At 32.4% G+C, this 68,969-nt stretch overlaps 2 protein-coding genes across 2 annotated transcripts; both read left to right on the top strand.

Moving 5' to 3' along the window:
- Positions 1 to 29,871: 29,871 nt before the first annotated feature.
- LOC114329748 (uncharacterized) lies at positions 29,872 to 55,198 on the top strand. Its single transcript, XM_028278944.2, has 3 exons — positions 29,872 to 30,036; positions 38,950 to 39,111; positions 55,037 to 55,198. The coding sequence occupies exons 1-3, from the start codon at positions 29,941 to 29,943 to the stop codon at positions 55,196 to 55,198; spliced, it is 420 nt and encodes a 139-aa protein (XP_028134745.1). The 5' UTR covers positions 29,872 to 29,940.
- Positions 55,199 to 60,045: 4,847 nt separating this feature from the next.
- Positions 60,046 to 64,997, top strand: LOC114329747 (uncharacterized). Its single transcript, XM_028278943.2, has 4 exons — positions 60,046 to 60,135; positions 60,343 to 60,513; positions 62,971 to 63,138; positions 64,763 to 64,997. The coding sequence occupies exons 1-4, from the start codon at positions 60,079 to 60,081 to the stop codon at positions 64,931 to 64,933; spliced, it is 567 nt and encodes a 188-aa protein (XP_028134744.1). The 5' UTR covers positions 60,046 to 60,078; the 3' UTR covers positions 64,934 to 64,997.
- The last annotated feature ends 3,972 nt before the right edge of the window (positions 64,998 to 68,969 follow it).

Below are 68,969 nucleotides of genomic sequence, written 5' to 3'. Positions count from 1 at the left end.
CTCTCAATTTTTGGGCAGAAATTGTTTAAACAATTTTTTAAACAATTTCAAAATATCACCTTTTGTGCTTCAAAAAATATTTGTTTAGGTTTTTGTAGGACTCTAAATAAAAACTTTGTCATTTTTCTCAAATGTTAATAGTTTTCGAGTTAAAGGCGATTTAATATCTGAAAAATGCGAAAACACGTACTTTGGAGGCTTAAAACTCATTTTAAAATTATTATCTTTGAGGTTGTCAAGAGCTTAAATTGAAGTTAATATATTACATTGAAATCTTTCCCTTCACCAACCATCCCTCTAGCAAGGTGCATGAAAAGTATGATATTGAATACTACTACTTTTTTCCCTTATACCGGAAAGTAAGTATATAATATCTTATACTTGATATACTATAGTTTGCCGCTGCACATGGATGCGTGCATGTTTGTGAGTATGAGGATTGTACACCATGCGCGCGTACATGTGGGTATTCATGTGCATGCTTTGACAGATGTACTTTGATATTGGCTGTATCATTAAAAATTTATTCAAACCAGACCACTTAACTAACTCTGGTTTTTGTTTTGTAGCATTTGATTTTACTTTAACCGGACCTGATGATGCCGTATAAATTGTAAACAGCGAAACCGGTCGTCAGTAGTAAAATAAATTGTTTGTGAGAACGTCTCTCTTTTCTTTACTACACTTTAAATATTCATTTTGAAGATTCTGAAGAGTAATCGGGTCTAACTTCGATTTAGACCGTTTTTTTTAATTGTTAATTATGCGCGTCCATCCGATTTTTAAGCCGTATACTAATTCAAAAATATTATTTTGCTTTGTTCTGAAAAACATTTTTTTCTACGAGCGTGCAAAAATGTCTACTTTCGCGCACGCATTTTAGTTTAGAAAGTTTCACTTTTCCGCACGCGTGTTACTTTTCCGCACGCGGTTTTTACTTTTCCGCACGCGTGTTAATTTAGATATGTTAATATGGCCTTAAAGTAATTATAATACATGCAATTAACCAATATTATTTAGATATTATTTACTAATTTATTTCAAATATATCTTATTGTGTTCCTGTTTTAATGAAATTAACGCGACAATTCGATGAAACAAAATTATTTTGACATAATATTCGAAAGTCAAATCGGTAGACAATAACAGTCGTTTTGAATCAACGTCATGGAAACCAAGATCGTCGTTATTCTAACTAATTATATTGAAAGTTTGGTTTTGAGAACCTTGTCAAAGAATTAATTTGTGTATGTATTTTCATATTAATTAAATTAATTGATTAAGATTTGGTAATTTTTTAAAGACTCTTAGAAAAAATATTGTTCCTAACTCTTGCAGAAAGTCTATTTTCCGCACTCGAAAAGAATGACTTTCTGCACTTGTTAGGAAAATAACTATTTTGTTTATTTTGTGTGTCATTCTAAACAAAAAAGGTTTCTTGTAATTTTCTGAGATGTTAATAGTTTTCGAGTTGTAAGCGATTTAAAGTTGTAAGATTAAAGTTGTAAGCAAAAATACGCATTTTCGAGGCTTGCGAAAACTCATATGTAAGTTATAGCTTTTGAGGTTATCGTGTGCTTAAATTGAATTTTAAACATTCATTTTCGAGATTCTGAAGAGAAATCGGGTCTAACTTTAATTTAGACCGTTGTTTTTTAGTTGGTAATTCAGGACAAACTAGTTTGTCCTAAGCGCGTTAGGATAAACTAGTATGGCCTAGGGCAAACTAGTTTGTCCTATCGCGCGTAGGCCAAACTAGTTTATCCTGATATAAAGACGCAGTCTTCAGGTCAAACTAGTTTATCCTGAAGTGTATGTTTTTACACTAAGCGCCAAAATTAACGCACCACCTTAAAAATGGGACATTTTTAATGTCTGATATTTCCTAAACCTGTTGTCCGATTTTCGTGATTTTTTTAATATGTTATAGCTTTATTCTTCAAGAATATCGATGTAATAATATTGTTCTTAAACAGATAAGTGTCATTGTATACAGGGTGTAAAAATAATAGTGTGTTTTTTCCTCAAAGTTTGGAACACCCTGTGGAATATTATAGCGTATACAAAATATTGAAATTACAACTCAACTGTAACCTTAGGCTATTTTAACATTTTGCTTTTTGATTAATTCGCTTATGTTGGATAATAAAAAAGTTAGGTACTTTAATAACTAGCAACGTTCTTCATCAATATAGGGTGTTTCTAAACAAGTGCGACAAACTTTAAGGGTTAATTATGCATGAAAAAATAATGATCGTTGCTTTATAAATATATGTCCGCAAATGCTTCGTTTCCGAGATACGGGATGTTGAATTTTTTCTTACAAACTGACGATTTATTTATTGCTCTAAAACCGGTTGACATATGCAAATGAAATTTGGTAGGTTTTAAGAGGTAGTTATTGCGCATCTTTTAGCATACAATTAAGAATTTTATATTCACCATTGGCGTGCATACGGGTCATATTACCCCGTCATATTACCCGTATACACGCTAATGGTGAATATAAAGTTCTTAATTGTATGCCAAAAAATGCGTAATAACTACCTCTTAAAACCTACCAAATTTCATTTGCATATCTCAACCGGTTTTAGAGCAATAAATAAATCGTCAGTTTGTAAGAAAAAATTCAACATCCCGTATCTCGGAAACGAAGCATTTGCGGACATATGTTTAAAAAGTAAACTGTCATTATTTTTTAATGCAGAATTACCCCTTGAAGTTTGTCGCACTTATTTAGAATCACCCTATATTGATGAAGAACATGGATAGTTGTTAAAGTACCTAACTTTTTTATTATCCAACATAAGCGAATTAATCAAAAAGCAAAATGTTAAAATAGCCTAAGGTTACAGTTGAGTTGTAATTTAAATATTTTATATACGCTAGAATATTCCACAGGGTGTTCCAAACTTTGAGGAAAAAACACACTATCATTGTTACACCCGGTATAAAATGACACATCTGTTTAGCAACAATATTATTACGTCGATATTCTTGAAGAATAAAGCTATAACATATTAAAAAAATCACTAAAATGGGACAACAGGTTTAGGAAATATAAGACATTAAAAATGTCCCATTTTTAAGGTGGTGCGTTAATTTTGGCGTTTCGTGTATATACAGCGTGTCTACTTGAGTTGGAAACATATGGGAAACTTTTTTATTATTAATTTTACGAAAAAAAGTTATTCTTTATAAAAAGTTCTGCATGCCCCAAAACCTAAGATTCAATTATCAGATATCAAATTTTCTCAATATTATACGAGGTACCTATGTCAAAAAATATGAATTTCGGCTAAGGGTAAAGTACCTTTATTTCTCTCAATATCGAAAATTCTTATTATGAAAAGTTGTTTGGAAATAAAAACCAAGCTCAAATATGTAATTACATGCTTCTAATTGGAAAAAAATATTTTCCAAATTTTTCTCAAATTTATTGATACTAAAGTTGGATTTATAGTTTGACGTAGCGTAGACGTAGACGCAACGGAGACGTAAGAAACGGACTGGAAACGTAAGAAAATATTATGTCAATTTATAGATCGACGTAGCGGAATTTTTGCGCATGAGTAGAAAGAGTAAACAATGACTTAATTCTAATTCAACAACATAGCCTATAAATTATGCGAACAGTAATAAACAAACTTTGTGTTTATTTATTTATACTATTATTTATTATAATATTTATCTGTTTTGTGTGTTACATGGATTAGGAAATAAACGAAGATATGCTCCTTGGTGCCGCATGCCGTGGGATTTCCAACTATTTTGTTTCATTTCCTGGTCTTTAAAATGTTAATTGGATTTACCTATCGTATAATATGTGTATATAACCCCGAATTAGGCTAATAAACAACTCATATTTATCTGAAATATTGAAATGACTTTATGATATATTTTTATTAAATTAATAACTTAAAATCCATTGTATTAACAAATAATTAACAAAATTCGAATATGTTGATAAACAACTTTATCTTTACAAAATTGATGAGGGCGTGTCCACTTTGGGTGACAGAACAAAATTCTTAATTTTGATTGGCCAGACGTAAGAAACGCACTGTAAAAGATGAAAGTTGGTGAACTCTTCCGTTATGTTACGTTTCTCTTATGTTCCGTCAGGCGCTTGCGTTCATCTATAAACACGAGTATGGTCGAAGCGAAGATCGGTGGGACATGTGCATTTTATCAATGAAATTCGATATTTTTAAGATATTCCAGAAGCCGCTATAGATAAAATGTTTTAACAACCTATTAATCATTCATAATTACTCGACGGATATTAGTACAGTTAAAATAATTAAGACAATAACCGGACAATAATTATTTAATGAGTGAAATTTAATTTTTTTTACTTTAATAACAAAAAAAGCAAGCCCACTAGCAGAATCCAATTAAAAATTATTTTGCATATCATATTTGAAACATTATTTGGTTGAACAATCTCATTTTTGTTGGCAAAAAAATATATTAATTTGTTTGGACTACATTACAGTTGTGTTTATCTTAAAAAGGATATGTTACTATCAACATTCACACAGTGTTGCCAAACTGAATTTTGTTATTTTGGGTGTAAATTTTTTCCACGGATCTCCGAGGGTACAATACACAAAATTCAGTGTTGATCTTTTCCAGTGCGTCTCCGTTGCGTCTACGTCTACGCTACGTCAAACTATAAATCCAACTTAACTTCGTTTTTATTCATTACACATACGATAACTCTTTTATTATTACTTTTACGAAAAAAAGGCATTCTTTATAAAAATCTCTGTATGTCCTAAGACCGAAGATTCAACCAACAGATATGACATTTTATTAATTTTATACGAGTTATGTCAAAAAATATGAATTTCACTCAAGAGTAAAGTACCTTTATTTTTCACAATATTGAAAACGGTTATTAAAAAAGTTGTTTAGAATTAAAAACTATGTGTCAATATGCAATTACATCCTTCTAATTGAAATCCTGTGAAATATAAAGGTGCTATAATATTGAGCGAATTTCATATTTTTTGACACACCTCGTATAAAATTAATAAAAGTTGATATATCATGGTTGTGTCTTAGATTTTAGACCATGCAAAGTTTTTTTATGAAGAATAACTTTTTTTCGTAAAATGAATAATAAACGAGTTATGATATTTGTAATAATTAAAAACGATGTTGGGTATCCATAAATTTGAGAAAAATATTTTTTTTTCAATAAGAAGCATGTAATTGCATATTTCATCTTAGTTTTTAATTCCAAACAACTTCTTATCATAAGAATTTTCGATATTGAGAGAAATAAAGGTACTTTACCCTTAGCCGAAATTCATATTTTTTGACATACCTCGTATAATATTGAGAAAATTTGATATCTGATAATTGAATCTTAGGTTTTGGGGCATGCAGAACTTTTTATAAAGAATAAATTTTTTCGTAAAATTAATAATAAAAAAGTTTCCCATATTATGTTTCCAACTCAAGTAGACACGCTGTATATCAGGATAAACTAGTTAAGCCTAGTCTAAACCAGTTTAATCTAGTCGAAAGTACATAACTGATTACAGATTGGTTGCTGATTTAGACTTAAGTTTAGAAGACAATATTAAGAGTTGTAAGACTTTTAATTATTTAGGGTAAATGATAAACCGAGATGGCACTTGTATGAAAGATATAGTAATAAAAATAGCACGGGGAAAACAAGCCACGAAAGCACTCCATGGAGTGATATGGAAGAACATTCTAACTAAAGAAAACAAAAAAGGATTTTTTAGGGCATAGTGCTGAATATTAACAAGAGCGGAAAATGGCCAGTGATAACAATAATACGAAATAAAATATGTACAGTTGAATTGGAGTTTATGAAAAGGTGTCTAAAAAATACCAGGTAGGATAGAATAAAAACAGAGGAAATGTGAAACAGAATAGAAGTAGAATGCTCAATTACAAAAAAGTTGTGCTAGTAAAAATAGAGCCCTGAAATAGTACGGGCATGTACAAAGAATGCCGGAACACAGGTGGCCGAAAAGATTACTGGACTGGGACCCGCGAGGAGGAAGACTTAGAGGAAGATCTGCTGTGAGATGGAAAACTCACATAGTAAATGATATGATAGATAGAGACCTCAGAGATGGCGATTGGGAGAATAGAGTGCTATGGGAGACGAAAACGGCAAACTCATTATGGGAAAAATCCAAGAAGAAGAAAGTAATTGAGCGAACTTATACGGCTTAATATAAATAATACATTGAATAAAATACTTTGTTCTTGGAATAGTCATTTTTATATATATATATATATATATATATATATATATATATATATATATATATATATTTGTTTGACCGCTTATACAGTCTCAAAACGTCATACTTCACCGCCTATTCAGTCCAAAAGTGACGTTGTCAGACCTGACTTCGGGTCTGACAACGTTTACTTATAGTACTGGATTCTAGGGGTGTAGGGGGTGCAGGGGGTGAATTTTTAGCTGGGCTTGAAAAATCGGTAATACATCATATTATATACAGATTTAGTTCACCGTTCGGCAGATTCGAGGGCGCTTCGATCGCGCTCAACTAGCTGTATATATTTCGCATAGTTAACATACGCCTAGAAGCCCTACACCTGGCAACACCGTATGGTGTATAAATAAACCAAGAATATATATTCACAGGGCTCATACAGTCCCGATACACTAAAACGACCTAAAATTTATTTGATCCAAAATTATAACAAGTTTTAAGGATTATGAGGCTTTTAAATATACGTTGATTGGGTATATATCTACAGTTCTGATACAGACCCGATATGCTAAAACTGCTTACTAACTACCGTTTTTTTTTATTATTTCGCGCTGGTAACAATGATAGATTTGTGTTGAATTATTCCCCAAAAAGAAGACAAAGTTTTGTTTATCCAAAATGCGATATTTTATTTCAGAAAATTGAAAAAAACATGAAATATTGTAAAAGTAATTTTTACAGATTTTTCTTTGAGATACTCAAAACACATTCACAAACATGCAATATTGTCGTTTAATAAAAAAAACTAAAATTGTTGTTAACTAAAAAATTAAAAGTAAAAATTAGACTTCAAACTTATATGAGTTTAAATTTATTTGTAAAAGAGAGCTTACATAAAGGGTAACATAATCTATTTTGCGATTAAGCAGGCGACATTTGTGGATATCATAAATGCCGAAAGAATTGAATTTACTTTCGACGAACGAAACTTGTTCATTTTTTAAATAATATACTGTTATTTTTGATAGTTCGTTAATTTAAATCAGCGAAATTTTATATATAGTCTTTTTACTACAAAAGCAAGATTACGTAGGTCAAAATTTCTGACGTAACAGCGCTGTCAAACATTAGAATGTAACTTTTCATCATGGCCACGTTTATGTTATTACTTGTCAGATTTTTTTCTTTACTATAAAAATTATATATATGGTTATTATTATTCAAATTAATGATGTCAATTTGTTTTTCATTACTTACCGAAATATATTATTTACCAACAATATTACAACAGTGTAGGTAAAATCATTAAAATAGATTATTTAATATTTTTAAAACTAAGTACTGGAAACGCTAAAATTCACAAGAAAACTTTCAGATCTTTAAATCTAATAATAAACTTATTTCTAATAAAGCTAATCTGAGAAATCTAAGAATGAGAATTCTTTAACTTACATCTCTGCAGTTAATGGTAAAAGGGAATCCCATTATTTCGTTCTTGTTTAAAAATAATCTATTAAAGAAGCATTTTTGATTTTGCCCAATGTTTCTCATTACGAACACAAACACAATAGTATAGGCACACACAACAATAATTGCAATTGTTTTTAAATTAAGGTATATTTTAATATGTAGGTATTAATAAAAACAGTACCTACAGTGTAAAGCTATATTTTGAATCAAATTGTGTACGAAATGAAGTAAAAATGTAGCAACACAGAACTGTTACATCAGTACGATTACAGCGTTACAATGCACCATTGTCTGATATATTTAAATAAAATTATTATTTTCTGGAGTATTTAACTTAAAGGAATGTTTCATAAAATTTATATGATTAATAATAAAATATGTTTTTGGTTATTTAATTAATATATGTAATTCTAAAATTCTCAATGTACTCGCGATTACGTTTTTATTATAGGGCTTTTCATCGATTGTCATTTGTTTCGAGCTTCCTTCATATATGTATATAATCTGTGTATAATATTAATATACCCGGATTATACAACATATGACAGAAGCTTGAAACAAATAACTATGAATGAAAAGCCCTATTATAATACCATTTTGACACTCTTGCAAGATCGGTCAGTTCGGTCAGCTAAAGAAATGTCAATTTTAAAGTTGATTTAATTAACATTACAAATATCTCGGCGTATTATTAATATATTTCGGCAAGAAATAAAAACCGATTGACATCATTAATAGGAAAAAAGAATTAGAGATATTATTTATACAGTAAACAAAAACAAAGAAAATATCTGACAGGTAATGGCATTAACGTGGCTATGACGAAAAGTCACATTCTAATGATTTGTCAGTGCTCTGACGTCAGAAATTTTGACCTACATAACCTTGCTTTTGTAGTAAAAAGACTATACCTACCTTTGGCCCAGTCGGGATAGCAGTCGACCTTGCATGCCAAGCTGTCCCAAATTAAATTTTTCTAATCTTTATGGAGGGTTAATAGTAGTGTAAATTTAAAATCTTGACTGAATTCCGCTGTAGCGTTAGCCGCCATCTTGACTTTAAACGAGTATTTAAAACGATATCTCCGCCACTTTCAACTTTTGGACAAAACACGACATTTTCGATAATTTATTTTATTTTAATTTTTTTCGTGCGGTCGATATTTTCCGAGTTATGAGGGAAAATAATGAGTTGGAGCATAATTATTGAATTATTTCGTTTATTATTAGTTTTACGACAAAAATGTACCTATACAAAAATAAAAGTGAAATAAATTTTATACAATTTTGATTTGATCCATTTTTTTCATAAAATCAATATTTAACGTAGTACGTATGCGGTAAAGGCGCGAGCGTAAGATCTGATTGGTTTTATAGCAAATGTTTTTGTTCCATATCTCCGCCATTTTAAACTTTTCGACAAAAATTTTAAGGACTGAATTAGTTAAAATAGCGAGTTACTACAATTTTTCGAGAGAACCAGAGAACCTAAAAAGGCTCGTTCTCTGGCTAGAGACACCAGAGAACCTACGAAGGGGGAGGGGTGGGGAAATTTCCCAAACAGGGTCCAAAATAAAAAAAAATGTTAGAACAAAAATATATTTAGTTGACAAAAAACTTAATGGAAGTATCAAAAACTGTATAAAATATAATTCTCTTTATTTTTGTTTGCGTACAATCATGTCCTTAAATTAATGATACACGAGACAATTATTCAATAATTATGCTTCCCCTCCACTTTCACTATTTTTCCCCTTAACTCGAAAAATAGTGATCGCATAAAAAAAAATGTGCAAAAGAAATTGTAGGAGAATGCATTTCCAACAATTCTATTCCTACTATTTTTTCAAAAAGTTGAAAATGGCGGAGATATTAAGCAACAACGCTTCTCCTTTAAAATCAATATGGCAGCTAACGCCATGGCTGAATTCAGTAGCAATTTTAAATTTACACTACTATTGACCTTCCCTAAATGATAAAATTATAAAACTTGGGATAATTATGCCTCCCACCCCGTTTTACTATTTTCCCGCTTAACTCCAAAAATATCAACCGCACCAAAAAAATTGTTAATAAGAAATTGTAGAAAATCATATGTGGAACAACTTTAGTTCCGGCCGTTGTTATCGAAAAGTTAAAAATGGCATAGATGCTGAACAAAAACCATTGCTATAAAATGGATCAGGTCTTACGCTCGCGCCTTTACCGACTACGTACTACCTTAAATATTGATTTTAGCAAATAGGTGAAAGAAATCTAAATTGTATAAAATTTAATTCTCTTTATTTTTTATCGGTACATTTTTGTCGTAAATCTAATAATAAACGAAATATGTAATTCATTAATTATGTTCTAATTCTCATTATTTTCCCCCATAAATCGGAAAATATCGACCGCACGAACAAAATTATAATAAAAGAAATTATAGAAAATCGAATTTTCAACCATTTCAGTTCTCACACTTTTTGTCGAGAAGTTGAAAATGGCGGAGATATTGAGCAAAAACCGTCCTCGTTTAAAATCAAGATGGCGGCTACTTAACGGCGGAATTCAGTCGAGATTTTAAATTTACACTACTATTGACCCTTCCTAAAGATTATAAAAATAAAATTTGGGGCAGCTCGGCATGCAAGGTTATAGGCCTTTTATTCGTCTAACCCGACTGGACTACTTTGTATAATTTAAGTATAGTAAATAATGAATCCCAAGGTCATGATACTTTATGGAGAGAAATTTATTCACTTCTAAAAATCCAATAATTGTGACCACGTAGGGATTGGTATATGGTATAACATTTTCGACCAACGCCACGAGTCCCGATTGTCTGGCAACACCGCTGGGTCTGGTTACGATGGTCGGATATTGTCAAGTAGTATATATGGGCTCGAGAAGGTGGTAAAATGAATTGGGTTTAAAAACTGTTATTCGGTATGCAACTTTTTATGTAAAAAGAAATGTTTTCCCCTCTAAGCATGCTTAAGAAGTTATATTTTCGAACTGCTTATTTCCTGTTTATATACACACCTAAATCATTTGGATTAAGTGGGTCTTAGGTAGCCTGAATAATATAGCGGGACTGAAAACGTGGGCCGGATAAATATATATATATATATATATATATATATATATATATATATATATATATATATATTTACATCCTACTATTCTTAAGGACTCAATCCATACCGCAACCGTACAGCCTCTCCTATTTAGAGGTGTATATAATATTTTAATTATCGAATATATTGAATCTAGTGACAAAACATTCTTAATGCCCAAATTTCTATTTTGATAAGATGAAAATTAATATATACTTGTCTTTTTGGTTCCGTTATCATTATAAACTCATTACGATTTCTTACTTTTGCAGCCTCATGAGTATAATTTTAAACAGTATTGTGGTGTTGCGGCCTCATATACACAACATTATAGACTCAAACAGTGTTGTCAATTCGCTCACTGCGTATTTAGATAATTTGGGGTTTCCCCTTTGTGATTTCAACGAAGTTATTTCCTATTTCGCGATTGTTTAAGTAATGGGATACATGAAATCGGAACATATGGTTTTAAAATCGACAAAAGTATAATAATTTAATAGTCTGTATTTTTAAACAAACGCTTATAACTTTACTGGTAAAATATTTTAATGACTTCTAAAAATAATCTAAACACGATAATTTGTATTTAAAGAAATATAATAATTTTGGTTGGGTCAATGTAATACTTTTTTAATATTTCACGTTGTTCATTCGTTTAATTTCTCAACGATAATACATAAATATATAGAATCTAACTTTATATTAGATAATTAGGTAATATAGAATATAATTAGATTCGTAGTTAATATACACCTAGAAAGCAAATTTCTTGAATTTTTATTAAATTTATTTTTTATACAGGGTGTTCCAAAAAGATTGGTCATAAATTATACTACAGATTCTGGGGTCAAAAATAGGTTGATTGAAATTCACTTACCTATATAAATAAAGCACACAAAAAAAGTTACAGCCCTTTGAAGTTACAAAATGAAAATAAATTTTTTTTCATATATCGAAAACTCTTAGAGATTTTTCATTGAAAATGGACATGTGGCATTCTTATGGCAGCAGCATCTTAAATAAAAAATATAGTAAAATTTGTGTACCCCATAAAAATTTTATGGGGGGTTTGTTCCCCTAAACCCCCCAAACTTTTGTGTACGTTCCAATTATTAGTGTGGCACCATTAGTTAAACACACTGTTTTTAAAAAATTTTTGCCTCTTAAGACTTTTTTGATAATCCAGTGTTTATCGAGATATTTTGAATATTTATCGAATCCACCACATATTTGTATATGTCTAAGTACGATTATAGAGACCTGTTAATAATCTGAAAATTTGTTAATAACCTATTTATAATTTACATTTTTAGGTATATTTTAAAAAAAGAAGCCACATCTCGATAAAAGGTGACTTATCAAAAAAATACTAAGGGCAAAAAAGTTTTAAAAACACTGTGTTTAACTAATGGTACCACAATAATAGTTTATTTGGAACGTACACAAACATTTGGGGGGTTTAAAGGTACAAAACTCCCATAAAATATTTATGTAAATACATTAAAAAGAAGCCGCATCTCGATAAAAACTCGCTTATCAAAAAAATACTAAGAGGCAAAAAACGTTTTAAAAACGTTGTGTTTAACTAATAATGAATTAATTGGAACGTACACAAAAGTTTGGGGGGCCGTTTAAGGGATCAAAACCCCCATAAAATTTTTATGGGGTGGACAAATCTCACTATAATTTTGTTTTAAGATGATCCTGCCATAAGAATGATACATGTCCACTTTCAATAAAAAATCTTTAATAGTTTTCGATATATTGAAAAAAATCGATTTTCATTTTGTAACTTCAAAGGGCTGTAACTTTTTATGAGCACATTTGTACTAAGGTAAGTTAGGTTTAATCGAACTATTTTTGACTCCAGAATGTGTGGTATAATTTATGACCAATCTTTTCGGGACAACCTGTATATAGGTCAGTAAAATGAAATACGGCGATGAATTAACGTGAAATACGGCGATAAAATTTCACAAAAATTTGGATATAGGTTCCTCTTATAAGTACTCAACTTTACTTCTGAACTTGTGCCATTGGTTGCTTTTACTTGGGAGTTGAAATCTTGTAGGCGAAAAACGTACGTTCAAAAAATGTACGGAAATGGATAAATTAGCTAATTTTAAGCAACTCTTGTGCTATAGAATTTTTGCTCTAAGTTAATACTTTTCAGTTATTTGTGAGTGAAAATGTTAATTTTTCAACGAAAAGAACCACGATTTTAGACGGTTTTTCGTAAATAACTCAACAACTAAATAATTTGAAAAAAAATAATATTAGCAAATATATAGCTTATAAAAAATAGAAAACGGTACATTCATGAAGTCTGTAGACTCAAATTACAAATCGAGTATTTCAACGTGAAATAACCAAAAAATGAAGCACTTTTTGGGAAAATATGCAGAAAACTCAAAATTTTTATTTACTTTTCTAAATTTTTCCTTTCTTATGACTAACACTTTTTAATATAATTTTTAAAAAAAGCATTTTTTTTTCAACATTTCGAAGTTTTTTTTTTTATTTTATCAGTAACCACTTTCTTTTCAAAAATAAGCACTTTGAACCGGTGGGTGAAACTTAAAGATCATACATGTTTCGACGAGTAGTCAAATCTAAGTATTCAAACTTAAATAACGGGAAAACGATGCAATGTATAAAATATACCTGCTAAATATTTGTCAAAGTACTTCGCAATACCTATCAAATGAGCTTAAGAATAAGTTAATAGCGTCAAAATTAAGCAAGTTATTATGAAAATAAGAGAACCCCTTGGAATTCACAAAAAAAATTCCATTTCCACAAAAATTAAAATTTATAATAATCCTTACAAGAACTTCTTTATATTAGCATAAGTAATGATTTCAATAATTTTGACCGGTTTAGAATGCATATTTTTGAAAAAAAGATATAATTTAAAAAAATCATAATTTTTCAAATTATTGTAATTTTCATATTCTTTTGATAATAACTCCAAAAATAATCAAAATACGTAAAAAATTATATAGAACCAAATTTTAGTTTTTTCTGTCAAATATTTTACTATTTCTATAGGGTAAAAAATAGCCGAGATAGAAACGTTTAAATCTTGAATTAACCTTTTATTTTTAAAAAAGTAAGAGGTATAAAAGATTAAGTTTTACGTGGTGAAATAGCCCTTCAAACTAACTTTCAAACGGTTTTTAGGTGAACATGATATCGTAAAAGTGGACGGAGGTATTAAAAAAAACATAACATTTTTTGGAAACATTTTTAAAAGATAAATTTTGAAAAAATTTTGGAGCATAAATTTTAATGCCATCAACATGTTCGGGGCTCATTTGATAGATATTTTTAAGTACTTTGACAAATGTTTAATAAGTTTATGTTATAAAATGCATCATTTTTCCGTTATTTCAGCTTGAACACTTAGATTTTGTACTCGCCGAAAAAAATATACATTCAATCACCTATAACTCACTTTTAGTTAACACTAATAGGTTTTTCTAGTAAGGAGTTTATTCCGTTTTTTATTAGCTTCAATATTGGTAATAATAACTTTTTTGTAAAATCTTATAGTTTTTGAGCTATTGATGAAAAATCGGTTAAAAACATGTATTTTTCTCAAGAAAAATTAAAATCTATGATCTTTAATAACTCAAAAAGTTTACATTTATTTTAATAACTTTATATAACAAATGTTGCTTAGAATTTGTTCCTCTATCGAATTATGGGGTTATTTTGAATAAAATAATTTTCACCCCCGAGAAGGGGTGACATCCACCCCAGGGTAAAAGCGCAAGTTGGCACCATGTCACCTTTGTTCCTTGAGATATCCTCTAACTACTCACAAATTTTCATACAAATCTATGGAGGTTCAACGAAATCGGAGGTAATAGCTCATATCCACCTTCAGTGACTCCACTAAAAGGGAACAACTTTATTTTGAGCGTCGCGTCACTTGCTTAATTTTGGTGCTAAAAATGTTATAAAAATCAAAAACAAAGCTTTTATTAAACACTTTTAAAAAATTTTGATGAGTTTTCCCTGAAAAGTCCTTAATTTTTTGGTTATTTAACGTTGACATGTTCAATTTGGAATTTGACGACTAAGAACCTACTTTTCATAACTCTGCTTCTACGGGGTTTACAGACTTAATTCATATTCTATTTTTTCATGTTTTTATAAGCTACATTTTTGCTAAGAATATTTTTTTGGATAAAATACTTACTTTTTGAGTTATTTGTGAAAAACCGTCTATAAATTTGTGTTTTTTTTTTTGTTGAAACATGGACAGTTTCACTCGCAAATAACTCAAAAAGTATTATCTTAAACGTGAAAAGATCCAATAAAACAAAAGTTGCTTAGAATTAGTCAGTTTATCCATTTTTGAGAAGGGGTGGCTTTCACCCTTCAAGTAAAAGCAACCCTGGGCTCACGTCCAAAACTGAAGTAAAGGGGAAAAGGAACCTAAATCCATATTTTCAAGCAAATCCGTCATTTACCTAATAGGCAAAATGCCTGTTTTTCTTCGGCTGTGCCTCCTACTCAAATGAAATATTATCATCTCGTCTCTTTCGTTGTAGATATGTGCTTCTTTTTGAAATGCTATTTATCCCGTATTATTCTAACTATTCTGTCTTCTTACATTTTACTGGTAAGCCTATTCCATTCTCTTCTTCTTTTTTGCACTCATTCTTTGATGTTGTTTATTCTGCATATGTGTCTAATCTCAGTACTCATTTATCTGTCCAATAGTGTTTTTGCGATTATTCTTCTTACTATTCAAAACAAGTAATTGGAATTCGTAAATCCTAGGTTTTTATCCAAAGTGACCGAAAGTAGAACCGGAAGTCGATATTTGAACTATTCGTGTAACTTTGCGTCCGTCGATTGATATACGATTTCACTAATTTTGAGTAATTTTTACTAAACTTTCGGTCATAACTGTTTAACCTGAACTGACTTCCAAACCTGCACTAAAAATTCATGCTCGACTTTTCAATAAGCTTCGATTGCTATGTCACAATGTACTATTTCTGCAACTATAATATGGCACTTTCCGGTTAGAATTATTTAATCGGAAATGATGTAAGAATCAAAAATATACATTTGTTTTCATCTTGCTAAGGCACGCCCAATAATATATCGCTTATACTATTTAGGTGACTTTAAAATGGTACTTCCGCTTGCAACTCTAAATCCGAAAGTCGGGCGTCAAATTTCTCATCTTTAATACCACCCTTGGGTTACAAGCTTTCATTCGATATCTCATTTGTCATTCTATCGGTATTAATAACGGAAGAGTTATATTCGCGGACAGACAGTCACGAAACCGGAAATATATATTTGTTCTCGTCTTACTAAGGCGCGTCGAATAATATATCGCTTGTACTATTCTGACGATGTTAAAGCAGTATTTTCGGTTTCATTTCTAAAACCAGAAATCCTTGGTCAAATTTCTACCCCCTTTAGTACCTTCCTTGGTTATAAACTTTCTTTTGACACCTCATTTGTCATTCTACCTAGTATAATGACGAAGAAGTTGTGTTTACGGACGGACAAACATGCATGAAACCGGAAGTATATATTAGTTTTCGTCTTGCTAAGGCCTGTCAACTAATATTTCGCTTGTACTATTTCCTCGATTTTAAAACAATATTTCCGGTTTCAACTGTAAAACCGGAAGTCGGAAATCAAATTTCTAATATACCTCTAATAAAATTTTTGGGTTAGAAATTCCCATTCGACACCTCATTTGTCACTATTTATTTTAATAACGGAGGAGTTATATTCGCCGACAGACAGACTGACGGACGGACAGGCATGAAACCGGAAGTATATATTAATTTGTTCTCATCTTGCTAAGGTGCGTCGAATAATATATCGCATGGACTATTTCGGTGACTTTATAACAGTACTTCCGGTTGTAACTATAAAACCGGAAGTGCAAGGGCAAATTTACCACATTTAATACTATCCACACAGAGGCGATTAGGCCTTACATGGGCATCATTTTGCAAAGTAAGCCATATTCTAAAAAGCTCAATTCCTAGGTGTATTAAGCGAAAGGTTTATAACCAATGTGTTTTGCCAGTACAAACTTATGAAGCAGAGACTTTAGCACTGACGCAAAAATCAGCAAATAACATCAGAGTCACACAACGAGCCATGGAACGTGCAATGCTGAACGTGAGCCTTCGAGATTACATAACAAACCAATAAATCAGGCAAAGATCAGGAGTTCAAGACGTCATCGAAAACGATACGACGCTTAAGTGGAACTGGGCAGGGCACTTAGCTAGAACACAAGATGGACGATGGACACAACGAATCATGGAATGGAGGCACAGAAACTATAAAAGAAGCCGAGGACGACCACCGACTAGATGGACCGACGACATTGCAGGAAACTGGCTACAAGAGGCCCAGTGTAGAGAATACTGTAAAGAACTGAGGGAGGCCTACGTCCAGCAGTGGACGTGATTGGCTGATTGATTGATTAATACCATCCTTAGGTTATAAGCTTTCATTCAACATTGCATTTAGCCTCATTTATTATCCTTCTATCTGGTCTAATGACGGGAAGAAGTTGTGTTTATAGACAGACAGACAGACATGCATAAATTCAACGTTTTCACATTTTTTTGGAATGGGCGAAAACAATATTTATTTTTATTTATGTAACAGCGATAGTTATATTCTGAATTACAAACATATATACATACCTACCTTAATACATGTGTTAATGAAAATTTAAAGAATTGTGGAAAATTTCTGTGAAACAAAATATCCTCGCGTATGACTATTAATAAAATAAAATATACCTAATGCAATTCAATACATTTTCTAACACATAAAAATGAACAATACCAGTAAATCACCTGTAAGCAAGACGATTGTAAAATATGCGGGATAGAATGATTCAATAGTCGAGCAACAGTGTTGCCAGCTAAGTCGAGGCCATAATGTCGTATGACAGTTTAACACATGAAGGATATACACATTGAATATACACATAAAAGCGACCTCCAACGGCAAATGGCTGAACTATAAGCGACGTTATGGACTCATTTTGTTTTAAGATTTACAGGAATTCTAAGACACCAACAAGATTTGTAACATTTTTGTTTGGTAGGTAGAGGTCTCTAGTTTCTCATTCAACAAAACTTTGGTAGAAAATGACAACCAGTTAAAAGAAATACATGAAAAAAATTACGGACTCCGTATATTGAGGCCGTAAATCGCTCGAGTCCGTTGTGTATGGTCAAAACCTTAATACCGAGTCCGCAATGTTAAGAGGATATATATATATATATATATATATATATATATATATATATATATATATATATATATATATATATATATATATATAACAGGTATATAATCTTTGCTGAACAGTTAGGAAACAAGGTTGAAATATTGGGGGTAGCAGCAATCTCAAAGAAAACTCTTTATAATAATTCCAAGCTTTCGATAATGTTTATTATCATCTTCAGGAAACTACAAATATAAATATACAGTATTTAACAATTAGTCTAACTAAAATCAATAAAAATTGTTATCTTTGTGCAAGTAGATATGTTTAATTTAATATATTTAAATATGTTATCTTTGATTTTTGATGGCACAAAGATAACAATTTTTATTGATTTTAGTTAGACTAATTGTTAAATACTGTATATTTATATTTGTAGTTTCCTGAAGATGATAATAAACATTATCGAAAGCTTGGAATTATTATAAAGAGTTTTCTTTGAGATTGCTGCTACCCCAATATTTCAACCTTGTTTTATATATATATATATATATATATATATATATATATATATATATATATATATATATATATATATATCAATCGGTTTTAAAACGTGACGTTGTCCGATGCCTAATTTCCATGACACTCTATCATCCCATTGGCCCTCTCTAAGATCTCTTGCGCTCATCGCCTTCGTTACTCCCTCTCTCCAAGATTTCTTGGGTCTTCCTCTCTTTCTGCGGTTTGGTGGTACCCATTGCATAATTATTTTAGGGAGTCTTGAGTTATCCATCCTCTGGACGTGTCCGTACCATATCAGCTGTTTTCTTTCTATGTCTGTTGTTAGAGAGCCGTCAACCCCCATTCGCTGTCTTATCTCATCATTACGTATTCTCTCTCTGCGTGACACTCCTACTGATCTTCTAAAAGCGTCCATTTCTACTGCCTCCAGTTTTCTTCTGTTGTTTTCGGTTATCCGCCAAGTTTCTGCTCCGTACAATAGACTGCTTTTAATAAGAGATTCGTAGATATTGTGTTTTCTTCTTTTTCCTATTTCATGATTCCACAGTACGCTGTTTAGACAACCTATTGTTTTTCTGGATTGTGTTATTCTTCTCTTTATTTCTTCATCATCTTTCCCCGTTGTGTCAAAAACGATTCCTAGATATGTGTAATGGTCGCAGGGCATGATGATTTCATTATTTTCTAATGTGATGTTCGATAGTTCGGTACCTATTGGCAGGTATTTTGTTTTTTCTGTATTAATTTCTAGTCCCCACTTTCTATATTCTTCTTGTAATTTCCTTGCCATGTACTCTAAATCATCTTTATCGTTTGCTATAACAACCTGGTCATCAGCAAACTGCAATGTATATAAGCAAATCTCTCCAAGGTCTACGCCCATGCCTCTGCATTTTCGTTTCCACTCTTTCAATGCTTTTGCAACATATATTTTAAATAAGGTCGGTGATACACAACACCCCTGACGTAGACCAGGACTATTAACCAGGAAGCTTTGCGATAATCTGTTTCCAGTTTTTATTTGTGATGTTGACCCTTCATACAAATTTCTTAAGGCTTTTATTAAGGTGACACTAATATTCGTCTGTCGTAACACGTTCCAGAGTTTGTTTACAGGAACTGTATCGTACGCCTTCTGCAAGTCAATAAACATGAGGTGGGTTTCTTGATTTGTGCTTAATTTTTTTTTCTATTAGTTGTTTGAGGCAGAAGATATCATCAGTACAGCTTCTTCCTGTTCGAAAACCGGATTGTTCTTCTTCCTCTTGGTCTTTGTACTCCTTCTCAATGCGGTCTCTAATTATTCGTCCATACAAACGGCTGAATGTACTAGTCACTGATATCCCTCTATAGTCATTTTTATTAAAATTATAATTATTCGTAACAAACAAACCATAATATAGAGTTATATTCGCGGTCGGACGGACAGACAGCCTAGGTCAAATTTCTCACAATAAAACACTGAAAACTTTTTTTTCTATACTTCCACAAAATTTATTATTTACAACTATATGACTACAGCTGTTTCGGCAGAGTGCCTTTCTCAAGTGATATAATTTACAATGTGTTTGCCTTTTTAAGTCTCTAAACTGAAGAGGTTGAGGAGTGGGGAACTGTTTGTCTCGAGTTGGTCATTCAGAATTATATCTGTATTTTTCAGTTTATTAATTTCCATAGATTCTAAAAAGATAGCTTAAGGCCTTTATTTTGGATATGCAGAATTTGAAACTCTTCATTGAAAGAATGATTATGATCTAGAAGGTGAAGTGCGTATGTAGAAGTGTCTGTTTTTCTATTGTTGAAAACCCTTTTGTGTTCTGCTATCCGTTTGTCAAAAGTTCAGTGGCGGCTCGTGACCTCAGTATCCGGGTAGGCAACACATATAGTGTATAATAATATGTACAGTTACGGTCACTGAATAGTTTACACTTTAACTTTTATATTGTAATACTGTAAAATTGCAGTGTCGTACGGATTTGATAAATGTCAAAGTCAAAAAATCTCAAAAAGTCAATGCTTGTCAAAAATTTCGTGAGTGTTGAAAAATAAAATAAGAAACTAAACCATATTAACACCATAATCCATTTTATTCAAAAAAACTTCTTTCTATATTTTCCATTTTCATAAATTTTGTAAAATTTATTTTTATTATTTTGATTTTTTAATTTTAATCAACTTATTCTAGGTACGCCACTGGCAACGTCACTTTGACGCAAGAGGTGCGTTTAAACGAGGTAAAAATTTAAAAAATCAACTCCTAGATAAGACAGCCTGTAAACTATTCACTGGCCGTAACTGTACATACCTATATAGGTACAGGGTGTTTGGTAAAGAATGGGCCATAGCTTAACCTTACATTCATGAGCTTAAAATTGGTCGATTTAAGCTAACTTACCTTAGTACCAAAGTTGATAATAACCGAAATACAGGGTGTCAAACTTAAAATTTATTTTATTTATTCTTGAATATTTCCTGACAGACATGGAATAACAACACGAAATTTGGTAGGTAAGCGGGGTTTTTTGGGATTAGAAATCTAAATTTGCCACCAAAAATGATCCATTACCCAGAGGGCGCTACATACGTCTTTCAGCGCTCATTTAATACGTTCAATTTCTTTTATCTCCTACGCCACGTAGTTTTTGAATCAACATTTTTATTCTCTTAATATTTTTACTTAAAAAAGGTATACTACATTCATCTCGCTAAGCTCAACTGTTTTTTAGATAAAAGCATTTTAAGTCTGCGATACAACATAATGTTTGCATATCATTGTCGTTAGACCCGAAAAATAAACTTGAAACCATAATAATTGTGCCAGTTCTCATATTTATGTCGCAAATTCCATTTAAAGAAATTTGAGATACATTTTTGTAAATTTTTATGATTTTAAGTTATTTTTCGGGTGTAACTGTAACTACAATGATATGCTGCAAAAAATTATGTTGCCTTGCAGATTTAAAATGCGTTTATCTCGAAAACGGTTGAGTTTAGCGAGATGAATGTAGTATACCTTTTTTAAGCAAAAATATTAATAGAATAAAATTTTTTATTTAGAAAGTATGTAGAGTGGGTAATAAAAAAATTGAACCTATTAAATTAGCGCTGAAAGGCGTATGTGGCGCCCCCTGGATAATACATCATTTTTGGTGACGAATTTAGATTTCTCGTCTCAAAAAATCCCAGCTTACCAAATTTTGTCTTATTATCCCATGTCTGTTAGGAAATATTCAAGAATAAATAAAATAAAAGTTTTAACTTTGACACCCTGTATTTCGGTTATTATCAACTTTCGTACTAAGGTAAGTTAGCTCAAATCGACATATTTTAACCGCAGAAATCTAGTGTTAAGCTATAGCCCATTCTTTACCAAACACCCTGTATACAGTGTGTCGCATTTAAGATGAAGACACCCTTATATTTCGGCTATTAAAATAAATACAGATTTGAAATTTTGCAGTCATTGATTTTGATGGTTTACACTTTTTAAGATAGTCAACTGAAATTTAAATTTTAAACGCGGCCTACTGCGAATTCACAAACAGGACGAATTTTCAATATTTTGTTTCGCGTTAGAGATATCGCAAAAAGTTATTTGGAAAAATTGTTAGAAATATTATTCTGACCCCACATACCAAATTTCATGACAAAATTCGAACTTTTCGTTTTTTTTCAGAATTGGTAGTCAAGATCCTAAAACACGCAATTGGCAGTTCCGAGATGCAGCTCGACACAACCAATGTCAAAGGCTCAAAAAAATCTAGCCTACCTATAGCCCGAAAATACACGGACAGGCAAGCGACAATACAGCCGCTGTGCTTAGCGTAAAGAGTGAGACAAATGCGAATTCTGTTCGGCTACTTTTTAGAGAGCCTGCCCTAGGGTAAAGCCGTCGTAGTAATGCTACGCTACGGGGAGCGTACAATAATTATTACAACTTCAGAGATGAATTAAAAAGTAGCTTTGCTTTATTTTAGATTTTTAGATACTTCGGTATTGTCTCAAAATTTATAAATTACAGTTTTGAAATAAGTAATTTATATTAATAAATAATTTATCATTGTAAATTTGAAGAGGTTAGGCGGCGCCTACCTTGCCTACCCTGACGGGCCGCCCCTGCAAAAGTTCTACCAGTTTGACCGATGTACGTTTTCGGACAGTCACCACAAGTTAGTTTGTACACACCACTCTGTAGTTGCTTTCTCTTTCGGCTTTTATTGTTCTTAATATGTTTGTTTAAGTTGTTGTTAGTTCTGAAAGCTGGTATTATTCCTTTCTTTTTTATGTATTTGGCTATTTTTATTGCTATCTTGCCAGTATATGTGAGAGAGCAGAAGGTACTGGGTTCTATCTGTGGTGGTGGATACACTAATTTCGAATTATCCGTCGAATCCATCAATTATAGGTCAAATTTCTCATCTTTAGTACAATCCTTGGATTATAAGCTTTCATTTGACACCTCATTTGTCATTCTACCTGGTATAATTGGAGTTGGAATATAATTGGAGTTGAGTTCACGGACAGACAAACTGACGGACAGACGGACGAGGATAATTCAAAGTTTTCATATTTTTTCAAAATTGGTGAAAACAATATTAATTCGTACTCGATTTTATTCGTAAGTGTATCTTTTCTTTTAATTTTTGGAGAAAACCTCATCCTCTTATTTAATATTTTTATATTATATAATTATATATATTGATATATTGATTTATAGCATGTATCAATATCTTCATTCGATGTATCATATGCTACCATATATCGATATATAATTTTTTTGCCAACCCTGTTGGGACGTGATTTGGGAATTCCCCGCATGTAAAAGTCCTTACATGTTCGCTAAACTATTTTCGACTCGGCTAAATTGGTTTAGACTAGGCCGTACTAGTTTATTCTGAAGTGCGAGTGTGGCGTACTGAACCGAATCAATATAAACAAACTTACAAAATGTACCACATATAAATCAGACGTACACCCCGAGAGAAAATTACTATACGGTGACAGTCTGGGAATGGCTCGCGGCTAGACAAAACAGTGGAGATGGTCGTGCGGTCCACAAAATATGAAGTTATATAAGGGGCGCCAGGTAAATTGGCCCACAGCCTTCCCTACGTTAATATTGAATAAACCACCAACTTACCAATAGGTTTACAACCAAGATACTAAGTATAGTATACAACCTGAATAAATAAAAAAATCGGTATACGTTAAAAAAAATGCATTTTCTCGGCTTCCCATGGAGCAATTTCCTTCATTCTTTTTTTGTTCCCAAGTAACTCGAGTAGAGCCATCGTACTAACGCATTATTAAATGTCAAACTTGCTTTTGTTTTGTTATAATAAATTAATTTATTTATTATAACACAATATTTTAATTTGTTTAAATAAAAATTGTTTAAATAATTATACAGCTTTCAAATGAGAATATTTATGTTTTTAACTTTAAAAGGTGCACTTGTAGTAAGTTTATCTAAAAAAAAGCCTACAACTGGAAAAAATATGTAATTTTCTGTTCTTATAAATAAATTAATCTATTATAACAAAACAAAAGCAAGTTTGACATTTAATAATGCGTTAGTTCGATGGCTCTACTCGAGTTATTAGGGAACAAAAAAAGAATGAAGGAAATTGCTCCATGGGAAGCCGAGAAAATGCATTTTGTTAACGTATACCGATTTTGAACTTTGAGGGTTACATTTTCTCCAACCTAATTTTTGATTGGAATTTTGCTATTTTTGGCAATTTTCACACGTATTATCGATAGTTTTTATTATAATAATATATGTTATGAGGATTTTAAAGATATGAAAATTGGTGTGGAGAAAGAGGACAAAAATAAAAAGGTGATGGTTTGAAAATTATGATCCTATTCTTTATATCTTTGCCGTAAATTCCGGTCAACTTTGACCGGTTGTAGCTCAGGAACCACTCGTCATAATTAAACGTTTTTTCTTTAAAAGAAGCGTCCTGCCGCTGTCTTTCGAATACCGTTTTCACAATTTAATTTAGTTTAATATTTCCCGAGATATTCTATTTGTTTATAAACCAAAAAATTGTTTATAATTTTAAAATATTTCTGAGGCCGCTAAATAGTCCAATTTCAATTCTGTAAAGTAAATTAGATAGGTATAGTGTCTTTTAATGAAAAAGTCATAGTTATTCTTATGCATCATAATTATTGTCGTTATTATAGCGACCGTAAATTTTTAATTAATATTTTAATTGTTGCTAAACTGTGCATTCAATTTTCATAGACTTCTGGAATTATAATACATACGGAAAGGGCTTTTATGTTACCAAGTTGTTTAATTATTGATTAACAACTACTTACCTAAAAGTTTAGTTGAAAATTAAAGATTTTGTTGGAAAAACCCGCTTTTTCCGGGGAAAGTTTTCGTCGAAGTAAATCGAAAAAAACACGTCTCTATGCAGAATTTAATTGCGGTGAATTTTTATTTGAGTGTTTTTGGTCTAAAGTTAAAATATTTGGAGTTATAGAGCAAAAATTGAAAAAACACGATTTTCGAGCACCATTCTGTTTATAAAAAAAGTAGCACACTATCTGCGGACTTTCCATATCTATATTATTAATACATACAATAATAAGATTCGATTCCAGCAATAAAATTGCTGGTAAATAACTTTTCCTTGTATTTTGCTAATTAGCCCAGAGTATTAGAATTATTCGTTTTGTCGTATTAATTAATTAAACGCTTTTCTTTAGTTCAATCGTTTGGATCAAATCTTTGGACGTTAATTTGACTGCCTGTTCTTCAATGCAAATGACAATGAATTTGCAGACATATGCATTCGCGGGAACAATACACGAATTGTCAATAAAAAATTTTTTTGTTTATTAATTATTATTTAAATAAATAAACGGTTTTAACGGAAAATGCTTAAATTCTCTTGTTCGAAGTGCAAAAACTACCATGGAGTTTCTCTATACTATGTACAGCATATACAGCAAAATAAACAAAATTGTTGTTGTTAGTAAAAAAATTCTTGTAATAATTTATTTAATCTGACTCATTTATATTTTCAATTCAGACGTATATTATATATTTTAAAGTAGAAGATTTTAAAATGATATCGCCAATATTTATGAGTTGCGTTCCTGGGACGACTTTACTAAAAGATAGTTCACTCGATTACATGAAATCAATCGTGAATTGCTATGGAATCTCTAACGCGAGAATTTTACTGTCATCGTTGCATTTGGTTGTCTTTTTAAAGACAGATCACATGCTATGATTTTTTTGTGACGGATATTCTTGATTTGGGGTTTATTTCATGTAATCGAATGAACTATCTTTTAGTCGTCCCAGGAACGCAACTCATAAATATTGGCGATATCATTTTAAAGTCTTCTACTTTAAAATGTATAATATACGTCTGAATTGCCAATATAAATGAGTCAGATTAAATAAATTATTAGAAGAATTTTTTTACTTAGCAACAACATTTTTGTTTATTTTAATAGTACAGTAAAACCTCGATATAACGGACCTCTACTTAACGGACTTCGGATATAACGGACCAAAAATAAAGTCAAATGTAAAAAAATTTAAAACGTTCTGTTAATCTTATACATACTTAACCCTGCCTTTACTAACATACATTGCATAACAACGGGGTCCCCGTGGATCCCAAACGTTGTATTTTGCAAAGAATTTCAATAAACTTTTTATTATAGCAAAATGAACACATTTCTAAATAATCTGATTTATTTTAAAGCTATTTTTATATAACGGACTTTCGGCTTTAATTAGTCCGTTGTATCGAGGTTTTACTGTATTTTGTATTTTGACAACGAAATCCGATTTGGGATTCGAACCCTTAATAAAATAATTTTTTTTTGGTAAAATTGTGGCTTATTTCCCATTAAAAGTAATTGAGTATAGATTATAATTCCAGAAGCCGATGAAAATTGAATGAACAGTTTAGCAACAATTGAAATGTTAATTAAAAATTTACGGTCGCTATAATAACCGCAATAATTAAGATACATAAGAATAACTATGATTTTTGTACAAAAGACACTGTACCTATCTAATGTACTTTACAGAATTGAAATTGGACTATTTAAGTGGCCTCAGGAATATTTTAAAATTATAAACAATTTTTGGCTTATAAACAAATAGAATATCTCGGTAAATATTAAATTAAATTAAATTATGAAAACGGTATTATGAAAAGATATAAAGAATATGACCATAATTTTCAAACCATCACCTTTTTGTTTTTGTCTTCTTTCTCTTCACCAATTTTCATATTTTTAAAATACTCATAACATATATTATTATAATAAAATCTATTGATATTACGAGTGAAAATTGCCAAAAATAGCAAAATTCCAATCAAAAATTCGGTTGGAGAAAATGTAATCTCAAAGTTCAAAATCGGTATACATTAAAAAAAATGCATTTTCTCGGCTTCCCATGGAGCAATTTTCTTCATTATTTTTTTTGTTCCCAAGTAACTCGGAAGAGCCATCTAACTAACGCATTATTAAATGTCAAACTTGCTTTTGTTTTGTTATAGTAGATTAATTTATTTATAAGGAAAGAAAACTACATATTTTTTCCAGTTGTAGACTTTTTTTAGATAAACTTACAACAAGTGTACCTTTTATCGTTAAAAACACAAATATTCTCATTTGAAAGCTGTATAATTATTTAAACAATATTTATTTAAACAAATAAAATGTTTTTAAACAAACTAAGTTATCAATCGAAGCAGCGCAGAAAACGACAATAAATATCGCCTCCGTACCACCAGATTGACAACAGGTGGAATACTTTCTTTGGTTACACCTCCTGAGACTTTTACAATTTATAAGTCATACAGGTGCCGAGAAAATTAAGATGAGAGAATTTTAAATAATTCACAACTCATCTACTCAGCATGGTAAAGCTCCAACAAGAAAGATTCCTTAATACTCAAAAGAGTAAATGAATTAAAAATGTATAAACATTCTCAATTTCTTTGCAAAACGAAAATGCAGCAGCTGCATAATACTCTGGTTAAAGCGGAGAGTGCAGGAAGAGTCTATACCGGTTTCGGAGATCTTTTTCCCCTCATCATTAAACCCATATCCTCTTCTCTCCGCTTTAACCATTTACCATAGCTTAGGGCCTTCCCGAATTGCAAAGAAAGAAATGTCACGGATGAACTAGGGCCATCTACCAGAAAACAAACTAAGTTATCAATCGAAGCAGCGCAGAAAACGACAATAAATATCGCCTCCGTACCACCAGATTGACAACAGGTGGAATACTTTCTTTGGTTACACCTCCTGAGACTTTTACAATTTATAAGTCATACAGGTGCCGAGAAAATTAAGATGAGAGAATTTTAAATAATTCACAACTCATCTACTCAGCATGGTAAAGCTCCAACAAGAAAGATTCCTTAATACTCAAAAGAGTAAATGAATTAAAAATTTATAAACATTCTCAATTTCTTTGCAAAACGAAAATGCAGCAGCTGCATAATACTCTGGTTTAAAAAAATTTTGTTATAATATATAAATTAATTTATTAAAACAAAAGAAAAGAAAGTTTGACATTTAATAATGCGTTAGTTAGATGGCTCTACTCGAGTTATTTGGGAACAAAAAAAGAATAAAGGAAATTGCTTCATGGGAAGCCAAGAAAATGCATTTTTTTCCCGTATACCAATTTTGAATTTTGAGATTACATTTTGTCCAGCCTAATTTTTGATTGGAATTTTTCTATTTTTGGCAATTTCCACTCGTACTATCTATAGTTTTTATTATAATAATATATGTTATGAGTATTTTAAAGATATGAAAATTGGTGTAGATAAAGAGGACAAAAACAAAAAGGTGGTGGTTTGAAAATTATGATCCTATTGTTTATATCTTTGCCGTAAGTGCCGGCCAACTTTGACCGGTTGTATTTCAGGAATCACTCATCACAATTAAACGTTTTTTCTTTTAAAAGAAGCGTCCGGTATTTTTTTTTCAATACGGTTTTCATGATTTAATTTAATTTAATATTTCCCGAGATATTCTATTTGTTTATATGCCAAAAAATTGTTTATAGTTTTAAAGTATTCCTTAGGCCTCTTAAATAGTCCAATTTCAATTCTGTAAAGTACATTAGATAGGTACAGTGTCTTTTTATACAAAAATCACAGTTATTTTTATGTACCATAATTATTGTGGTTATTATCGCCACCGTAAATTTTTAATTAACATTTCAATCGATGCGAAACTGTTTATTCAATTTTTATCGGCTTCTGGAATTATAATCTATACGAAAAGAGCTTTCATATTACCAAGTTATTTAATTATTGATAAACAATTACGTATCTAAAATTTTAGTTGAAAATTAAAGATTTTGTTGGAAAACCCGCATTTTCCGGGGAAAATTTTCGTCAAAGTAAATCGGAAAAAGACGTCTCTATGCAGAATTTAATTACGGTGAATTTTTATTTGGGTGTTTTTAGTGTAAATCTAAAATCTTTGGAGTTATAGAGCAAAAATTAAAAAAATACACGATTTTCGGGCGTCATTTTATTTATAAAAAAGTAGTACACTATCTGCGGACTGTGCATACCTATATTATTAATAAATACAATCATAAGATTCGACTCCAGCAATAAAATTGCTGGTAAATAACTTTTCCCAAAAATGGCCTATTCTCCGATAATCTGCCCAGACTAAATGTAAACTGTAACTGTTGAGAAATTAAAAATATGGAACATTCTTACATACAGAAACTATTACCATCGGTGTATCCCCGAAAATTTATTTGCGGCTCGCCAACAAAGATGGAACCTATGTAGCCCGATACTAGGCCGAAATGCTATAAATGACATGTCCGGACACGATACAGTAATATAAGTACAGAAATACCCCTCACCAAGATGTCCGAACTTAGACTGTTTTTGCTTCCAGAATGTTATACCAAAGGTAAGATATTTTATTACTTGCAACTTAATTTATACTTTTTATGTTGGAACGAAATATTTCAATAATAATTTTTATATCTATATCATCATCATTATTCTCCAATTATTTAATAATTAACTCAAATTTTACAGACTTCTGAATGGGAATACTATTCTTGAATTATTAAAATCGTTTTAATGGTCTCTATAGTCTATAGTATATATATAATATAGTCTATATTTCCAAAAATTTTAAAAATTATTGATAAAATCTGCGAGATGATGTTGGTTATTACTGTCATTATTGGTATTATTTGCTTTCAGTTTCATACAATTGTAAGTTGTTTAATTGAAAATTTAATTAAAATATACATATCTACCATTTAGTTTTCAGCAAAAATTTTGTACGATATTCAAACACTGGAAATTTGCAAAGATCCCGAGTACGCTCATATTGACAACATGGTGAAGAAACTCAGAATCTCAAGATACAATCGAACAGTTAAAATGTTGGAATTTCATATTGAGGCAAAAGATCCCATCGACAAAAATGTCGAGGTAAGTTATCTATAATACAATCATCAACATCATCATCAGCCTGTTTTATGACCCCTGTTTGTATTCAGAGGGCACCCTCTTGTGCAGTATGGATCCAATTTGTCTCCATCTTTCGTAAATCGTCTTGCGATCGGTGGTGAAGGTGGTCTTACTCGGCTTCGATCATCTGATCTTGGTCTCCATTCGGTTAACTTGCTTATCCACCTTCCATCCTTCATCCTTGCCATGTGGCCAGCTCATCTCCATTTCAATCTGCAAGCTCTCTCCACAACATCTGCAACTCTGGTGCTGTTTAGTAGGTCTTCGTTTGTGATCTTGTCTTTTATTGTTATTCCTATCATTGAACGCTCCATCCTTGTTCTCTCTGTACTATTCTTAGTTTTAAAGCATTCGTTTTTGTTTGTGCGGTTCAACACCGTACGTCATTAATGACAGAACACACGTGGAGGATTGCAGGTCCTCAACATTCCTACATGGTTGGGTCTTGAAAGATATCAGTTTCCCTTTCAGCGATTTGTACTTGCCATAAGTTCAAGGATCCCCTTCGATTGATCAGTGGAGAAACTTTAATAGACTTCCATAAGTTGCTAACTCTGGCCTGTTGAATTGGTTAAGTAAATAAAACACTCGTTATTTAGCTAGACTGTAATGAAATGTGAAAAGGGCAAGAAATAGAACATTTAAATGAGTTAACAGCTAGAAACCGTAAAACCGCCACAACACATAATCTTTCCACACTCTACCCGCTTTATTTGCAATTTTGCCGCGTGAAGAATTCTCTTCGAAGAAGCCGGCGTATTCAAGAAGATCTTTGCGTTTTGCATGTGTTCTTAACGAATATTGATAGCTGACTGACGCTTGCCTGTACACTACACCCCGTTAACGAATTTTTCCGTTGGGTTGGGGTGTTTGGGTCTTTGGAGGCGGAGATTAACATTCTTGGAAATTGGACTTCTTCATGCACTGAGTAATAGATTTATGTTATTTGTCAGAGGCGTCGTGGTAAAAATATTATTGGTAAAATAGAATCATGTGTTTGGTTAAATAGAATTTGCTTGGAGACTACAGTTCTCCAACAACACGGATCGAATACTTTCCACTTCAGATTTATCGGTATGTTGCCATCTTTAAATACGTTTTCAAGAGCTCCATATGCTGTCCATTCATGTGTCTTGATACCCCTCCTGTTTGGTTGTTCTTGCCTATTCTAATTTCGTGTCCAAGGTATATTATGTATTTATCAAAACGTTCTACTTAATCTTTCGGAATTTTTAAATTGTTGCTAGTAACGAGGTTCGTCATGTATTTTGTTTTGGGGATGTTTATTTTTAAACTGATTTCTCTGCACGTTCTTTCCAGTTCTTCTAACACGGTGTTGATTTCGCCTAGGTAATCTCATATCAAAACTGTGTCATCAGCATAACTCAGATGGTGCAGTCTTTCTCCGCAACACCCAGTCTATCCCCTTATGATCCCAATCAAGGGTATTAAAAGTATGTTTTAGGGCAGTTCTAAAAAAGCTTTGGTGATAGTATGTCACCTTTTCTGATACCTCTTTGAATTTTTATTTCGCTACTGTTTTCGTGTAATTTTATTTCGTTTGTGACAATTCTATAAATATTGTATACTAATCTGGAATATGTAGAGCTTCACGATATTCGATAAAAATATCGATATTGTATTGATATCATATCGAAAATCAACACGATACCGATAAATACAAACCTTAGCAATATTAATGTCGATACGATACTCATTATCTGAAATCATACTCTTGTATTGTCGATACGCCTGCCTCGATATTATTGAGAATATCGATATCGAGAGAAAAAATAAAACGCCACGTGAGTGCTGCATACAGTGGCGTAGCTGACAGGCCCGCAAGGCGGGGGCCCCAACGTTAGGAGGGGCCCCTTAAAGCCTTCAAGCTTAATACTTCTACTTTCTTTAAATTTGGAACCAAAACATATTTTTCTAATAAGCATCAAAATAGGGAATTTGGAAGGAAGTAATGCAGCGGGTAATTGACGTATTGTCCGAGTAAAAAATATTGTGAAATAGCTTTAAGCCGGTGAAATATGATATTCTTCAAATAAAGATATATTAGGTCAAACGTTTAAGAAGCGGCCCTTTGAAAGCATCTGTGTTTTTACGGCCAGACCTCCCGCATATCTATTCACAAGTTTCGTGCAAAAACTTAGTTTTAGTTCGGTAGCAGTGTAGTACTGGAGTGTACGTGTGTTAAGTGATACGAGTGTTTTGTTTGCTGTAATTATTTTGAATATTGGTTTAGTATTTCGTTTGGAGAGTGTCAAGTGTTGATTATTGTAATTTAATTAATGTGAATAGTGATGTGGCGCCCGTGGGATAATGTAAACATCGCGTACGATAACGCTGATATTGTAGAAATTGCCAGTGCTAGTATGAATGTAATTAGTAAAAAAAGTGCTCGTAAAGAAGATTCGAATGCATTTAAATGCAGAAACACAGCAAGTATGTTTGAATGTATACAAAAATCTACGTACGAAATTCGGCTTCGATGAAACACTATTGGCACAAACCACCTCTGATTTAACAGAAATTCCACTTTAGTGTATATAAAATAGTTAAAATGAACCCTACCATCGCAAGAAACGATGTGACTACAAATTTTCAAGACCTTTAAATTCTTCACTTGTAAAACTATTGAAAACCACAATATACGACTGCTACAATAGCAATGAAATACCTACAATAGAAATAATAAGAAAGAACTTGGAAACAACCGGTCGAAATATGAACTGCTGTGAGAAAACTCTTCAAAATTGGATAAAAAATTGGCTTTAAGTTCAAAAAATAAATAAACGTCAAGCAATTATGGAAAGCCAAAGAATAGTCAACAGACGTAATATGTACCTAGAAGAAATTACTAAATATAGGCAGGAAAATAGGAGAATTTATTATTTAGATGAAACTTGGTATGATACCCACGATACAGTAAAGAAAGGATGGACAGATGGTTCAAGCATGTGCATACCAAAAATGCCTGCAAATAAAGGCTCGCGGTTAATTATTATACATTGCGGAGGAAGTGAGGGATGGGTTCCGAATGCTTTAAAATTATGTGGGAAGAAATGGAAGATTGTAACTTTGTTGACTACCACAAGAATATGGAAGCTGACATTTTTGAAGATTGGTTTGAAAACTCGCTGATCCCAAACTTGGAGAAAAACAGCGTAATAGTGCTTGACAACGCTTCCTATCATTCCCGACAGCTCACTAAAATACCAAATACATCTTCAAAGAAAGCTGACCTGCAAAATTTTTTAATGGAAAATGATTTGTATTTCGAAGATTTTTACACAAAAAAACAACTTATTGAAGTTCTACACACGAAGCAATTTAGAAAATTATACGCTCTAGAGAGTATTGCAGAAAAGCATGGACACACTATATTGAGACTTCCCCCCTACTTTTGTGTTTTCAATCCTATTGAGTTAATTTGGGGACAATTAAAACCAAGTATAAGGCGTTCAAATACATTTTCTAAATTTGACAAAAAGGTAATTAAGATAATTAAAAAAGAAGTAGCTAATATTACCAAAGTAGACTGGCAGAAAAGAATCGCCAAAGTGATCAAAGTGGAAGAATATTATAAGAAGATTGGGCACTTCCACATTAATGGTGGAAATAAATTTATTATTGAATTGGGCGATGATAGTGACGAAGAAAATACGGAAGAAGGAGAAAATGAGTTAAGTGTATCAGTATTTTAATTGTTGTGTTGTGCAATTCATTTTCCAAGCATAATTGTAGTAATGAAAAGACTCAGTTAAAAAAATATTTTTAGGTTTTGTATTTTTAATAAATAAAAAAAGAGCGGGGACATGCTTGCATTTTGTGCTGAATTTTAAAAGTTTTGAACTGTATACCTAAAGTAATTTTAGATCTAACTGTGTTTTTATAAAGTTCTTTTAGTATCAGTAATTCTAACAATAACAAGATTAATTACATATAAAAGCTCTTCTACAGTATTTCTCATGATCATCTTTCAGTGCGTCACAGTTTTTCGATTTCTTTCTAACGCATTAAATTGTATGTGACAGAAAAAAAGGCACGTCGGTGATTACATTTCGTCGGTGACATTTTTATAACATTTATTCTAGTTATTCTAGTTGTCGATAGATGGCGCCATAATAAAAAAATATTTTTTTTTTAATTAGATAATAATATTACAAATATAATCTGTATAATTTATAAGACTATACAAATCAAAGAAAATACCATTTTATAAATGCAAAAAACACATTTGATTTGTTTTTATTCCAAACTGAAAATAAAATGTGACAACTGTCAAATTTAACTAAAATGTCATGTTAGAATAAATGTCATAAATGTATATTATCACGGACTTACCCATTTTCCTATCATTTGTTACGCACTGAAAAATGATCATGAAAAGGACAATACATCAGTTATTAATGCAAGCATGCGGTAAGAGGGAGGTCCCTGTGAGGTTAAATGTTATTAAAAAATCGATAAAATTAATTTTAACACATACAGTATTATGTCCTGCTTTAACGGTATTTACCTAAGTCTAAATAAATATTTTTCCACCTACCTCTACCGAAAGTATACTTTTCCGGACCTGATTGTAGGGAGCAAAGTTGTACTTTTCCTCCCTAGGGAGGAAAATATTTTTCCTCCCTAGGGAGGAAAAGTAAAAGTGACGTCATGGTATTTCATTCATAATATAACTTATTGACGCCCTTTACAGTATCTATTTTCTATTACGTAAGTATCTATACATTTTAACGTTTATTTAAAAACACTCTGTATTTTGCAGAATGGTAAAAAACAGTAAATTTTTATTCTAATTTAACAATGTTTACATTAATAATTTGACTTATATTTGACAGTTGACAGTTATATTGTACCTACTTGTTAGTTTTAGTTTTAATAAATTTTGTTGGTTAGTTACATAAATAAATTAAGTAAAAATGAAAAAATGACTTGTTCTTTGAGGAAGGTGGAAAAACCATATGTATAACATGGGAGTAAAGTGCTTTTTCCTCCCTCGAATGATTACTGCCCTCCGCTACGCGTCGGGCAGTAAACTTCATTCTCGGGAGGAAAAGTAGCACTTTCCTCCCTTGTTATACAAATAGCTATTTCCACCTACCTCTACCGAAAGTATACTTTTCCGGACCTGATTGTAGGGAGCAAAGTTGTACTTTTCCTCCCTAGGGAGGAAAAGTAAAAGTGACGTCATAATATTTCATTCATGAAATATAACTTATTGACGCCCTGTACAATATCTATGTTCTATTATTTAATTCTCTATACATTTTAACGTTTATTTAAAAACACTCTATTTTGCAGAATGGTAAAAAACAGTAAATTATTATTCAGATTTAACAATGTTTACATTAATAATTTGACTTATATTTGACAGTTATATTGTACCTACTTGTTAGATTTAGTTCTAATAAATTTTGTTGGTTAGTTACATAAATAAATTAAGTAAAAATGAAAAAATGACTTGTTATTTGAGGAAGGTGGAAAAACCATATGTATAACATGGGAGTAAAGTGCCTTTTCCTCCCTTGAATGATTACTGCCCTCCGCTACGCGTCGGGCAGTAAACTTCATTCTCGGGAGGAAAAGTAGCACTTTCCTCCCTTGTTATACAAATAGCTATTTAACTACATATTTAATTACCAGAAAACACCAGCTGCCGGCCTAATATAGCTTAAAGAAGAACAACCCAAAACTACAAATCTTACCTATTACACTATATAGATTGCTTGAACAACTCTTACTCTTTCCGGGTGCAATTTAGCGTTTCGTAGACACGCTTTCGTAAAGCAAAAAGGTTTACACGACAGTCGATGAATGTTGAATTAATAATTGTAGTACAAAATGGCGTCACGTCAAATTCTTAATGTAGGTGTGCAATTAATTTGTTACGCATTTCGAGAAGAAATCGAAATATGTTGTTCTAATATTTTTGATTTTATTTTTCAAGTAATTTTCAGACATTTTGGGTTTATTGATATGTTGTAGAATTGCTTGCAATGCTGCTCGTCTCGCTTGTAGATTGCGATAAAGCTAGGTTTGCGGATTCCATAATACATCATAGTTTTGATAAGCATCCAAAAATCTTGCCATATCTGCATCTGACCATTTTTCAGTCATTTTTTTCCCAAAATTACAGCTTGTCGCACTAAAAACAAAAACTTCATACACGCTAGAAGTACTCTACTCAGCTTTCGGCACGTTGTGTTTCTGTTCGACGAGGTGTTTACACACTCGATTCCAGTCGTTCGACATCGATTCGGCGACAATCGCCTATCAAAAGTAGACAGTTCTATTTCCGTTGAATCGACTCATTCCGCCGAACGGACAAGTCGATTTATGATTTACATATTCAATTTGCTTTCGATTTAATAATCGATCTGTGAAAACGCGCCTTTAGCTAGGGATATTTTGTATGTCCCAGCGGTTTTTTCAAGCAGCGATGGTACTAACGAATAAAAGATGCTCTAAAAGATAAAAATATCAAAAAACTCATTTGTGTGAAAAGATGGATGAATAGCTCTTTAAAGGATAATAATAACGTGTGATCCAAAATTATTGTCACCATAGGTGGCTCTGAACGACAGAGATAGCTATACAGTGCATGTCTATTCTTAATTCAGATATACTTTCCAGTTTACGTCAACTTTGCAGTATATGTCAACTTAACAAGAAAAGTTAGGTTATGTAGAGATGTTGGAGTGTTATAATTTTGTTAATTCTTTTTATTTTTGATTAAAGTTCTGTGTTAAAGGTTCTGACTGATTTTTTATGTTTGACTGATGTTTTATAATGTTAATCAAAATTAATTGATAAACCAATGATATAAATTCAGATTAAAACAAGACATACACATACGACATACGTAATTTTTTGCACGGCAAGCTTTGATCCCAATAATTGTGGATCGCTCGTTATGTTTTGTGAGGTTACAATGTAATTTATATTATTTCTTGTATATTTTTTTTGTGATTTTTTTAATGAAGATAGTGAGAAATGAATAAATAATTATTGTTTTTTTTTATTAATTTAATCCTTTTTATGGCGATATTTTATCGAGTATTGTATCGATATCTTATCGAAATCAATATCAATACGATATTGTTATAAGAAAGTATTGCCGATAGCGATACACGATACGATACTTCATTGGAATAACCAATACAATACTTAATACTTAAAAAATATCGACATCGTATCGTATCGTGAATCTCTAGGAATATGATGGAACCGATGTGATCCAGAAGGTTGACATGTTAAAATGGAACTGGGCAGGACACATAGGAAGAATAGAAGACAACCGCTGGACAAAGTGAATTCTCGAGTGGCGACCAAGGGCAAGCAACAGAAGTAGAGGCGGACCTCAAACAGGGTGGACTGATGCCATGAAGCGAATGGCTGGTCACGAATGGATGCAAAAAACAGTAAAGAGATATGAATGTACACACCTAAGACAGGCTTATGTCCGACGATGGATGGAATAGTTGTTGATGATGAATCTGGAATAATCGCTTTCAATGCGACTTTCATTTAATGCTTCAATTACATTAGTTACATGTTTATTAAAAATGACGGTAACTTATACAGAGTGAGTCTGTAATTTGGAATAAATTCAATATATTAAATACTAATTGTTTTTTAGAAAAATGATTAGACCCGTCGATTAGTATTTCAAATTGTTCTTTTTAACATACAATAATAATGTATACAAGGTGTCTCAATTTAGACATATGACGTCATCGTTGATTTTCTTAAATAGCAACACTGTCATTTTCATAACTGTTTTGATAGGGTGTGTAAAGTTATGCATAACAACCGCAAAATATCAAATTTTTATTCTCTAGCATTTACAAGATAATCAAAAATAACAAAGTTATGTCTGTAATTTGGAATAAGTTCAATAATTCAAATACTAATTGTTTTTTTGAAAAATGCTCAGACCCATCGATTAGTATTTCAAATTGTCATTTTTGACACACAATAATAATGTATACAGGGTGTCCCAATTTAGAGATATGACGTCATCATTGATGTTCTTAAATGGCAACACTATCATTTTGATAGCTATTTTGATAGGGTGTGTAAAGCTATACATAACTGCAAAATTTCAAATTTTTAATCCCCACCATTTACAAGATAATAAAAAATAACAATTATTGTCCTCAATTATTGTCAAATAACCAATGGGCAACATTATGAGCATTTGCTTAATTGAAATAATTAAATTCAATTATTATTTGATTACTTGATTTTCATAACTTTGTTATTTTTTATTATCTTGTAAATGGTGGGGAATAAAAATTTGAAATTTTGCAGTTATGTATAGCTTTAATTACACACCCTATTAAAACAGCTATCAAAATGATAGTGTTGCCATTTAAGAACATCAATGATGACGTTATATCTGTAAATTGGGACACCCTGTATACATTATTATTGTATGTCAAAAATGACAATTCAAAATACTAATCGACGGGTCTAAGCATTTTTCAAAAAAACAATTAGTATTTGAATTATTGAATTTATTCCAAATTACACACATAACTTTGTTATTTTTTATTATCTTGTAAATGGTAAAGAATAAAAATTTGATATTTTTCAGTTATGTATAACTTTACACACCCTATCAAAATGACAGTGTTGCCATTTAATAAAAATCAACGATGACGTCATATCTCTAAATTGGGACACCCTGTATACATTATTATTGTATGTCAACAACGACAATTTGATATACTAATCGACAGGTCTGAGAATTTTTCAAAAAAAAATTAGTATTTGAGATATTTAATTTATTCCAAATTACAGACTCACTCTGTATAAGATAATTAAGGAACAATTTAAGCAATATTTTAGGGAACAATATCGGCAGCGAAATGGACGAATGGAAAATGGTTGAGTATTCCTTTCATTCCATACATACCGGACATATGCAATTTTCTTTTTAAAAACTATCCTGATCAGGTGTCGTTCATGACGACAGGTTTCGGAGATGCTGACAGATGTCCATTTCCCGCAGTAAGTATAAAAAATCAGTATTGTACGATCATTCATAGCGAGCACACGTATAATTACAGGTGCTTAAATAGTGATTAGGACAAGTTTTTTGTGACAATTATTAATAAACTAATTTCATACCAGGCTAAATAAATAAAAAACCCAGTGTTGTGAAGTGTTTATTGTTTTGTGTTTGTATGGTGGTAGTTTAACAATAATGGGTGAAAACTCTCCCCCTGATAAAGGGGGAACCCAAAACATGGACCAGGAGGAAGAAAACGAAAAGACCAAGGAACCAGAAAAAGAAATCAAGCTGTTTAATCTACAAAAAAGGTATCTCTATACGGATAAGGTATATGCATTCATTGAAAAATAAATGCGGAGCAGATTGGAAAAATTCACCCCATGAATGTAGGTCACCTTTTTCATAAAAAATTAGGAATTAAGAATATTCTTAACATTGACAGAGTAGGAAAAAATAGGGTAAGAGTACAACTTCAAAGCCCTAAAGATACAAAATTATCTAGTTAAGAATGAGAATCCAAAAAAGAGGAACAACTAAAAGCATGCATTCCAAATAACCTGCTTCAAAGAAAAGCCATCATCAGAAACGTAGATACTGCTTTCAGTGATGAATATCTTTTCGAAAATATAATATCCAATATATCAGTAACACAAGTCACTCGACTTATAAGGAAAGTTGATATAAATGGAGAAAAAGCATATGTACCTAGATAACTGGTATTACTTACTTTTAAAGGTAACATTTTACCTAGATATGTATATATAAACAGCGTGGCCTGTTCCGTAGAACCGTACGTGCATAGAGTTTTCCAATGCTTTAAATGCTTGCAACATGGACACATAGTTCGTAATTGCAATAGTACAAAAACGAGAAGCATTAACTGCTCACAAGAGAAAAACGATGATCATAACTGTAGAGACCCACAAGACAGTTATTGTATACACTGTAAAAACTTTGAGCACAAATCCATATCCAAACAGTGTCCAAAATTTAAAGAACAAAACGAAATTAAAAGACACATGGCACAAAACAATTTAACTTTTTTGGAAGCAAAGGAGTAGTAGCGGATAGACACACTTATACGATCCCGGTGTAAGTCAGATCTATTTCAGGGACGCGACCCTGCTCACGCAAGCCATGGCTATCCAACAAACCTAGAGATGCATCAAGTCAAACTAGTTTGATTTTACTCAACAAACTTGACTTGACTTGAAAATCAAACTTTTTGTATAAAATAGTTTGACTTGACTTGATTTCGATATCTTTAGGTTTGACTTGAATTCAAACATCTTCAAACGGTTTGAAAAGTTTGAATATTACGCAACGTGTTTATTTTCAATTTTAAATGAGACCACCTACGCTTTTATTTGTTCACTGGTGGATCAACAAGGGGAGGGTGGGGGGAGGGGTAGGGGAAATTCCCCCTCCCAACAAGGTCCAAAAAAATTTTTTGACAAATTTCAATAAACATAGAAATGTATTGGCTGATACGATATTTAAACCGCAGACAGACAAATAAAACCCAATAAACGCGCCACTTAGGATAATTATTAAGAAAGTTTAATGCATATTTATACATTAATTTTTTTTAAATTTAAACCCAACATTTGTAGCCTGTATCCGAAAATATTTAAATTGTAGATATAAAACCATATAGACCTGGATCCCGCTTACCAAAAAAAGTTGATTAATAGCAAGCTGAAAATTCGTTAATAGCTTAACGGTGTCTAGTCAGACAAACTTTGATGTGTGGGAACACTGGAACAGAAGAAGTTTTAATTGTGGAAAAGGTTAAAAATTTGGAAAGTCAGACTACGTAAACGTTCCATGTATTTTGTCGGACAGAACTTCCAATTGATTTGTTATCATTTCATTAAACTCTCATGCAAAAATCAGACTGGTGTTTATCATCAACTGGGCATTTTAATGAGTGGAACACGAAGAACATGCCAAATGACAGGAATCATGTTGGTTAGTAATAACAGTCTGATTTTTGCATGAGAGTTTAATGAAAGGGTAACAAATCAATTGGATGTTCTGACCGACAAAATACATGGGACGTTTTCGTAATCTGACGTTCCAAATTTTTAAACTGTTCCACAATTAAACCTTCCTCTGTTTCAGTGTTCCCGTACATCAAAGTTTGTCCGACTAAGCTAGTCACTAGACACCGTTAAGCTATTAACAAATTTTCAGCTTGCTATTAATCAACTTTTTTTTGGTACGCGGGATCCAGGTCTAATAACCCTATGGTTAATTTTGAATTTTAAAGAAATACCAACGAAAATACAGCAATACCGACTAGAGCAATACCGAGAACAACGACCACTGTTCTCTGACAATACTAACTTTTGTATTGTGGTACATATTTTCGAGTGAACTAGCAGCTTGGTTCCACATGTTTTTTCGACCTGGCCCTAAGATAAATAAATGCCTTTTTTAATAAAAAAAGTCATACAAATTCTAAATAAGTTTATTTTGAGCTGTCCATTGAAAAACCAAATAGTCTTATTTTATTGTAACCCTTAAGGTCATAGGCGTAACATGTCGCTTATCAAAATGTTCAATTTGTTTTAAATGTATCAATTTTTTTCAAATCCTGAGAAAACTAATAAGAATTTAAAAAAAATTTAAACGCAGCTTGAAAGATTACATTATTTCTGAGGGACGACATCCCTGAAAACTTCTATATTATATAATGTGTATTTTAATAAGATACAGGGGTGAACATAAAAAGGAAAATTTAGTGTTGTTATTAATTGCAAATATTTCATTCAAAACAAACTTTTTATTTATTCTAATAGACTTTCGGCCCTCGGTAATAACGCAATCTTTTAATCTGCGTTTAAATTTTTCAAAAATACTTATTAGTTTTCTCAGGATTCGAAAAAAATAATATCTACATTTAAAAGTTTTAAATTAAAACACATTGAAAATGTTTACTTTTAGGTGACACTTATTGTATTATTAATTTTCTTATCTTAATTGGCAACTAACATGCCTATCTCGACAAAAAAAGTATATCTACTAAATAAATTATTATTCAAACGCTTTCAAACTAGTTTGACAAACAGTTTGAATTTTCAAACCTGTACGATTGACCAGTTTGACTTGACTTGAAATATTTGTCAGAAGGATTGGCTTGAGTTTGACTTGAAATTAAGTAAAACTCAAGTCAAGTTCAAACATTCAAGTTAAACTTGTGAAACTCTACCCAAACCCAAATAGGGGAGGTCATGTCCCGATCCAAGTTTCCTACCAAATATCCAAAAACCCTTTCTGATTATCAAACCCACAGGAGTAAACCCAATGCGCCAGAAAAATCATTGGGGAAGGCAACGGGAAACCACTCCAATTATTTCTCCCGAGTAAAGTTAACATGGCGCAATCCAAACATAATCAGAGTATTACTGATCATGGATCTCGGAAACCAAGATCCGACAGGGAAGGGTGCGCACCAGACTGTAGGGCCTTCCCGGTCGTCCACAAGAAACCCTACAATTTAAAAAGTACGACAACTTTAAAAATGTCTAGCAGTACAATCAGATTAGGCACATGGAATGTTAAAAGCCTCTATGCAGCAGGCAAGCTCGGTAACTTAGTTCAACAGGTTAAACGCTTAAAAATTGATATAATGGGCATCAGTGAGCTGCGCTGGCCTGGAGCGGGAACATGTGAACAAGATGAAGGCACACTATACTATTCTGGAAGTGTAGAAGATGACGTACATCATAGGAATGGAGTTGGCATATTTATAACATCTAAATTCAAGAAATATGTTAAAAATTTTGTACCTGTGAACGACAGACTAGCGATACTCCAATTAAATAGTAAACCATTTAATGTCAATTTTGTCCAGATATATGCCCCTACTTTAGAAAAGAAATATGACAATGATGTTGAATCATTCTATAGTCAATTAAAACAGACACTTAACAATCTAAAAAGGAACGAAATCACATATATTATTGGAGATTTTAACGCTAAAATTGGTCAAGGACGAAGATCTGACCTGATAGGTGAATATGGACTAGGGGAGAGCAATGAAAGAGGCGATAGATTATACCAGTTCTGTCAAGAACATGACATGATAATCGCAAATACATGGTTCAAATTACACAAAAGAAGATTATATACATGGAAGGGACCAGGAGATAACTCACTTCATATAATTAGAAATCAGATAGATTATATTCTAGTAAACAAGAGATTTAAGAATGGTGTCAAGCGATTAACGACATATCCTGGTGCAGATATCAGTTCAGACCATAACCCTATAATAGCTGCCATCCAAGTGAAGCTCAAATAAGTCGAAGAAAGCCTCAAAACACCCAAATTACATATATCAGCATCCAACAAAACACTAATAGAAACTGACTTGAATAATCAGCTAAAGAATTCAACAAATGGAAACAATACAGAAATATGGAATGCGTTTAAAGATCTTACCTGGAAAGTAATGGAAAAATATACAACAACGATGCAGAGGCACAAAAAACCACAATGGATGACTGACGAAATCCTGGAATTGATGGAGCAGAGAAGAAAACTGAAAGATAACAAAAGAGAATACAAAGAAAAACAGAAACTAATTAAACAAAAAATAAAGGTAGCTAAAGAAAAATGGATGGAGGATAAATGCAAGGAATTAGAAAAGTTAAATGAAAACCATGATACGTTTAATATGTTTAAAAAAGTTAGAGAAGTAGCTGGTCTTTATCATAAGAAAAATCCACATAGTATAACCGATTCGTCGGGAAAAATGATAATAGACGAACACGAAATTCGAACTACCTGGTATAATTATATAAATGAACTATATAATGATGATAGACCCGAAGAACTGGAGACTTTAGATGAAGGTGAAGGACCAGAAATACTAAAATCAGAAATACTACATGCTATAAAATTGGCAAAAAACAAGAAAGCCGTTGGTCCCGACAACATACCTACAGAAATGTTAAAGCTCATAAATGAGGAAAACATTGGAATACTAGTCAAACTTTTCAATGATGTTTATTCGACTGGTGATATCCCTGAAGATTGGTTAAAGTCCGAATTCATAACCCTACCAAAAAAACAACGTCCGAAAAACTGTAGCGATTATAGAATGATAAGCCTTATGAGCCACACTTTGAAAATCTTTCTACGTATCATCCACAGTAGAATCAGAGATAAATGTGAAGAAGACCAGGATGAAACACAATTTGGCTCCAGAAATGGACTGGGAACCCGGGACGCACTCTTTGCACTAAATGTGTTATTGCAGAAATGCCGAGATCAACAGAAATACGTATTTGCTGTATTTATTGACTATGAGAAGGCCTTTGATCGAGTACAACATCACAAATTAATTAAAATACTAAAGGATAAAGGAGTTGATAGTCAAGATGTACGAATCATAGAAAAATTATACTGGCGTCAAACAGCGACAGCTTGCATAAATTGAAAATCAACAGAAATATGCAAAATACAAAGAGGTGTCAGACAGGGTTGTAGGTATACTGTCCCCACTGTTATTCAATTTATATTCAGATAGAATATTTAAGGAAGCGCTGCATAATTTGGAATGGGGTGTGAAAGTTAATGGAATTCTGATAAATACAATCAGATATGCAGACGATACAGTTATTTTAAGTGATGATATGAATGGATTACAACACCTTTTAAATGCCATTGACATAGTGGGAAGAGAGTTTGGCCTAAAAATAAACTTTTCAAAAACAAAATACATAGTATTTAGCCGTTTGGCCCATCAAGATTCACGGTTATATGTTGATGGTCATATAATTCAAAGAGTACCCAGTTTTAAATATCTTGGTTTCCATATTACTGAACAACTAGATCCAGATAAAGAGATAAAATTTAGGATCGAGATAGCCCGCACGACATTTTTTAAAATGAGGTCATTCTTCTGTAATGATACCTTGCAACTTCAACTTCGAAAGCGCATGATTAAATGCTACATTTGGTCAGTCCTCTTGTATGGTGTCGAAGCATGGACATTAAAAATATCCACCATTAACCGTTTGGAGGCCTTTGAAATGTGGCTGCACAGACGTATACTGAAAATACCATGGACGGCTATGGTGACAAATGTGGCAGTCCTTAAGAGAGCAAATGCTACCCGCGAGCTGCTTGATAACATCAAATATAGAAAGATGGCCTATTTTGGACACGTAGTAAGGGGAGACCGGTATAATATTCTTCAACTTATTATGATAAGTAAAATCGAAGGACGCAGAGGAATTGGTAGAAAGCAGGCCTCTTGGTTGAAGAATATCCAGGAGTGGACAGGAATAAAGAAAGCAGAACACCTATTTAGAATAGCTCGAGACAGAGACAGTTTCGCCATGTCAATCGCCAACGTCAAGGGGACTTGATAGGGCACGTTAAGAAGAAGAAGGAAGCAAAGGATAGTCAAGCAAAAGACCTTATACATCTGCTGTTACTACAAGGAATAGGTTTGAAGCATTAGGTACGATAAATAATGAAAGTTTTCCACCTCATCCAAGGCAAAACAATGTCAGATATAATATTTCTAAACAATGTACATTCAGTATCCAACAACAAGCACAAAAAGTAATTCCAAGTTAACCTGAAATTTCTTCTCAATTTAAAAAAAGGAAAGCCCAATCTCCTTTAGCTGAAGAAATGTTCCCTTTTCAGTTTGGTCCAAAAAACCCTCTGCCACCAAATGTTTCACACAGTTCCGATCCTGATCCTAATACAGATGAATTTATTAATATTTTTTTCAATTTTTAAAAGTGCAGTCAAAGAGTTTGATTTTTTTAACGATTTAAAGATTAGATAGAGCATACATATATGATAAAATTATTAAATATAATAAATTTAATTAATGGCTAATAAAATAAAAAATAAGATAAAGATTTTACAATAAAATGCGCAATCGGCTATAGCTAATAAGATGAGTTTAGTTAAATGTTTAAATGAAAATATAATTGATATTGCCTTAATTTCAGAGACATGGTTTAAGCCAACTAAACAATATAATTTCAAAGGCTATAAAATTATACGTAAAGATCGCCATGATGGTTATGCCGGTGTGGCAATACTTGTCAGAAATGTATTTCGTTTAGGCAATTCTTAATTGTACCAAGTCTAATAGCATTTTTGGAGGAGATTTCAATGCGCATCATCAAACATGGGAATCTTACAAAAATAACAGCAAAGGCACGGAAATAATAACCGTTTCAGACAACACAGAGTTAGTACTTTTAAATACCGGAGCCCCCACAAGGTTAACAAATAATGGGAATAAATCAGTCGTGGATTTACTTTTGCAACTCCAGATATAGCAATAAATTGTGCATGGGAAACTTTATCTGATGTACTGGGCTCAGACCATTTTCCAATTATTATAGAAATTAATAAAGAAATGGAAAGTAAAGATATCTTAATACATCCTAAAACAAAATGGAACCTAAATAAAGCAGATTGGAGCTTATATCAAGAAATTGCAGATACATACTTCTCACAACACATTAAAAATAACAACAACGTAGATCATAAGTACAACTTATTAGTTGAAGGGATAAATAAGGCAGCAAATGCCTCCATACCCATCTACCAACCTTTTAAAATGAGCAAAAAAACCTCTCTTCCACCATGGTGGGATCAAATCTGCGAAGATGCTATTAAACAAAGAAAACAAATGCTCAAAACATATAAGCAACAAAGCACCATTGAAAACTATATTTAATGTAAAAACGAAAATTCAAAAACCAAAAAGTTTTTCAAATATAAAGCCAAATTATATTGGCAGCACTGGTGTGAAAACTTAAATAAAAATACACCATTGACAAGAACAATTTCTAGATAAAATTTCGCCAGCTAATGCCTTGAATGATACATCACACATATTTACAAAACAAGAACAAAATAATATCAATCATAAAATTTTCAGTGAACCTATCAGTCTGCCAGAATTAAACCATAACATAAAAAATAGAAAGAATACATCACCTGGTTATGATGATATTAGATATCCTATGATATTCCAACTACCAAACAATGCCAAGATGTTCCTAATCCAAATCCTAAATGACATCTGGATTAATGGGGAATGTATAGAAGAATGGAAAAAGACTATTGTAATACCAATACACAAACCAAACAAAAACCCCCACCTATGCGATTCATATAGACCTATTGCATTTACATATGCCATGTATACTCAAGATTTTTAAAAGAATAATTAAAAACCGACTGGAATGGTGGTTAAATACAACTAGCTCTCTGCCAACCACACAATACGGTTTTAAAAAAGGGTTTGGCCCCATTGATGCGGTGACACACTTAGTTACAGACATACAAATATATTTAACTGAAAATGACTACAATGGCACGATGTTTCTAGATGTTAAAGGTGCATATGACAATGTCAACTGGTTCATTCTACGGGAAAAAATGATACAACTACAAATCTCCCAAGAAGTTGCTAACACCATATGCAAATTGTATATAAACAGGCAAGTAGGACTCAGAGGATGTGATGGCTGCCCAGTGAAATACCAAACTGCAAATTTAGGTTTGCCACAAGGATCTGTTCGTGCACCACTATTCTTCAATATATATACCACTAATCTACACTCCTCCATATCTACAGCAACTATGATACAATATGCCGATGATTTTGTTGTTTATGCACGTAGCAAACACCTGGATGAATGCATCAATCGTTTAAACTCAAGCACAGAACTCTTTTTAAGATCCATAAATAATTTAGGACTACAAATCTCCGCTGAAAAATCCAAAGTCGTAATCTTCACCAGGCATAATGTGAAACCAATGCAGAAAATCAAAATAAATAAAATAGAATTTCCAGTGGATTCCAATGCCAAATACTTAGGAGTTATATTAGACAGAAAACTGACCTGGAAACCATATTATATTGAAAAAATAGAGATAAAATGTAACAAAGGACTAAACTTCTTAAAATCCATCATGTGAACTTGGTGGGGAGCAGAACCTCAAACAGCACTAATTTTCTATAGAACTTACATAATATCAATAATTGATTATGGTTGTACACTTTATGGAACGGCAAATAAAACCAATCTACGTAAGCTGGACATTATACAAAACAAAGCACTTAGAATATGTTTGGGAGCAATGAAATCTACACCAGTTGAACCGTTAAGAGCTGAAGCAATCGAACTCCCATTAGAACTGAGAAGATCATTTTTAGCTGAAAAATGATTATTAAATCACTAAAGAAAAATTCATCATTCATTAGTAGCACATACAAGTAAAACGAATACGATTTAACTAAGCCTTTTTGGATACATAAGAACTCTCCTCCTACTTGTGAAGCATTAAGAAACGTGACCCTACAACCACAAACAAAGGTAAATATCGATTACTTTGTTCACTTTGTTGTATTTGATATGAATATACCTCATTACTCTGAATTAGCATCATCTAATAACATAGTTATTAATCAAATTTTAGACCAACATCCAAACTATGTCACAATATACACTGATGGATCAAACAACAGTGACGGCACAGGTTGTGCCTTCGTAATACACAAACGCTATAAGCTACATAAAAACACATCTATCTTCGCAGCTGAGGCAATAGCAATTCTTAAAGCACTAAAATGTGTACAACAGGAAGAGGAACAGAATGCCATTATCTTCTCTGATTCACTTCCTTTCAGTTCTACAAATTTTAAAATCCAATTAAAACACAACAAATGATATTAGCTTTAACATCCAAACAATTATTAAAAAATTACAAGATTAAAATAAATTTACAAAATTCTTCTGGGTTAAAGCACACGTAGGAATAACAAACAATGAAATTGCAGATAAAATTGCCAAAGAACGCATAGAAATGGGGGAACAGATAAATTGCGAATTAACTACGGATGAACAAATAAACAAATCAAAACATAAAATGATGAGAAAATGGTCCTACTGGTGGCAAGAACACCTTTACAAATCCAACCCGTTACACCAGACTAGAAACCAAATTGAGGAAAATACCTTGATACAATCAGTACGATTACAATCGCAAAAGCATAACCACTATTAGTAGAACTAAGTTTGGTCACGCATGTTATCCAGCACACTTACATAAAATCAAAATACTTGAGAGTGTTCATTGTGAAGTTTGTAATAAAATTGGTGACCTGGACCACATCTTTTTTGATTGCCCAAAATATAGGGCTCAATCCAATGAGCTGTTCAGAAAACTTCTACAATTGAACATTGAAAGCCCATATAACATAATAGAGAGTTATTGCCACCGGCAAATAGAGGATCCTTTATTAGAGGATACTTTAATAAAGGACAAATACAGGACGGGTCTAAAAGAGTGGTATTGCAAACGCAGTTAAAGAATCTTTTATTTTGACAAATGACATGAAATATTTTTGTAAATATAAAAATAACCTATAAAATTCCATTTGTTGATAAAAATTAATTGAAAAAGAGTAAAGATAATTGAAAAGAGTAAAGCGTTAAATTTAATTATTTTGTCATTTAAAGATATTTAAAAAACAACATAATATATCCCATAATACTCATCGTTCAATAATATGGAAGTGCAATTGAAAATATTATTTTAGGAGTTTTTAAATACTTTTGCATTATGGGTATATAAAATGGGGAATTTCTGGAGAATATATTATTAGGGAATAGTGGATATCCAGTCCTCAACTACAACTACCTAATGACACAATTGCAGAATATTCAGACAGAAGTTGTGTTTTATAATCAATCACAAATCCCTTCAAGAATTGTTACTGAAAGGACATTTGGTATTTTGAAGAGATTTCCCCTTTTAACATATGTAATGAGATGCAAGTTAACTTTTGTTCAAAGAATAATATCAGCTTGTTCAGTTTTACATAATATTGCAGTAGATAATAGAGAAAACGTTGAAATACTGGCAAATGAGTGTGCTGTTGATATTGATATATTAGAAGCTGTGGCAGTACATTTTCAACCAGGAGCTAATCTAATGCAACTAAATTGTGTGTGTTTGTTTAAAAATATTGTTCGACATTTAAAGCTAGCTTAAACTAATTTTATTTTTATTGGACTGCAGTTTGTTAATAAATGTATAAATAAATATAAATATTATTTTGGTGACTGATTTTAAGTATTTTATGATCATTAGCAGGTTTTAAATAATAAATTTATAAATATATACATACATGCTATTGGCGTTTGATCTTTTATCGTTTAAAATATGTTCATTACGATCCAATATGACCCTCTCTGTTCACCTCTGGATAACTAGTTATCAGGAAGTTTATCTGACAGATTAGATACTAATAGATATCTGACAGAGACAAACTTCCCGTTAACTAGTTATCCGGAGCTGAAAAGACAGATACTAAGGATACTGTTATATAAACTTCCCAATAATTAGTTACCTGGAAATGAAAAGACCTCTAATATCTAATCTGTCAGATAAACTGTCAGAAGAATTAAGCTTTATGGTGGTTTTTTTATTAATTTTTTTTTTGGCAGTGTTTAAATTAACAAATACTGATGGCATGAAATGGATCACGAACAAGGTGGTTCTAGGAGGAATGAAGAAAGAATTGGAGATTGTGTTTACCATTAAACGCATAAAACTGCAGTATCTGGGACACATATGAGAAATCAGCACCGTTACTCCCTGCTGCAGTTCATATTGCAAGGTACAGTCAAAGGTAAGCGAAGACCCAGTAGAGGGAGAATATCAATGGAACTGTTTCCAATCTCAGCTAGCAAGGTTATGATTGCTAATATGATTTGCAACATTCGAAACGGATAGGAACCAAAAGAAGAAGATGGATGAAAATGAAAATGTATTAATACTTGTGATTAAAAACTTTATGATTCTAATATTCTAATCTATAAAAGATTAAATTTTCAAAAATAAATACTTGAACCTTTGTTTTATTTTGTTAACCTGTTGTTATATTATATCTGTTGAATTGAACTCTATTTTGAATCTAGAATTTTAACAAATCCTAACCTTCATTAAAATTTATTGAAATTACCTCTTATTTATATCTATAATAAATATCTTTTTTGAAAAATGTAAAATATATTAGTTTAAATGAGTTAATGATATTCTATGTCTATGTCTGATTATTGTAATTAGTAACACTTTAAAATTATTTACATAATATTGCTTTTTACAACTTTTTGTGATCACTCCAGCTTCAATAAAATGTTCTTTTTTATATTTCTTTGGGGTCAAAACATCAATAATCTATATCTGAGAATATTACTTAGAGTTCTTTTTAATAAGTAAAACCCAACATACAACTTTAATGATGAAAGTTTAACCAAAATCAAATATCAACTCCACAATACATAAATATTAACTGATATTAACAATCCAAAGAAGTGACAAGATAAATTCAAAATACAAGTGAAGTTAGACCTTTCTTCACATTTTTGACACGTTATGTCAAAATAAAGGAACTTTTATTAAAAGATGGGTGTCCTCTGTTTTTCCTTAAATACAGGCGGCCTGTATTTTATTAAAGGACAAAAATAAAAGACGCAATACTGCGCATGCTTATATGTCAAAATAAAGGATCTTTTATTGCAGTCCGACTTAAAAGACGTTGGCAATAACTCTCTAATGTATCTTCTTGCTTTAAACAGAAAAGAGATTTACGATTGTTTGTTATATTTCGTCAGAATAACAAAAATACAAATTTAACAATGCCTTTTGCTGCTACCTTATGTCTTTCCTTAATGTATATATACCTTATCTATCCGAGGCCTACTTTTGATCGTTTATAAAATGCCCTGATCGGCCCCTGGGCTTAATCGTTGTGTTAAGTCCTTGTACTCTCTTTTGAAAAATTTGTATCTGGCTGTGTGGGTTTTACCTTAAAGCCAAAAAAACAGTATAAAAAATTATGTATTTTTTTAATAATCAAACATAATAATTGACATCAATATGTTTTTTTGGTTTTCAGCTATGTAGTTATGTAGGATTTTATGCTTTCGATTTATCATGTCAGGTTCCTCTTTTTCAGTAGCTGCTTGGTAGTTTTTAGTTTGTGGTAAGAGCTTTGAATTTTTTTTTGATAATGCCTTTGATTATAATGCTGATGCGTTTTACATACAGGAAATAAAATAACATGGTCAATAACTTATACAATGTAATCAAAAAATGATAGCATTATTGGTCTGATGACCGTTTTGTAAATTCTGCCTTTTATTTCTTTCCCGATATTTTTATTTCTCCATATTTAAACGTCTCCGTAGCTAAATAGTGTGATGCCTAGATATTTAAATTTCATCAATATTAGGTCTATTATCTGACCTTCCATTTCCAATTTACATCTTATAAGGTTTTGTTATAACCATACATTTTGTCTTTTATAGGGAAATTGATATGGTAAATTTTTGGGCGGTTATTCTAAATTGGTGCAGCAAATCATTCACTTTGAGAGATTAGTATTGCGTCGTCTTCATAGCAGATTACTTTAAGTTGTTTTTTCCCATTTGGTATCTGTGTTTAGTTCTTACTTTTTTTATTATTTCATCCATGATCAGGTTGAACAATAGATGCCTCAAGGAATCCTCCTGTATTATTCAATTGCATACGATAAGTAGATACCGTCTTTTAATTTTACCCTGTCAAGTGCCCTCTTAATATAGGAAACTTCCTCTGTAATTCTCCAAGAACGATTTGTCTCCCTTTTTGAAGAGAGGTATTAGGATGCTTGATCTCCTTTCTTAAGATATTCGATTTGGTTCTATCATTGTTTGGATTAGTTTTAATATTTGTCTGCTCACATATGGTTCTCCGTATTTTAGGAGTTCACTCGGTATTTGGTCGTTCGTTCTCTTTTTTAATTTCCTTAATGCTTCCTTTATATTTCCCTCCTTAATGTTTATTTCTTCATTTCTGGTCACTTCTGGTGTTAATAGTTCATTATCGTCAACTTTAGCAAATAGAGATCGAAAGTAGTCTGCCCATCTTTCCTACTGAATGTGTTCCGTAGAAACCGTGTTCCATCTGGTTTGAGAAACTATGCCAAGTTTCCCTTGTTATTTGTCTGACTGAATTAATCGTTTGTTAACCTTGCCTTCCCCATTTTATCCGGGTTTGGTAACCCCAGAGCTACTGATCCACCTGACAATTACCCCAGCCAGTGTTATTCTACTCACAGGTAATTAAAATAAGCGTGACCCGTCAAAATGGCCCGGTCAAAACAGCCCCGTCAAAAAAGCTCCGTCAAAATAGCCTGGATACAAAATAGCCTCGACAAAATAGCCCATAAACAAAATAGCCACGACAAAATAGATCGCACACAAAATAGCCCGGGTCAAAACAGCCCCAGCTAAAACAGCCCCGGTGAAAACACCCCCAATAAAAAGCTTTACCATTTAACGGAGTACCTACCATTTATTTTAAATTACTATTCTAATTGGAGAATAAGCCACAATTTAACTTAAAAAATATTTTTCTACGGCCGTGCTTAAACAGCCACTTTCCCGCACGCACTTCGTTTCCGAAAGTTGCACTTTGCGTGCGGGAAAGTAGAATACCTTCTAATATGGCATTATAATATACTATTAACTATTACACATGTAATAAACTAATATTTAGATATTATTTACTAATTTATTTCAAATATATCTTATTGTGTTCATGTTTTAATGGAATTAACGCAATAATTCGATGAAATAAAATTACTTTGATATAATACAGTAGAACCCCGCAAATCCGAACCCCGCAAATCCGAACTTTCGGCAAATCCGAACCAACGCAAAGTGAAAAAAAATTTTTTAAATTCAAAATAAAAATTTAAAAACATGTTTATTATGTGAGAAAATAATTGCGTAAGATGCTAGCTACAGTATTAAACACTGGAACACAATGGGTGAATAAAAGCGTCGAGTTAGACTAAACACAATCAATAAAGGAATGTGCATAATACACATTTTCCATGGTATACTATGAACGAAAACATTGAAAAAGATTAGAAACATGAGAAACATAGTGTAATCAATATCCAGATTACAAATTAAATGAATCATTTACATGGCCGAATTTCCATGTCCCCTGACGAAACAAAACTACTGGCGTTAGCGATTTAATATTTCAGTGATCTAAATATTTTTCAGCTTTAGAATATTGGAGGCATAAACGTGCGGATAGGGTTTCATAAAGGGATCGGTGGCAGTCCAAATATTTTAAAAATCATCTTCGTTAGCTTCTTAGGCTAACTTTCGGATAATCCGAACTTTTCGGAATCCGAACAGGCTGTTCCCCCAATTAGTTCGGATTTGCGGGGTTCTACTGTATTTAAAAGTCAAATTAGTAGACAATTACAATGGTTTTAAATCGACGTCGTGGTAACCCATTATATTGAAAGTTTGGTTTTGACAACCTTGTCAAAGAATTAATTTGTGTATTTTCACTCTTGAATAAAAATTGATATGACTCTATTTTTTGTGACTTTTTTTCCAAACGTACGGCCCTAGAAAAAATATTGTTCCTAACTCATGTGGAAAGTGTCTTCCCCGCACTCGACTGCTTGCCCGAACTCCGCTATCGCGTCGTTCGGGTCAACGGCAGTCTCGTGCGGGACAGTATCACTTTCCGCACTAGTTAGGAAAATAACTATTTATTAACGTTTCGACTTCCACTTCAGACGTCGTTGTCAAAATACAAAATATTAATAAATTAAACAAAAATGTTGTTTCTGACGGAGTACCTAAAATAAGTGAATATTAAAACTGCCTAGATTATTTGGGTAACATTTTTATCAAAAAAGGTATAGGTCTTTAAATCAAACATATCTAATTTTGTGGAACACCGTATTACTTATTACTACTTTAACCTGTCCTATTTAATTATATTGTGCTCTATATTTAACACAAAATAAATCAGATTGAGTGCCATAAATTGCTCATGTTTTAGGGTAACCATACACTACACAACTATCCGATGGTTACGAAATTTGAAGTCAATAGTTTAGTACCAATAACTGGAAGATTCATGTTTAGAGTTAAATTGAGAAAAATACCAACTAAAAAACTTATTTATTGTATTGAAGGTACTACCCTACAAACAACACTGTAAGACTACAAAAGTTGCTTAGCAATACTAGCCAATGTATATTTTCTTGAAAATTATAACAAGGTGCTTAGCATTTTTAAAGTTATACCTAAAAAATTTTACTAAAATTTTATTTTTTTCTTTATTTTCATTTTATACTTTTAGTAGCTTAAATAGTACAAGTCAGACGGCTCAGTGGGCAAAGGCGCACAGTCGGCTCCATCGTCAAATCTAGCGGATATACGATCGTGGTTCGAGCCCCAGCCCCAGTCATTTGAAATTAATAAATAGGCCAACGTCGTAGTATAAAATTCTATATAGAATCTACAATCTACAACTTGTTCTTGAATAAACTGGTATCTGATCGGCCTATGGAGGAGCGGTACGGCAAGGGGTAAGGGCTTGCGGCTTGGTGATACTGCTCCATAGATCCCTACCGACGGGCGTTGATGCCTAAAAACGGTGTGTATACAGTGCGTCCATAAAGTAACGCATAAATTCATTATTTCGTAAACCGGCGACTTTAAAGAAAAATCCCGACAAAGGTCGACTTTTATTTTTAATTTCCGATTTTATGGCATATATATCATACTAGTGACGCCATCCATCTGGGCGTGATGACGTAATCAATGATTTTTTAAATGAGAATAGGGGTCATGTGATAGCTCATTTGAAAGGACATTCAATTCTCTATTCCATAATATAATCAGTAACATAATTATTTGTACAAGTTGTTCAAAAAAACATTTTTTTAATTAAAATAATTGAGAAAAAAGAAGAATGTATGTAATTTATCTAATTGAAAATACGTTTTAATGTTGTCAGAAAACAGGAAAAAAATGTTTATTTGACAAATAAATATTGTTTTTTGCTTAAATTCAATGTTAAAGCTGCCACCCACCTGTCTCTTGCCAGTTTGAACATTTCGTTTAAGCGAAAATCAATGTTTATTTGTCAAATAAATTTTTTTTCTGTTTTCTGACAGTAGTAAAACGCATTATGAATTAAACAAATTACATACATTCTCCTTTTTGTCTCAATTATTTTAATTAAAAAATATTTTTTTGAACACCCTGTATAAGTAATTATGTTAATATTTACATTAGTGAATAGAGAATTCAATTCTCTTTCAAATAAGCTATCAGATTACCCCTATTCTCATTTAAAAAATCATCGATTACGTCATCACGCGTAGACGGATGACGTCACTAGTATGACATATATTCGAAAAAAATCGTAATTTAAAAATAAAAATCGACCTATTTCGGGATTTTTCCTTAAAGTCGTTGGTTTACGAAATATCGAATTTATGCATTACTTTATGGACGCACTGAATATATCTACTTTTAGTAATAATACTTTCTCACAAAGCCTCAAATACAACAGATAATAGAACCTCAACCATATATCAAACGATAATGAAAACATGCTAGTATCGGTTAAAAAAAAAATGCTAGTAAAATCTATATCTTCCCTCATAAAAACATTCATAAATAGACTTGGGTCTCTCATCACAACTATACGGAACCAATTTGATCACGTAATTATCGATTCAAGGCATGAAAGTAATGTTTATGGATTTACGAAGTATCAGGGGAGTAGATGGAGATACAGACCGTTATCTTGTGAGACCAAAAATCAGGTTGAAAATATCATCCAAAAAACAACAACACCAATATGGATAAATGAAAACGAATAGGCAACAGTCAGATAGTTGAGCATTTTACAAAATCGCTGTCAAACGAAAAGAGAGGCTTCATAATGATGAAATAATAAAAAACTACGAAGAGGAGCTACTCCAAACGCGGAAAGAATATTTCAAAAATTTACTAAACATACATCAAGGAACAGAACACGGAGAGATAATGTTTTTATTAAGAAAAACGGTACAGTCACTGTGTTTTTCAACTACTAAATATACGTGCCCCATTTGGGGCAGATTTGCTAACACCAAACAAGTGGATACCGCGCTAAATGAGTATAATAACGGGATGCATGAAATCAACGTCATTTTACAATTTAAATAGAGCAGCGGGTTTTGAAAATCCCTCAACACGCAGAACTGTAGCAGAATACGTAGAACAAATTAATCAAGTTTCAGACAAATGGTAAGCTCTCTACAGAACTCAAACGCCAAGATAGCGACTGACATCCAGGAAAAGCTTCCTTGAAACAGTGTAGGATAAACTGCTTGAATATGTTCCTCCTCCACAGAATCAATGGGCCGGTTGATCTTCAGGTGTTAAAAGGCAAAAAAACTATGAATATGATAAGTACAGCGGTCAAATCCGAATTGAAAACTGCAAGCATAAGCTCCATACACAAGAAAGGGAATAAACATGACTGCACAAACTACAGAGGACTCAGTGTTTTAGCTTCCGTAGGTAGACTGTACGGCAGAATACTACGAGATAGAATAGAAAGTCAATATGAGGACTGGGAGGAGCAGAGTGGTTTTAGAGCAGGAAGATCGTGTATTGATAACCTGTTTTGTATAAAACAATTAATTGAAAAATCACTAGCATATGGGAGTCAGCTACATCTAGTATTTATAGATTTGAGGAAAGCCTATGGCAGTGTACCGGTAAATAGACTTTGGTAATCTCTAATAGAGAACAATGTACACCCACAGTACATTAATGCGGTGAAAAGTTTTTACCAAGGAAACAGTAGTTATATAAAAACGAGAGATGGACACTCAGAATACTTTCAGGTTAACAAGGGTAAGAGAGGGATGCTGCCTGTCCCCTACCCTTTTCAAAATTTATATAAACAGGGCTCTGAAAAAATGGTTCAGAAAATGTAAGAAAATGGGAGTATAAATAGAAGAGGGTAATCTGACTACTTTGTAATTTGCTGACGATCAGGTGGTTCTAGCGGAGGATACAGAGGACGCTGCTTATATGGTTCGAAAACTGATAGAGGAGTATGAAGATTGGGGTCTGGAAATAAATACAAACAAAACAGAATATATGACAATAGGCTGCACAGGCGAAGACCTAGACTTAGAAGGAAAAATAATAAAAAACACTAAAGAATATAGATACCTGGGAGTTACATTGACGGAAGATGGAAACGACGAAACAGACATACAACAAAAATTAGGTAGAGGAAGAGCCATCACAAGTCAGATAAATTCAAAACTATGGAGTAAAGATATACGAGAAAGTACAAAAAAACAACTATATAAAACATTTATTGAAAGTACAGTTACATATGGCTCAGAAATCTGGGCAATAAATAAGAAAATGCAGAACCGAATAAACGCAGTAGAGAACAATTTTTGGCAATGATGCTGTAGATTAACGTTACACGATCATGAAAGAACCGATAGAATAAAAGAAATTATGAAGGTGGAAACAAAATTAACGGATACGATAGAGAGAAAACAACTATCCTGGTACGGGCACATGAGAAGAATGAATGATGAGAGATTACCAATTAAAACCTGGAGGTGGATCCCAAAAAGAAAAAGGAAAAAAAGAAGACCAAAAAGTCTTGGGAAAAAGGGATCAATATAGCCATGAACAGAAGAAATATAGAAATAGATTCATGGCAAAACAGAAAACAATGGCGTTCGAATTACGATAAACGGCCTACGATGCTGTAAAACAGTCGCTATGTATATATACAGCGGTCGGTCCAGTCAAATTAAACCTGGCAAAGTAGGGAAAATAGACCTTCTTTTTCTTCTTTAGGTGGTGTGTCCGTATTTAGACGTTGGCCGTCATAATGTTTACAAGTTCCTGAAACCTTTTTCTATCGGATAAAACAGACCTTGATCTATATTAATCTTTCCAACAGCTATCCACTTTGTCTTTGAAATGTTGATTTCCTCTCCGATAACTTGCTTCGCTGACTAGATTAGAAAAATAGACCATGATGGTGTAAACTGTCTGTATAATCTTCGGGCTCAGCTGCAGAACCTATCGCCTTTTAGTGAAATACCAAGCAAAGAAAGATCTACAATCTGCTTGTGCTTGTAGTCGGTTCAGTTCGGATTTTCCCGCTACGTTAACGGGAACGCAGTCTCATTCTTAGCTGCCCTAGTATTAGGGGCAGCTCACGCGTTTCATTAACAAAGGATTTTATCCCAAAAATATTGTTTATGATTTGCAATAATTAAACTCATCAAATAGCTCGCACATGTTTGCAATATAATAACAATTGCGTTAGTGTGATATACGGGGTGATAAAAAGATTGTTTAATATCGAATATAAAAGTGAATGCTTGGGATTTAACACTGTCACTGTGGAGAAATACAAGATATGGAACATCATATTACATACAGAAACTGTTCTCATCGTTGTACTCTCGAAAATTTGTGACTCACCAACAAAGATGGAACCGACGTAACCAGATACTGGGTCGAAATTATATCAATGACACGTTCCGACACGATAAAGTAAAGTAAGTACTGAAATACCCCTCAGCAGGTTATCCGAACTTATACAACCATCACAATTAAGATAGACTAGATATAATCAAACCAAGATAGGTTTATAGTTACGGGGAGCACTCCCAAATCATAATTTACAAAGTTTATACATTGTAAATCATGATTCGGAAGTGTTCCTCGTAACATTCAACGTATCTTGGTTTGTGTCTTTGTAGTCCATATTTATTGTGATTTTAGTATAGACTGTTTTTGTTTCCAGAGGTAAGATATTTTATTACTTACAACTTAATTTATAATTTTTTATGTTATTAATATTTGGAACGAAATATTGCAATAATTTTTACTTATATCTTTATCATCATCATTATTCTTCAATTATTTAATAATTAACTCAAATTTCACAGGCTTCTGAATGGGAATACTACCATTAATTGTTGAGTTATTAAAATCGTTTTAATGTGTTTATATTTTCAAAAATTTAAATAATTATTGACAATCCGCAAGATGATGTTGGTTATTACTGCCATTATTGGGATTATTTGCTTTCAGTTACATACAATCGTAAGTTATATTAAAATATTTAATATCGATCTTAGTTTTCTTTCTTATGGCTTTGTTTAAGTGTTACTTGATTTTTTTCTATTTTTTCCACATTTACTTTCTTTTTTAATTTCCATTTGCTTTTATTATATTCCTATTTTAGTTGTATACTTGTTTTTTCTATATTCTTACAGAAATTTAATTTAATTATACATATCTACCACTTAGTTCTCAGCAAAAATTTTGTACGAAATGGAAACATTGGAAATTTGCAAAGATCCCAAGTACGCTCACATTGACAACATGGTGAAGAAACTCCAAATATCAAGATACAATCGAACAGTTAAAATGTTGGAATTTCATATCAGTTCAAAAGATCCCTTAGATGAAAATATCGAGGTAGGTGTTGTTGCGTTATTTAAATCCAATCATCATCATCATCACCATCATCACCATCCTCATCATCATCAGCCCGTTTTAAATACACTGTAGGACATAGACTTCTCTGTTTATATCCAGATGTAGTATGTGGACCCAATTTTTCGTCATCATTCGTAGATCATCTCCCTTACTGAATCAAAAGCCTTTGTGTAATCTACGAAACAAAGCAGCATTTGTAGTACACTGTAGGACATAGGCTTCCCTGTTTGTTTCCAGAATGCCTGGTCTTGTAGTATGTGGACCCAATTTTTCGTCATCTTTCGTAGATCATCTCCCATATTTTCCATTATTCTCTTTACTTACTTACTGAATCAAAAACCTTTGTATAATCTACGAAACAAAGCAGCATTTGTATATTATATTCCCTTGCTTCTTCCATTATCTGTCTGGTGTTCAATATCTGTTCACACGTTCTTTTTACTGCTAAGAATTCGTGTTGTTCTTGGGCTACCTCAGGAAATCGAAAGCTTTTTAGCAGTTTATTCTTCTTCTTCTTTAAGTTCCATCTTCTATCGAAGGTTGGAAATCATCATGGCAATGCGGACCCTGTTGACTGTCGCTCTAAATAGCTCTGTACTACTGCATTCGAACCATTCCGTTAAGTTCTTAAGCCAGGATGTTCTTCGTCTTCCCACATTTCGCTTTCCTCGGATTTTGCCTTGCAAAATAAGTTGTAGTAATGAGTATTTTTGCCCTCTCATTACATGCCCCAAGTACTCAAGTTTTCGTCTTTTAATAGTTAATATTATTTCCGGTTTATTTCCTATCCTTCTAGTTACTTCCACGTTTGACATTCTTTGAATTCATGATATTCGTAGGATTCTTCTGTAACCCCAAAATTCAAAGGCGATTAACTTATTCAGATGGACTTGTTTTAATGTCCACGCTTCCAGGCCATAAAGAAGAGTAGAGAACACATAACACTGAAGCATACTTAGGCGTAGTTCTAACCTTATATCCCGACAACAAAGAATATTTTTAAGTTTAATGAATGATGCGCGTGCTATTTCAATACGTGTCTTAATTTCTTTGGTTTGGTCTACATTTGATGTTATCCATGTATTTGTAGTTATCCACACTCTTAATTACAGTATCTTCAATAGTCAATTGGATGTTTGCATGTACTGATTTAGTCATGATCATGCATTTAGTTTTCTTTAAATTCATCTTCAGTCCGTACTCATGACAGCGTTCATTAAGGCGCTGCATTACGTTCTGTAGATCATTGTTATTATCCTTTATTATTATTGTATCGTCTGAAAAACGTAATTTGTTCAAGACTTCTCCATTGAATATGAGAGCGTTTCTTGAAATACCGCTTCACTGTAGAAATTGATGACTAGTGGAGACAGCACGCAACCCTGACGGACTCCTTTTTGTATTTTGATGTCTTGGGTGTCCTGGTTGTCAACTCTTACCTTGGCAGTTTGATTCCAATATATGGCCGAAATAAGGGAAATAAATCAACTTGATTGATTAATGGCAATAGAAATGGATGGTGTGTGCATTGTCTAGTGGCTCTTTGATCTTGAATCTTTTGATTGATGTACAAACGGTAGACACACCATCTACCATCAAGTTCGGACAAGGACCGGATAACGCCTTTGAAAATTTTTATATCCTGCATAAAAAAGAGAGTAACATACATATATAAGAGATTTTAAACAAGGGCTTAGACTGCGCAAGTCCTAAGTTTTCACTCGACGTGACCGGAAGTAGAACGGGAAGTCAATATTTGAACGCTTCGTATAATTTTACGTCGATTGACATACGATTTCGTTAGTTTTGAGCCATTTGTGCTAATTTCCGGTCATAACTTTTTAACCGGAAATGACATCAAAATCTGAACTAAATATTTGAGCTCGACTACTCAATACTCCATAATTGATTTGATATCTCATGCAGTATTTTGGCGACTATAATGTGGCTCTTCCGATTGCCCCGTTTTAAACGAAAGTGATATAATATATGGAAGTATATATTTATTCCCGTCTTGCTAAGACGCGTCGGGTAATATATCGCTTTTACTATTTCAGTGACTTTAAAAGAGTACTTCCGGTTTAAAATTCTAAATCCGGAATTCCGAGGTCAAATTTCTCACTTTTAATACCATCCCTGAGTTACATATAAGCTCTGACTCGACGTTGCATTTGTCATTATATCAGTGCTAATATGAAACCGGAAGTACATATATTTTTTGCAATTTTAAAGCCAGAAGTCCTTGTTGAAATTTTTCATCTTCAATACCATCCTTGTTTTATAAACTTTCATTAGACAGCTCATTTGCCATTCTATCTGATCTAGTGACGGAGGAGTTGTTTTTACAAAGGTCCGTTGGACAAACAGACGTGGATAATTCAAGGTTGTCACATTTTTTCAAAATGGATGAAAACAACAGATTAACCAATATTTTAGGGAACAATCTCAGCAGCGAAATGGACGAATGGAAAATGGCTGAGTATTCCCTTCATTCCATACGTACCAGACATATGTAAATACGCATATCAAAACTATCCTGAACAAGTGAGGTTCCTGATGGAAGGTTTTAAAGTGGAGCATCCTGACAGATGTCCATTTCCTGCCGTAAGTATAAAAAATTTGTATTTTTTTTTATAATCAAACATTATATCATAATATACAGGGTGGGTTAAAGAAAACAGTCCACCTCGATATTTGGCAGTAGTTATCAGATTTTAAGGAAATGCCGAAAAGGTCGATTTTTATTTTTAAATTACAATTTTTTGACATATATTTCATACTAGTGACGTCATCCATCTGGGCGTAATGACGTAATCGATGATTTTATAATAATGGAAATAGGGATCCTGTGGTAGCTCATTAGAAAGGGTGTTCAATTCTCTATTCAGTAATATAAATATTGACATCATTATTTATACAGGGTGAGCAAAAAAATAATTTTCGAATTAATGTAATTGACGCAAAAAGAAAAATGTATGTAGTTTATTTAACTCAAAATACATTTTACTGCTGTCAGAAAATAGAAAAAAAATGTTTATTTCACAAATAAACATTTCTTTTCGCTTAAATTAAATCACAAACAGCCTCCCACCTAGTACCTCTTGGCAGTTTGAAACATTTAATTTAAGCGGAAAGCAAGGTTTATTTGCCAAATAAACATTTTTATTTCTATTTTCTGTCAGCAGTAAAATGTATTTTGAGTTAAATAGATTATATACATTCTTCTTTTTGCGTCAATTAAATTAATTAAAAAAATATTTTTTGGTAACCCTGTATAAATAATGATATTAATGTTTATATTACTAAATAGATAATTGAACACACTTTCAAATAAGCCACCATACGACCCCAATTTCCATTTAAAAACATAGATGACGTCATCACGCTCAGATGGATGACGTCACGTCACTAGTATGAAATATATTATGCCAAAAAATTGTAATTTAAATCGGCATTTCCCTAAAATCTAATAACTACTGCCAAATATCGAGGTGGATTCGATACTTGGCGGTGGACTTTCTTTGGCCCCCCCTGTATTTTCCAGTTTTTGCATTTTTGAGACCAAATGTAGTTTATGGAGTTTATGCTTTTGATTTATCATTTCCGTTTCTTTTTTGAAAAGCTCCTGTTTAGGGTTTTAGTTTGTGGCAGGAGCTTTTAACGTTTATTTCTTTATTGATCATGCCTTTGCTTATACAGCTGGTGCGTTTTACATTATTTTTCTTCTTATGCAATCCACTAATGAATTTTCGCGATAGCATTTGACCATTTTCCTCTATCCCTTGCATTATGTATTAGGTCTCCTATGTTTCTTAGGCCTGTCTGTTGTTTTACATTATGGAGCCATGCCATGACATTTTCTTCCTGTCCACTCATTATCTTTCTTCCATCATTGCCGTATCTTTCGTTTTTAACTACGTGCCCCAGGTATGCTGTTTTTTCTCTGTTTAATTGTGATTCTAGTTTTGTTTTTTTTTCACATTTGCTAAATTTGAAGTAAAACGGACCACAAAAGGGTACCTTTGATAAAGTTTGCAGTTTGATGCTCTTTGGTTGCGAGTTTTACTTCAACTTTAGCAAATATTATGAAAAAATCTTTCAAAATAAAATTAGAATTTTATTTTCCATTTTTACCGCATTTAACGGTTTTTTTATTTTTATTATGTTTTATTCTATATTTAACACAAAATAATGCAGATTGGTTGCGATAAAAAACTCATGTTTTTAGGGTAATCATACACTACACAACTATCCGATGGTTACGAAATTTGAAGTCAATAGTTTAGTACCAATAACTGGAAGATTCATGTTTAGAGTTATTTTGAGAAAAATAGCAACTAAAGAAATAGTTTATTGTATTCAAGGTACTACCCTACAAACAGCACAAACAAAACTGTAAGACTAGAAAAGTTACTTAACAGCAAATGTATAGTTGCTGCATTATAAAGTTATTCACTTAGAAAATGTTCAATAAAATTCTTTAAAATTTTATACTTTTTGTAAGAATAATTTCTCAAAAAGCCTCCAAAAACAACACAGCCTCCACGATACATCAGACGATAATGGGCAAAGGCTTGTAAAACTAGCATCAGCTAAAAATATGCATGTAAAGTCTTCTTCTTAACGTGCCCTATCAAGTCCCCTTGACGTTGGCGATTAACATGGCGAAACTGTCTCTGTCTCGAGCTATTCTAAATAGGTGTTCTGCTTTCTTTATTCCTGTCCACTCCCGGATATTCTTCAACCAAGAGGCCTGCTTTCTACCAATTCCTCTGCGTCCTTCGATTTTACCCATCATAATAAGTTGAAGAATATTATACCGGTCTCCCCTTACTACGTGTCCAAAATAAGCCATCTTTCTATATTTGATGTTATCAAGCAGCTCGCGGGTAGCATTTGCTCTCTTAAGGACTGCCACATTTGTCAGCATAGCCGTCCATGGTATTTTCAGAATACGTCTGTGCAGCCACATTTCAAAGGCCTCCAAAAGGTTAATGGTGGATATTTTAAATGTCCATGCTTCGACACCATACAAGAGGACTGACCAAATGTAGCATTTAATCATGCGCTTTCGAAGTTGAAGTTGCAAGGTATCATTACAGAAGAATGACCTCATTTTTAAAAATGTCGTGCGGGCTATCTCGATTCTACATTTTATCTCTTTATCTGGATCTAGTTGTTCAGTAATATGGCAACCAAGATATTTTAAACTGGGTACTCTTTGAATTATATGACCATCAACATATAACCGTGAATCTTGATGGGCCAAACGGCTAAATACCATGTATTTTGTTTTTGAACAGTTTATATTTAGGACACACTCTCTTCCCACTCTGTCAATGGCATTTAAAAGGTGTTGTAATCCATTCATATCATCACTTAAAATAACTGTATCGTCTGCGTATCTGATTGTATTTATCACAATTCCATTAACCTTCACACCCCATTCCAAATTATGCAGCGCTTCCTTAAATATGCTATCTGAATACAAATTGAACAACAGTGGGGACAGTATACAACCTTGTCTGACGCCTCTTTGTATTTTGCATATTTCTGTTGATTTTCCATTTATGCAAGCTGTCGCTGTTTGACGCCAGTATAATTTTTCTATGATTCGTACATCTTGACTATCAACTCCTTTATCCTTTAGTATTTTAATTAATTTGTGATGTTGTACTCGATCAAAGGCCTTCTCATAGTCAATAAATACAGCAAAGACGTCTTTCCTTTGATCTCGGCATTTCTGCAATAACACATTTAGTGTAAAGAGTGCGTCCCGGGTTCCCAGTCCATTTCTGAAGCCAAATTGTGTTTCATCCTGGTCTTCTTCACATTTATCTCTGATTCTACTGTGGATGATACGTAGAAAGATTTTCAAGGTGTGGCTCATAAGGCTTATCATTCTATAGTCGCTACAGTTTTTCGGACGTTGTTTTTTTGGTAGGGTTATGAATTCGGACTTTAACCAATCTTCAGGGATATCACCAGTCGAATAAACATCATTGAAAAGTTTGACTAGTATTCCAATGTTTTCCTCATTTATGAGCTTTAACATTTCTGTAGGTATGTTGTCGGGACCAACGGCTTTCTTGTTTTTTGCCAATTTTATGGCATGTTGTATTTCTGATTTTAGTATTTCTGGTCCTCCACCTTCATCTAAAGTGTCCAGTTCTTCGGGTCTATCATCATTATACAGTTCATTTATATAATTATACCAGGTAGTTCGAATTTCGTGTTCGTCTATTATCATTTTTCCCGACGAAATTAAAGTGTAAAGTCTACTTTGTACTACGATTGTAAAGTCTACTTTGTTTTATCATAAAAACATTCATACACAGATTTGGATCTCCATTACCAACTCCACAAGAACCAAATTGACCACGTAATTGTCGATGCTAAACATGGAAGTAATATTCTGGATGTAAGATGTCTCAGAGGACTGGATGGAGATACAGACCATTATCCAGTGAGAGCAAAAATCAGGTTGAGAATATCATCGCAGAAACTTAAAACGAACGAAGGATTGGGAGAGTGGAACACGAAAAAACGCAAAATGAGAAAATTAGAGAAAATTACATATTACATCAAACAACATCTAAATACATTAGATCTGGGCCATAATATCGAAAGGCTCTGAAAACAAGTGGAGAAATCGATTACAGAGGCAGCAGAAATAATAACAGGTTAAACAGAAGTTTGATTAAGAATGCTCAGAAAAACTACAAGATAACTGATAACACAGATCTATCGAATTCTACTAAATTTATCGATTTTGATACGGGTTGCAGAATTTGTTTAGTATATTGTAACAAATGTCAATTTTTCCGTATTTTTCCTGCACCCAATTTTCCCGGCAATTTTAAATCTCTAGTCTGATGAGGTTAAACAGAAGTTTGATTAAGAATGCTCAGATAAACTACAAGACAATTGATAATACAGATCTATCGAATTCTACTAAATTTATCGATTTTGATACGGGTTGCAGAATTTGTTTATTATATTGTAACAAATGTCAATTTTTCCGTATTTTTCCTGTTTTTTTTTTTTCGGAAAAAACAGGTTTTTTCCTGCACCCAATTTTTCCCGGCAATTTTAAATCTCTAGTCTGATGCCAGAATTTCACACACGCATACACACAGTGTTATTCTACTGCCAGGTAATTAAAATAAAAGATTAATACAATTTTAAAGTCAAAAGGCAGATATCGAGCACTGAATTTAATTAAATCTTGCCCAAGTATACTTTCGCTCACAAGAGCATCTTCAGGGGCATTTCGTCAATAAAAAGAAGGTATCTTCGAATGTCATTTTATTAATATAAATAATTTTGGTGGCAAACAAGGGACAAAACAGATAAATTAAAGTGCCAGTAGGTTCTACATTTTACAATATGGAGGCATAATGAAAAATGAATGCATTGAATGAATGAATGCGAAGAATGAATGAATTCATTCTTCATTCTGCCTCCATATTGTAAAATGTAGAACCTACTGGCAATTTAATTTATCTGTTTTGTCCCTTGTTCAGTGTTTAGTTAGATGTTAATTTAAGTTTGCCACCAAAATTATTTATATTAATAAAATGACATTCGAGGATACCTTGTGAGGATGCTCTTGTGAGCGAAAGTATACTTGGGCAAGATTTAACTAAATTCAGTGCTCGATATCTGCCTTTTGACTTTAAAATTCATTTATTCGAGCATTCAACCATTTCCTAATTAATAAAATTGCCTAAATTATTTGGGTAACATTTTTATCAAAAAAGGTATAGGTCTTTAAATCAAACATAATATCTAATTTTGTGGAACACCGTATTACTTATTACTAGTTTAGCGTGACCTATTTAATTATATTGTGCTCTATATTTAACACAAAAGATTGAGTGCTCAGATTGAGTGCGATAAATTTCTCATATTTTGGGTAACCATACACTACACAAATATCCGCTAGTTACGAAATTTGAAGTCAATAGTTTAGTACCAATAACTGGACGATTCATGTTTAGAGTTATTTTGAGAAAAATAGCAACTAAAAAAATTATATATTTTATTTAAGGTACTACCCTACAAACAACACTGTAAGACTACAAAAGTTACTTAGCAATACTAGCCAACGTATATTTTCTTGAAAATTATAACAAGGTGCTTACTTAGCATTTCTAAAGTTATACCTAAAAAAATTTTACAAAAATTTTATTTTTTTCTTCATTTTTATTTTCTCCTTTTAGTAGCATAAGTAGTACTTATATTTTAGTAAGTCAGACGGCGCAGTGGGCAAAGGCGCACCGTCGTCGGTTCGATCGTCACTAGTTTGATCGCGCAGTACGTCCTGGGTATACCCAGAGGGAGAACGCCTGCGCATTACAAAATTGGGCGTTCGCGGAGTCCAAATCTTTCCCTCTGAACACCCTCCGGATTTTTAATTCGGTGTTCGCGCA

This window comes from Diabrotica virgifera, chromosome 1, assembly GCF_917563875.1.
Source record: "Diabrotica virgifera virgifera chromosome 1, PGI_DIABVI_V3a".
NCBI classification, from domain to species: Eukaryota; Metazoa; Arthropoda; class Insecta; order Coleoptera; family Chrysomelidae; genus Diabrotica; species Diabrotica virgifera.
Note: the sequence above shows the minus strand (reverse complement) of the source record. Positions and strands in the feature narration are given on the sequence as shown.

Bases quoted from the DNA above. Each gene is read 5' to 3' on its own strand.
- LOC114329748 (XM_028278944.2), top strand. From the start codon at position 29,941: ATGGTGAAGAAACTCAGAATCTCAAGATACAATCGAACAGTTAAAATG. The intron at 30,037-38,949 runs GTAAGTTATCTA...GCAATATTTTAG, and splicing joins CCATCGACAAAAATGTCGAG to GGAACAATATCGGCAGCGAA. The intron at 39,112-55,036 runs GTAAGTATAAAA...CTCATGTTTTAG, and splicing joins ACAGATGTCCATTTCCCGCA to GGTAACCATACACTACACAA.
- LOC114329747 (XM_028278943.2), top strand. From the start codon at position 60,079: ATGATGTTGGTTATTACTGCCATTATTGGGATTATTTGCTTTCAGTTA. The intron at 60,136-60,342 runs GTAAGTTATATT...TCTACCACTTAG, and splicing joins GCTTTCAGTTACATACAATC to TTCTCAGCAAAAATTTTGTA. The intron at 63,139-64,762 runs GTAAGTATAAAA...TCATGTTTTTAG, and splicing joins ACAGATGTCCATTTCCTGCC to GGTAATCATACACTACACAA.